Genomic DNA, 67,142 nt, shown 5'->3' on the forward strand with positions numbered 1-67,142 from the left:
GAGACAACACCTTCCTATCAGTTTCAGATAGTTTCTCTGTGGAGCAGACATTTCTTTGAAAATTCATATAATGTAATTACTCAAAGCTATCAAGAGAAAATGGTTTTTCTAAAGAGAAAAACTAATTCAGGATTTTGGTTCAGTAACATATAATGGCTTTGATTCAGTAGATTAGTATTGCTCATTATTGCAAATTGTTTCTTAATCTTTTTTTCATTAGTATGTTCCTCATCTTCTTGGATGGACAATATGTGAAACAGTTTTTACTCTCTAATAGGTGTACAGGTTTTATTATGTTTTTCTGGAGTACATCCATGTGACTTTTGTTATCCACTTTGTAAAGAAGCACAAAGGCAGGCTCATATCATATTATTTATGGTGCACATAGTTCTTTGCCAGCGCAGTTACTGGACCAATGTAGAGAAATGGTAATCCCTGGACAGCCAGGTTTTGAATTTGCCACCAGAGGGAGTCTTGATAGCTCCAAATGTAACACAAAATACTCTGTGATCTCAAAAAAGAAAAAAAAATTATAAATTTTAGAAGAAAGTCCAAGAATACAGAGTATGAGGACATAAATGGCAATCTTGAACCATGTCCAGCATAGAATGTGTTACCAAGTGCAGTTTAAGCACCTGTGTTAGAAAAGAAAGTCAAAGTCTCTTAAATTACTGAATTCATGAAGTATCATGCTGCTTATGCCAGCTTTGACATAAATGTCTGATAAAAAAATTGAAATTTAATGCATTGTTTTCCTTTTAGGAAAAAAATACAAAATTCTTTGACTGAGTAATATGCTCTTCTCAAATTATAGGTTCCATGTCAACATACTGTCTTAACAAAATGAAATATATTCTTTGCACTAGCTCAGAGTTGTTATAAGAGAACAAAAAGCTCACTAGGGCAAAATAGGATTTTCTTCTTTTTTGCTTTGTTTTGTTTTGTTTTGTTTTGTTTGTAATCTGGTTAAAAAATAGTATGGGAATTTCCTAATGCCGATGGCTTTTGTTCATTATCTTTTAAGAGAAATGGCTTCAAAATAACATTTGCTTTCTAAACCGGAAAACCTAAATGCATTCCCATCATACTGAAGTCATGACTACAAATCCACTGATGTTTTCAATTTGATTTTATATGGATATTCTAATACTTGGATCTAATAAGCAGTACAATGTCAGCATTTAAGGGTTCCATCTTTCAGAACCTCAGACAAGATTAGATTTCCTCTGTTTTAAAAGGCTTGAGTAAAAATATATAAGTACCTAAAAAGAAAACAAAAAATTGAAGGCATGTAATATTCAAACAAGTTGCACTAATCATGACCTTAAACACAGTATGCATAAGTTGTTTATATCATACTGAAATATATATTAAATATTTCTTAATTGTACATGCAAAAACTAAGCAAATGGTCATATCTTTATACACCTGGCTGTGTTCTCATAGACAGCTTTCAAGGCACCTCCTGAATGCTCCAGTTGTATCTTCAGTATGCCACAAATACAGGGGAGACAATACACAGCACCTCAAGATACACTACCCTCCCTCAAACCCCATCCACTCCTCTGTGCTCCACGTGGGGATAAAGGTCCACTGCTACAACGTTTCCTGGAGCCTGGAGAGGGGAGAGTGCTGAGCAGGTGTAGGACCCAGTTCTTCAAGAGACCCTCAGTCTTCCTCATCCTTCCTCTGTGACCAGACTGTTGGTGCCTGGACCTGGCAACCTGTATCAGGCAACATCAGGTTTTTGCTGCCTAAACACCTGTCCAAACCCATTGGTTTCAGGACTGCACTTGCATTTCTCGCCATCCTCCCAGACAACACCATCTCTACAGACAGTGTTGTTCCTAGGACAAATCCTGGTACACCAGCAGTCTGCTCCATAAGAAGTATGGACCAGCATAACATTTTCAGCCCTTCCTTGACAAAAAGGCACATAGAAGTCACCCTTGGCACATGGACTGCCTGGATGGCAGTAGATACTGAGGCATATACCAGGATCACAAAATGAACATACAGTACCTACCAGATATAAAGTCCTGATAAGAAGTTGCGAGGAACAGGAGTGATGGTGAGGGCCACACACACTGTCCTAAAGTCTGTTTCTGGATAACACACCCATAGGCACCAGCACCATCTTCTGTGGGGACAGATGATGTCCTTTTGTTGCATGGGCTATGCTTCATCCTTTTCTGCTCCATGTAACCAGCCCTGTTTTCTGGAAAGGGGATCAAAAACATCCCTTCTTCTCCAGACATCATAGAGGAGGCAGCTGCTTAATCTGGTTGTTGCTCCTAGTACAATAAGAACACCAAGTGGATTTTTCCACTTGATGGAGGCAGGCACCTTCCCAGCAGGTAAGTGTTGCTAGCATGGCAGTATGCACTTTTATCAAGTCTCTGGAGTGTTTACATAAGAGTCAAAGAATAACTAAAGCTCAATCCACACAGATGCACATGTCCAACCCTTTTCAACTCAATAGAAAACAGGTACCTGTAGAATCTTGGACATATGAAGTAAATATTTAGGTAACTTAAAGTATGAAGTTGTATGCATTGCCTTTCTATCTATGCTGTGGACAAAACTTAGCCAAATGTAGGAGAAGAAGAATAAGCTTCAACAAAGCAGAATTATGGTCTTATTACAATCATTAAAAATATTGTCCTCTCAAATAAAAAATATTTCAAGGACTTGATTATTTATATTTTAAAACTTGAAGATCAATTAACCTTACAAATATTTAACTTAATTTAACTATGGGTGACATTACACTATATGAATGCCTAAGCTTTTCTGAAGGTTTCAACTAGCATGTCTACATCCTGAATTTAGTGCTGAACCAGATTTATTTAACTTTTAAAGATCAAAAAGTACTGCAACTGAATAATAATTCAATCATTCAGTATGACACAATAAATATTTTCTAAATTTGAATCTGAATTTTTAACTATTGTTCCAAACAATCATGTTTTCTTCACTGCTTCTCACATGCACTAGTCATTACTTATTTTCCATGCAAGAACTATTTAATATTTTTAGTCCTGTTTCTGTCACGAAGTACAAATGGAAGTTGTTTTTAGACCACCTGGTACAAAATCAACCAGGCTTTTCGAAACCAGCTGGACCCTGCCTAGACTGGCAAAATCACATCTGACTGTGCATCTCAGCTGAATGGTTGAAAGATCAGCACATCAGTATTCCCCTATAGGACAGGACAACAAAAATCAGAGCATGATTGTGTCTTCTGCTAACACAGAGGAAACTGGGCCAGACTTTAGGGTTGAGACAAGTGACACATCTGCCAAGTACAGGAACTGTTCCCAACCCATGCATTGAATGACTTGTTGCTAGCAAGAGATACGCAACACGTTGGTCTTACTGGTTTGGCCATCCTCTTGATGGCTTTCAAGAGAAATCACTCCCATTGGCATAGCAGGCAGGTCCACTGAGGAGAGTGGGCAGTGACAGCTCCCAGGTGAGCAGCCAGGAAAACAGCTCTGAAACACCTCAAATCTTGACATCTTTTGAAAACAAATGCTTCAAAACAGCACGTGTTTTGTAGAAACTTAACTGGTCTGTGGAGAGGAAGGTTGGTGTGTTTATTGGAGGACAGCATTCAAAATAGTTCAAGGAGTTCAAATATATTGAAATAATTAATTCCATGGACTGGTTGTATTTGTTGTTCTTGGTAAATCAACATGTCAGTGGTTTCTGCTCTGTATTCCTAGCATCAGGCAGGAAGTGGTAGGCTGTTCTTCCTTCTTCCATTTTAATCTGGAGAACTGCAAACAAAAAAGAGGAACTGAGATATCAATCTGCTATTCTTATATTAATGTGCCTGTATACTAGCAACCACAGGAAGAGAACTTAATGATCTCCGAGATGAGCTATTTTCTGTTATAGCAAAATATTTATATTTTTCTCAAACATTTATATTTGTTTCAATTTTGACTACTATACATATATATAATACACACAGTTATATATAGGTATACATTGACAGACATAACTATATTCTATATGCAAAGTATATATAGATACACAGAGAATGAATATATTTGGAGAGTGTATGTGTATATATATACTATATAGAAGTTATGTGTAATATCTGTATGCCACATATATAGACTATACAATGCATATAAATACTTTATCTATATGCAGTGATATGTATTTACTTCTACTCCCTTTCACTCTATATGTACTGTTTTACAGTGGCTTTTTCCATGAGGATATGCATATTTTGTAACAGATTGAAGATCGAAGATCAAATATCAAAGCTAAAAAAGTTAAAATGCAGCTTGTGTCAAAGCAGACATCTACAAGAGTTGTCCACGGTAAGGGCCAAAGGTAAGGTTAGACTTTCTATAGGTTTCCTGTATGGTCAATAGAAAGAGATACAAGCAATAACTGGGGATGCTCTAGAGTAAACTGTAATTCCTCTTTGAAGGTGTGTATCTCCTGCCAACTAAATGAGCAACATGGAAATGAAGATGTTTACAGTATAGAAAATTCAGTATAATTCTTAAAATTAGCTTATAAAAAGCTTATTACAATCTGTTCTTATCTGAAAGAAAACTTGCCCAGGTGTGACGTTCAGATCTGCTTAATTTTTGATGCAGATTGAACTACAAGTTCGAATCATTCTCTTGAGCAAAATTAAAACTCAAACAAGTTATCTGTAAATACCAAAAACTGATTTTTATTAATTGATTGCGAGAGAGATGTGAAAGGAAAAGAGGAAAAATAAGAAAAGTTAGGAAAAATGCTTAAGATTATTTATAGAAGCAGAGAAAAGATACCACCATGAAAAAACTACTTGAGTGCCTTATCGATGTAACTGAGAGGAAGGGGGGGATGCAGATGCTCTCTCTGTTTCTGCCACGATGTTATCTCTTGGCTGCAAGAGGATGGTGAGTCTTTGAAATGCAAAATGCAGTTATTTCCCCTCACGACCAGACCGGCTGACTTCTGGTGTAGCTGCAAAAGAGGGTGCTTTAGTTTAGCCTGTAAGAGAAAAATTCAGAGAAAGGATATACCTCCACAGACAGTCACAGACTATTCAAGCTGCCAGGCAGTCTCGCTCTAGGCCGATGCCCTCTCTCCAGGCTGACGAGCAGTCTCTCCTTCGAGGCAGATGACAGCTGGAGGTGTTGGAAGAAAGGTAAGACGAGCTGAGAGGAGAGATCAGAGAAAACCAAGCAAGGTTTCCTAGCTTCTCGTCTCTTGTTCCTCTAACTTCTGAATTCACCTTCAGGTTTTTATAATGTTTTTCCAACTTCTACACATGTTTTTTGGCATGTAGTCAAGTCCAGATGTGGGAAAGTGACCACAAAAGGCAGGATTTTCTGGCAGGAAGTATTTCCTTGAGAAAGCTTTTCCACTAAAGCTGACATAGCAATGTTAGCAGAATGTATTGAGAGGCAGAAAACAATGGAGAAACATATTTTTGACTTGTTTACATGCTACACCAGGGTAGGATGTCCCTTCTCACCATGGTGCTCAGTTTTTTAAAGAGGACTGGTTAGGTGAAGTTAAAACAACTCCACCATGTGCTACTCCAGAATGCTCATGCTGAATTGTATTAGTATCACTTTCAGTTTATATAAAATTACTCTTGAGCAGACTCAGTGATTTCATTAATTAATGGCAGAATCATACTTGTAACCTATAGTATTGAAATGAGATGCTCGATGCCCTGTTTTCTGACCTACATAACACTAGGTTAGTCAAAGCAAAGAAAATATTTTCTAGGACACAATATAAACTAGATAAAGATGATTAGAAAATTGCATGCACTTTTCTGTAGCTAAATTTATAGTTTATGCAGGTCAATCACTTAAAAATACCCTTCTATGACATCAATTGCATTTCAATGGTTTGTTACTGAAGTTCCAATCTCTTTATCAATGGATTCCTCAGTATTTAATATCAGCATCATCCTCGAAGGACTTCTCTGATCTCTTGAAGCTGTTTTTTTAAGAAGAAAGTTGAACACATGTTTATTAATGTATTTAGACAGTATGTTGATTACTTTCTCAACACTCTGGAGAGATTAATCTTTATTTCTTACTCTATGTTGAGCATCTGTTATCACTTGAAGCATGAACTTGAAGGAAATAGATTTTACCAAGCCCAGATTTACATCTCCAGAGGAAAAAATTAGCCAGAGCATAGTGAAATAAAATTCGTCACGGAAGAACTATGTTCTAAAGCCAGATTTTTGCTTAATGTGTCTGCAAATATCCTAAAGAAAAACAAATATATGTATTAGATACTGTATCAGTTCCCATGACAACAGTGCCAGACTCATTTCTGGTGCTGTTCAGTGGATGTTTGCAAGTTTTCCTGTTACTTATCAGGAAAGCAATAATCAACATTAAATTGATAAACTAATTGTTATAACAGTCAGAGACAGTGTTATTTGGTGGAAATCAATTATGTTAGAAGTTTTTAATTTTTCCTACTTATATTTAGCCTGGTCTGGCTATAATGTAGACAGATACCCCGAATTAGTTTACAGCAAAATTGTAAATGATGCAAATTACAGCTGCATTTGGTCTGTGAAACTGAAATAAACCAAATTCTGGTTCATGCATATCTGCTATGCAATTTTCAATGAAAAATTGCTTCCACATGCTCTTATCTTATATATTCACAGAGTGAAAAGAAAAATAACATTTCTGTGGATAGAAGATTATACTCTGAAAAAAATTATGGGAGATATTTTGAAACATTTTTTTTTCTAGTGACTAGCTGTCTTAATCCATGAAAAGACAAACATTTTGAGACATATTTTTGAGTGTGTTTTTAATTTTCCTTAATTGTAGGGCTCTGGTTTTTTTAAAGCAGGAGCAGACATATACCAGTGTGTCTGGAGGGGAGGGAAGAAATTTTTTCTCAGCTAATGTTTGACTGAGTATTATTGATAGTACTTTCTTTCTGGTTAATTCTATAGACACTTCATAATTTTTATTATGATAAATACTCTAATCAGCCAGAAAGCCGCATTTAAGATTAGGACCCATTTACTTAGTCAGTTTATAATTTAGGATATATGCTTATGTTTTGCTGAATAAGATTTTCTCACTGAATACCAGTTGTTCTAGAGTCAAGCATCTGCCTATGCATAAGCATCCTCCCTTGGTAATTGAAATAGGCACTCATTAGCCAATCCATCCTAGTGTAAGAGTTAAAGACAGACAGCCTGCGTGACAAATTATCTTTTTCTTTGAGTGTCTCCTTCAGCAGCCTAAAAAATAAGCTGAAGTAGCTTTAATTAAGTTGCTGCCCTTTAGTCATTAAGTTATGAGGTGTAAACTGTACCCAAAATGCATAAGAAAATGGTAAGGGAGAATTGAACTGCAGGGTTTTGGAATGATGTATTGGACATGCATGTTCTTAAAATTCCAGCAGTGGTTTCAGATAGCAGATTTCCATTCTCTTACTTGTTGCTTTAAAATCTACGTGAATTACATCAAATCAACCGAACTCAGCAGACTGGGAGGGGCAAATTTTTTTAAAGCACTGGACATGAAATAAAAATAGATGCAATACCTCCCTCTTTTTGCACATGCACAATTCAAGTGGAGAAACAGCTGGAAGCCAAAAAGCTGACCCTCTTTGGAGACCCTCTTGGCAAATCCCTAGCAATGGCTTCTAATTTATGAGGACACACAAAATAAATTTTCAGTGTCTGAAATATATATTACAAATATTGCTCCTTATCTATCACAAAGAACTACTTTCATGTCTCCCTTTCCTTTTATACACATTTCATAAATTAATGAATTAACCAGCACTATAGTTTAATGTTTTAAGAATGCAGATCTTTTAGAGAAGGACTGTGATTGGTAAAACCTGCTTTTGTTCCTGTGGTAACAACTGAAAGCTCTTAGCCATCTTGTGTTAGAACAAGGCACCCATTACTGGGATCCCACAACATAGGAGGAAGCCGGTGCATTTGATTGTCACAACCTCTGCTTTGTGGCAAGCAAGCAGGGAAATAAGCTTCCTTCCCACAAGCTCCAGACATGGCAGAACAATACAGTTCTCCCAATGTTTATGATGCCGAACTGGAGAGGCTATTGCACCATTTTTTGCTGCCTGCCCACATCCATTTTCTTCCACACTGCCTCCTTCTCTACCTTCAGGCTCTTGCCATGATTCTCCACAGAAGAAAAAATTAATCAAAATGTTTCTGCTTCATTCACATTCTCCTCTGCTCTCTCCTCAAACTTTCTAAACTAAGATTAGCTCAATTATAACTCTTTGAAAGAGAAAGAAAATTTAATCTTTCTTCACCTACCAAGTGTTAACATAAAGCTATTTCAAGCTTAATAAGTTCTACACTAGATTGAGATAGTATTGTTGGCTGATAGACTTACTCTGAGATGTAACTCTGGTTACAGGAATATTTTAATGAAGTGTAGGTTTTAAGCAGATGTGAGGGGTTTTTTAATTCTTCTACAAATGGACATTTGGAAATGAATTTTTGCTTTCTTTGGGATTTTTTTTTTTTGATGGTGGTGGTTTGATTTGGGTTTTTTGGTCTTTTGGGGCTTGTTTTTGTGTTGTGTGAAGTTTTTTCTTTTGGGTTGATTTGGTTTTGTTTCGAGGTTTCTGGGTTGGTTTTGGTTGCTTGGTTTTTGGGTTTTTTTTCTTGAAACAGTTTACATTATGGCTCTGACCCTAATGTTCTCACTAGGTTAATTTTTTCTCAGACAAATTAAATAAAATTGAATGGGAATGCTACATTCCTCGGCGGTAAGAGTTAGGAGGCACTGGGCAGTTGCTAATACAATACCAGAAACTTGCTGCAGAAAAAGAGGATGACATCTGACCCTGTATCCTATCTGAGGAAAAGAAAATGATCCACAGTTGAAGAAACTAGAAATCCATTAAAGAGAAATTGGATAATAGCTACATGAAACCTTTTCCCTAACCAGAGGGATTTTCAATTCTTGATGTGCCACACAGGGATAGCACCAACTATCTGATACTGTGCACTGCCTTGCCTCTGACACTGTGATGAAGGTCCAGCCTCTTTCTCCACTGTATTTTCTTGTGTTATCCAATTTTTCACAGAAGAATTAAGACAATTCAAAGCATCAATATAAACAGATACCTCTAGAAATGGAGTCAAAGTATATTCTGAAATTAATTGGTTCAAATGTCACTCAGTCAGCATTTAAGATTGCATATGAATCTTTAAGCAGAGTGATGGCTTCTCATGTTCTTACCCCCATAGCTGAAAATCTTAGCAAGTTAGAGAGTAGTAAAAACTGAATCTTGGCTTTGGCAATTTGACGTCAAAAATTTATAACAATTCATCTCTTATAAAATGAGTTAAAATTGATTAACAAATGCTGCAAATGTTCATATCTTACATGGCACAAACTGCACGCCATACAGGATTTCATTACATTCTCTGAAAACAGGAAAACAGATCAAGACAGCTTTGTATTTATGGAAATGTATGAAATTGATAGTCATGGACCGTGGGCTTACCATTACATGACCAAAACATTTTACTGAGCTAAAGCTGAATCAATAATTACTTGACATTTAGGAAACCTTAGTTCCCTTTAATATAATTAAGACTATGCTTCTCTCTGTGGACATAAGCAGATGGCTGAAAAAGGGTTAGCTCCAGGCAAATGTATATGATACTCTCTCCTAGTATTGCCCCATCTCCATCCATTCTGAGTCTTTTTAGACACATGCCTTCTACTTTGGCAAGGGATGTCTCAGGTCTGCTGTCTGACAACAATACTCTTGTATTTATTGCAGCATGACCCCTGTACTGGGACACAACTCATGAGATTTGACAGGCAGCTGTCAGGAAATGAGGGACTGAATCCCAAAGCAAGTCAGGATATTGCAGAGGCTTCTATGTCTCTCATCAAGTTTCAATGGCCCAGTTTAGATTTAAAGTTAACAGCGTAAAATAAAGCCAAACCTTTGGTGGAAGGCATTCTCTCTCCTGTAAAGCATAAACACTGGAGGACAATAGGAATAGCAAACAAATGTATGCCACAGTAGCCAATGTTTCTTGCTTAGTACTCACCTGCCATTAGCGCTTCCTAAGATGGAAAACCCTACTACTCTTCTACATCATCTTACTATTGTAACAGGGTAGACATACCCAGCTAATGATATAGAGCTTTATATTTAAGTGTATTGCAACATTAGATGAAGAATGGGAGAAGAAATTCCCATTCCATTATTTGATGGAGAGCACTATCTGTCACTACTCCAAAGGCAAATGAAACACCTGACCAATAAATGAACTGGTCTCTTTTACGTATAAAAATTATTTTTCTGTAATAAATGAAAACAATGACTCCTCAAGGGTTAACAAAAGTGACAAAACAAATTAATTTTTATAGACTATACAATTAAATACCCAGACAGAATGATGGCATATATTTCACAGAAGTATAATATTCATTTGACTGACTGAATGATTGGGCAAGTGAATCACATGCATAGATTTGGCAAATTTTTCTTAGAAATGCTGACTCACTGCAAGGCTTTACTGCTGTGTGTGCAAGTGTGGTTACTACACAATAGCACTATATTCCTTTTTTAATATTTTATAAATTGGAAAAATGAAATCTAAAACATGCATCTTTTCTAATTCTAAGCTCTCTAGTGGTAATTGTTTCCCCACTGTACTTAACAATTTTCTTGCAATATCTCCTAGTGAGGAAATACTCCTTCAGTACTTCTCAAACATTTATATTTTATGACATTTTCAGAAGAGAGCTAATGAAATATTATGTGTTAATCTATTACAAAGTAGACACAAAAATGGTTAGAAAACAAAGGCAAAAGCTGTTTTTCAATGATTACCATTATTATGAAAGGATGAACTGAATGAAAGATGACAGCCATCTACCATAGGCCTGATATGATTTAATATCCTCATCTGTAATAGAGCGAGAATGCCTACTGTATTTGCAAGGGATACCAAACAGCTGTAGCATAGAAAGAGAATTCAAAATGGTCAAAACCATCACCATGGCTAGGCCTCGTGAACAAAGATTTGAGAAGGGCACTACCCACACTTGCTGCAAGCGTGCTGGTGGCTAAAAAGGCCAATACAGGATAGGCAGATCCTGTCACAAAAGGCACAGCGAAACACCTCCCTAAGTGACATTGGCAAGGAATGGTTTTTTCTGCATTGTCTTTTCTCCTCAAGACTGACTCTCCGTGCATTCTCAAAGGAAGCAGCAGCGTCGTGAATGGTGTGTCTCCATGAACCCCGATTGGAGGCCAGAGTGGACCATTGGTGGCAGTCAATATGGCCAAGGCTGAGGTGTTGTTTCAGGGAGTCCTTGTATCTCTTCTTCAGGGCTCCTCTCTTGCGGCAGTCGGTGGCGAGTTCACCATAGAGCACAATCTTTGGAAGGCGGTGATCCTCCATCCTGGAGACGTGCCCTGCCCAGCGCAGCTGCGTTCTCATCAGCATGGCCTCGATACTGCTGACCCCTGCCTGTTCAAGAACAGACACATTGGTCACGTAATCAGACCAGTGGATGTTTAGGATTGAACGGAGGCAGCGCTGATGGAAGCGTTCGAGAAGCCGCAGGTGGTGGCGGTAGATGACCCAGGATTCAGACCCATATAAAAAAATAGACAGTCCAATGGCTCTGTAGACACTAATCTTTGTACTTTTCTTCAGGTGTTTATTGGACCAGACTCTTCGATGGAGTTTTCCGAAGGCTCTGTATGCCTTTGCTAGCCTGTTGTCTATCTCTTTGTCAATGTTACCGTCTGAGGAAATGATACTTCCCAGATAGGTGAACTGCTGGACTGACTTAAGCTCTGAATTGCCTATGGTGATGTGAGGATGATGGAAGACTTCTTGAGGTGCAGGTTGGCAGAGAACTTCCGTCTTCTTCAGGCTGACTTCCAGCCCAAAAAGCTCAGCAGCCTCTGCAAAGCAGGATGTTAAGCGCTGCAGAGCTGCTTCTGTGTGAGCAACGAGGGCGGCATCATCAGCAAAAAGCAGCTCACGGACAAGGTGATTCAGGGTCTTGGTGTGGGCCTTCAGTTGCCTTAGGTTGAATAGGCTTCCATCGGTACAATATCGGATGTAGATGCCGTTTTCTTCATCGAGGTCTGCTGTGGCTCTTTGGAGCATCATGCTGAAGAAGATTCTGAATAGAGTTGGTGCAAGAACGCAACTTTGTTTCACACCATTGGTTATTGGAAAGGGCTCAGAGAGTCCATCGCCATATCTGACTTGTCCACGCTGATCTTCATGTAGCAGGATGATCATTTTGAGGAACCTGGGGGGACATCCTAAACGTTCCAAGATCTGCCACAGGCCTTTTCTGCTCACAGTGTCGAAAGCTTTGGTGAGGTCAACGAAGGTTACATAGAGACCTTTGTTCTGTTCCCTACACTTCTCCTGCAGTTGTCTGAGAACAAACACCATGTCTGTGGTGCTCCTATTGGCTCTGAAACCACACTGGCTTTCAGGTAGAAGTTCTTCTGCAATAGTGGGTACTAATCTGTTCAGAAGTATTCTTGCAAGGATTTTACCAGCAATGGAGAGCAAAGTAATACCTCGGTAATTTGAGCAGTCTGATTTTTCTCCTTTCTTCTTGTACAGGGTGATGATGACTGCATCACAGAGATCTGATGGTAGTTCCCCTTGTTCCCAGCAATGCACAACAAGCTCATGGAATTTGGCATGGAGTGCTTGACCTCCATGCTTTCAGATTTCAGGTGGAATTCCATCAACCCCAGCTGCCTTGCCAGTTTTCACCTGTTGTATGGCCTTGAGTATCTCTCCCATAGTAGGGGCTGCATCCAATTAATGTTTCACCGGTTGTTGTGTAATGTGCTGAATTGCTGAGCCTTGGACTACACGGTTGGCACTGAAGAGAGTCTGAAAGTGCTCAGACCATCGGTTCAGGATGGAGGTTTTATCTGTTAGAAGCAGTTGACCATCTGCACTGAGTAGGGGGCTTTGAACCTGGTGTGTGGGTCCGTACACTGCTTTCAGGGCCTCATAGAATCGTCTTTGGTCACCCAAATCTGCGCATAGTTGTGTCTTTTCTGTTAGGTCGAGCCACCATTTGTTCTGGATGTCTCAAACTTTCTGTTGGAGCTTACTGCATGCAAGATGAAAGGCGGCTTTTTTTATATGGCAAAATGACTGAGCAAGGTGTGCTTGGTGAGCAGTTCTCTTCTTCTTCAGCAATTCCTGGATCTCTTGATTGTTCTCATCAAACCAGTCTTTGTTTTTCTTGGAGGAGAACCCTAGGGACTCTTCAGAGGACTGCAGGATGCAACTTTTAATATGTTGCCAAAGCGCTTCAGGAGAGGGATCTATGGGATTATCTTTAAGTCTAGTTTGAAGGTTTCCCTGGAAGCTGTCTCTTACTGTGGCTGTTTGAAGGTTGCTGACTTGGAGCCTCCTCCTTGGAATGCCGCCTCTCTTAGGTTTGGGCTTGAAGTGGAGGTTAAGTTTGCAGCGCACAAGGCGGTGGTCTGTTTGACATTCTGCACTCGGCATCACTTGAGTATGACGGACATCACTGACATTTCTCTGTTGCACTAAGATATAGTCAATGAGGTGCCAGTGCTTGGATCGAGGATGCATCCAGGTTGTCTTCAGGCTGTCTTTCTGTTGAAAGATAGTGTTGGTGATGGTGAACTGCCGTTCTGCGCAAAACTCTAGCAGGAGGTGTCTGTTGTCGTTGCAGTTTCCAACGCCATGCTTGCCCAGGACTCCTTTCCAGGCTTCAGAATTCTTACCTACTCTGGCACTGAAGTCACCAAGGATTATGATCTTATCATCTGCAGGAACATTTTGGGTGAGGCGGCGCAGGTCTGTGTAGAATTTGTCTTTTTCCGCTGGGTCAGCTTGGAGAGTTGGGGCATATACGCTAAAAAGAACAACATGTTGCTTGTTGTGTAGAGGGAGGCATAAGGACATAATGCGATTGGAATGACCTGTCGGCAGATTTTCAAGTTTGGAGGCAATGGTGTTTTTAATCATGAAGCCAACTCCTGAAAGGTGTCTTTCGGTTTTGGTTTGCCCGACCAGTAGAATGTGTAGCCAGCACCATGTTCTTTAAGGCTGCCTTCCTCATGAAGACGAACTTCACTGAGAGCAGCAATGTCAATGTTGAGCCATGACAGTTCGTGGGCAATTAGAGCAGAACGACGCTCAGGATGTCCACTGTCCCAAGTATCAAGCATGGTTCTGATGTTCCGACATGCGAGTGTTAGTTTGAGCACACCTTTGCAGGCAGGTGTATGCCTTTGAAATCTCTTTGTTTTTGTTTGACCGCATGGAAGATGCCGGTTGGCCGCAGTTATCCAACCGGTTGTGGAGATGAGCTTTGTTTAGGCCACCTTTGCTAGGCCCCTCTCCATGTGGAGCAAGCAGTGCTGTCCCTAGAAAAGGCTGCTTGGTCATTCAGGATGCTGCCACAAGAGACTGTCATCTCCGGGGTCAAGTCTCTAATGACCCATATCCTGAACTGCCTGCATGCAGGGTTGGGTCTGCGGCTTCCAGCTGCTTCCTATCACCTGCCGTTTTCGACCCTCACCTGTCGCTACAGGGCTTTGCAATGTGGGTGAACCCTTCAAGCCTGCACAATGGATTTTTTAGGTGAGTCACAGCATGCGCAGAACTGGCCCCACCCTTTACTCCTAAGGTTCGTCTGCCACGGCCTAACGAGCTTGGACGGTGACAGTGAATACCTCAGGACGTAGGTTTGGTTAGAGTATTCTTCTCTTAGATGGATGGCCTTACAGGGCTAAACGAGCTCCATCTGCCCGGGTGTAATGGTTTGACCCATGGCTTCCTCAGTAACCATTGTGTCTAAGGAAGTTACAAGTATTCCACACGTGTCTTCCACATAGCAGGGGGGGGGGGGGGGGGGGGTTTGTGGTTGCTTCCCTTCCTGGGCTGAGGAGCTGGAGGGAGGTGGTTGAAGTCTGGTCCCTCCGGTCCCTGGTGGTTCTCCTGTCCTGGGTGAGATTGTTTCGTTCTCGTTCCCTTTCCTTGAGGTTTTTAATTGTGTTTGTTTTAATTCATTCGGTTTCTTTAGGTTGGGTTGGTGTCTTCCCTATTTTCCGGCTAATCAATCCCCTTTTCTCCCTTCCCCTCTCCCCTGGGGGGTGGGATCCTATGTATTGTGTATACAGTGTGGTTTGTAAATGTTAGTAAATATAATTTATTCTTTTTATTCAGTTCAGTTTCTTTAGAGTGCGTTTCTTTTCAGTTTTTTTTCCTTTCCTTTGCTGGGAAGGTTCTGGGAGGGGGAAGGGGGGCCAGTCCAGGGTTGGCAACAGCTAGGCCAAACCTGCTACATTCTTGGAGGTCCCACCAAGATACTGACCTTGGATTGTTTTGTAAATAGCTCTCTGTTTAGAGAACAGCGTCCGGGAGAACTGCCAACTGAAGTGGTATTTTCAAAACAATCATAGGAAAGGCAGCCAAGACTACATTGTTGATATAAACAAGGTCCTTTGTTTGGGAACAGAGGACTCAGGCATAAGATAAACAAGAGAAAGAATGGTTTTTACCCTTTTTAGCAAATACCTGAGAGGTACCAGAGGAGGTCACTCCAACCATGCTGGCATGGCCTGGCAGTCTCTTGTAGTGAAAGGCCTCCTGTTAAGTGTCTTTCTATTCTTTTACATACTGATGGTACTAATGCTTACTCCCACTCTGAGAGGTCTCCTAGGGACATACCTAGGTCTGCCAGATAATTGCCATCCATGTAAGACCCTTCTGAATCTTGGCATTAAAGGCCTGTTGACATGTGACATTAAAGGCCTGTTAAATTATGACATTAATGGACTATTGAGAGAGATCCCCACTGTTACAATTGGTCCCAGTTATTACCTAAATTGTGTTGTGACAGCACTAGTGTTTATGAAGGTAATGAAACTGTTGTATAAGATTGGAAGAATGCTGGCACTTTGTTGCTTCCCTTGTTTCAGACCTAAGAAAGGCTATGCCTCTGGGATACTCGCTGGAACTTTGGAAGGGGCTTTGAACAGGCCAGTCCCGGGGTGGGATGGGGCTTGGTTGGATCTCGGTAAAGTGCTAGGGCGTATCTCACCCCCCATTAATTGGAAGTTCACATCAGAACAAGTGTGTGACTCTGTTGAGGTGGCCCGCTGTTTATCAGAAGAGTGTTTTTCCTATGAGGACCCGTATGCGCGAGTCTCTGCTTTGTGTTGGGGCCTGGCTAGTGCTTATCGCTCTGCCATGGACTACTGTCACTGGCTTGAGGACAGGATAGAATATGGAGATATCCCGTCCGAGACCCGTGTAGTCCCCGTTCAGACTACCGAAAGCGGAGTCCAAACACAGCATGAGGTCAATGTTTTTTCTGTAGAGACCCAAACTCAAGTAGCTGAAACTAATACAGCCTCCGTCTGCTCTGTAGAAACCCAAACTCAAGCTGCAGACCCAGACATGGCTATCTCTGCTGTCCCTGCTAAAACTACAGTTGAAACTCAGACTCAAACCGAGGCCAGCAAAGCCCCCGTTCACTCTGTAGAGACCCAAACTCAAGTTGCTGAAGCTAATACAGCCTCTGTTTGCTTGGTAGAAACCCAAACTCAGGCTTCAAATCTGGACAAGGCTATTTCTGCTCTCCCTGCTACAACCACTGCTGAAACTCAGATGCAGGCTGAAGCAAATACAGTCTCTGTTTGCTCGACAGAAACCCAAACCCAGGCTGCAAATCTGGACAAGGCCATTTCTGCTGTCCCCGCTACAACCACAGCTGAAACCCAGATGCAAGCTGAAGCTAATACAGCTTCCGGTTGCTCCGTAGAAATTCAGACTCAAGCCGTAGATCTGGAGGTTGCCATCTCTATTAAGCCTGCTAAGACCACAGTTGAAGCTCAGACTCAGGCCAACGTCAATACAGTTTCTATTCGCTCTGTGGAAACTCAGACTCAAGCTGTAGATCTGGAAGCGGCCATTCCTACTAAACCCACCAAGACCACAGTTGACGCTCAAACTCAAGCCGACGCGGATACACTTCCTATTTGCTCTGTGGGAACTCAAACTCAAGTTATGGACCGGAAGATTATCATTGCCCCCACAAAGAAGAAAACAACGAGGATGAAGGAGACTACAAAACCCATAGAGCCACCTCCGCAATTGGAACGAGAAGAAGAGGAACAAGAAGAAGAAGAAAAAGAAGAAGAAGCAGACGAAGAAGCAGCTGTGAGAAAGGAAGAAAATACTGTGATGATGGAAGGAGCGACGGCACGAGAGGAAAGAATAGTCACAGTAGAAGAGGGAGCAGCCACCAGAGAGGGAGGAGTGGTCACAAGGGATGGGGCGCACCTAATGGGATTGGGGGCATGTTCAAAAGAGACCAGAGGCATGCCTGGAGAAAGGAAAGGGACGGTGCGAGCATCCTGGGATAGAATAACATTCGACGATTGGTGCTCTGACTACATATGCAAGTACCCAGTGGAGGAAGAGAGGAGGTCAACACGCTTCCGTCAGCCTGAGGAAGGACCGTTTCAGCCTCTCCAAAGGCAATCCTCCTTTGGAAGTATGATTCCACCTCCCCATACTAGACCTACATTTGAGGGAATAGATGACCGGGGAAGGCCCTTACCCCAGCCTTCCAAGGACTATGTGCTACCTCCATTCATCAGACCAGATGAACAACGTGGGAGCTCCCTTTCATGGGGTGCACGAGCTAGGAGTCTTTCCCCATGGCTTGAACAAAGTAGAAGTCTCTCTCCACAGCGTGGGCGACGTAGGAGCCCATCTTCCCGGAGTGAACACCATAGAAGCTCGTCCTTACGGCGCGAACAATCCCCACCTTCGTGGGAGAGGGTCAGAAAGGAAGTGAGAGAGGTTCCACGAAGGAGTGGAAGAGTAAAAACACAGGTAGAGAGAATAGTATGTGGGAGAGATGGACAGGAAATAATGAGGGAAAGTGAAATTATACGATCATTGACCCCAAAGGAGATTCGAGATATATGAAGGGTTTACAGTTGGTGGCCCAATGAACGCATCCTCACCGGGCTGGTGGGATGTTGGGACCAGGGGGCCAGTAGCCATGTGCTGGAAGGTCATGAAGCACAACAACTGGGATCTCTTGCCCGAGACCGTGAAATAGAACAGGAAATAGGACAGGGGGAGATGGCATCCAGTCTCTGGACCCGAATCCTCCATGCCGTGAGGGCAAGATACCCATTTAAAGAGTATTTGGTGAGTGCTCCAAGAGAGTGGAATACTGCAGAAGAAGGCATCCAGTATCTGCGGGAACTGGCCATGCTGGAGATTATATACTCCAATCCAAATTACTTTGACATCTTGGTCCCAGAGAAGATGCCATGCACACAGCCGATGTGGGATAAGGTGATGAATGGGGCCCCTAAGTCTTATATGCCATGTCTGATATCTGCATACCCTCTAAGGATGGACGAGAACGAGATACACGTTGACAGAATGTGTCACTGGATACGGAGAATATCGGAAACCATGAGGGTCCCCTCTAACTACCAGCATTCTTCCCTCTACAGTGGGGAAAGGGTAGGGAGGAATCCTAGACGCTCTGTGTATGAAGAAGAACCTAGAGGCAAAGGTTCTAGAGGTTGCAAAGAAAGGTCTCATTCTCATTCTCGTTCAAGTTCCTGTTCCCGTTCTCGGTCCCATTCCCATTATCGGTCACCTCATGCAGCACGAGGGAGAACTAGAGGCCACCAGAGGAATACTAGACGCTCTGTGTATGAAGAAGAACCTAGACGCAGACGTTCTAGAGGTCGCAAAGGAAGGTCTCGTTCTTATTCTCATTCCAGTTCTTGTTCTCGTTCCCGTTCCCGTTCTCGGTCATCTCATGCAGCACGAGAGAAAACTGGAAGCCCCAGGAGTAAGACAAAGAGTGAGCGTAGTGTCTTATGGACTGTTCTGCGCGAACTAGGGGAAAACAAGAAAAAATGGCACGGTGAACCCACCTCTAAACTTAAAGCCCGAGTGCAAGAATTAAAATGGAAAGTGGCTGGCAAGAAAGCTGTCAACATAGTTGAAGCAAAGAGCCCGGAAAAGAAACATCAATCTCCGAGACACAAAAGAAACAACTCCCCCCATGCTGATGAAGGAGCCTCTGACACAGCATCGCACACATCAGATGGAGAATGCTTCGACCAGGAACAACAATAGAGGGGCCCTGCCTCCTGCCAGGAGGAGGAGAGGGACGAGGATGATAATCGGGTTTACTGGGCTGTGTGGGTTCGATGGCCTGGCACATCGGATCCTCAGAAATACCGAGCTTTGGTAGATACTGGTGCCCAATGTACATTAATGCCATCAGAACATGAGAGTACAGAGACTGTGTCTATTTCTGGAGTTACCAGAGGGTCTCAAGACCTGTCAGTGGTAGAGGCTGACATGAGCCTAACAGGAGACCAATGGGAAAAGCATTCCATTGTGACAGGACCAGAAGCCCCTAGCATTCCTGGTATGGACTACTTAAAAAGAGGACACTTTAAGGACCCGAAGGGGTACTGGTGGGCTTTTGGTGTAGCCACAGTGTTTGAAGGGGAGTCCAAACAATTGTCTACTCTCCCTGGTCTCTCAGAAGACCCTTCTGCTGTGGGATTACTCCGAGTCACAGTTCAAAAAGTACCAATGGCCACTGCAACTGTACATAGGCGACAGTATCGTACAAGCCGAGATGCTGTGATTCCCATCCATAAAATGATCAGGAAGCTGGAGAGCCAAGGGGTGGTCAGCAGAACACACTCACCCTTCAACAGCCCTATCTGGCCTGTACGTAAATCAGACAGAGAATGGAGACTGACTGTGGACTATCGTGGCCTGAATGAAGTTACACCACTGCTGAGTGCTGCTGTGCCAGATATGTTGGAGCTCCAGTATGAGTTGGAGTCCAAAGCAGCAAAGTGGTATGCCACTATTGACATTGCTAATGCATTCTTCTCCATTCCTCTGGCACCAGAGTGCAGGCCACAGTTTGCTTTCACCTGGAGGGGCGTGCAGTACACCTGGAACCAATTGTCCCAGGGGTGGAAACACAGTCCAACCATTTGTCATGGGCTGATCCAGGCCACGTTGGAGAAGGGTGAGGCCCCAGAACACATCCAGTATATTGATGATGTCATTGTATGGGGAGACACAGCAGAAGAAGTCTTCAAAAAAGGATGAAAGATTATTCAGATTCTCCTCAAAGCTGGTTTAGCCATCAAAAAGAGCAAGGTCAAGGGACCTGCCAGAGAGATTCAGTTCCTTGGGGTGAAATGGCAAGATGGATGTCGCCAGATTCCAACCGACATCATCAATAAGATTGTAGCAATGGCTCCACTGACTAACAAGAAAAAGACCCAAGCGTTTCTGGGAGCCATAGGCTTTTGGCGAATGCACATCCCAGAATACAGCCAGATCGTGAGCCCTCTCTATTTTGTGACCCGTAAAAAGAATATTTTCCAATGGAGTCCTGAACAACAACAGGCTTTCAAGCAGATCAAGCAAGAAATCGCACATGCCGTGGCTCTTGGACCAGTCAGGACAGGACCAGATGTGAAGAATGTACTTTATTCCACAGCTGGAGATAAAGGTCCCTCCTGGAGCCTTTGGCAAAAGGTGCCTGGTGAGACACGAGGACGACCACTTGGTTTCTGGAGCCGAAACTACAAAGGCTCTGAGGCCAATTACACCCCTATGGAGAAGGAAATCCTAGCGGCATATGAAGGCATACAAGCAGCCTCAGAGGTAATTGGTACTGAAGCCCAGCTTTTCCTGGCACCTCGACTACCAGTGTTAAGCTGGATGTTCAAAGGAAAAGTGCCCCCTACACACCATGCCACCAATGCCACGTGGAGCAAGTGGATTGCTTTGATTACACAACGTGTTCGAATTGGGAGCTCGAATCGCCCTGGAATTCTAGAAATTATAACCAATTGGCCTGAAGGTGGGAACTTCAGCCTGGCAGATGAAGAAGAGGAAGAGTCAGTGAGTCCAGCTGAAGAAGCTCCACCATATAATCAGCTGCCAGATGAAGAGACGCGCTACGCCCTTTTCACTGATGGTTCTTGCCATATCGTAGGGAGGAGCCGGAAGTGGAAAGCAGCTGTGTGGAATCCCACCCAATGGGTGGTAGAAGCCACTGAGGAGAAAGGCGAATCGAGTCAGTTCACAGAACTCAAAGCTGTCCAATTGGCCCTAGACATTGCAGAAAGAGAAGGATGGCCAAGGCTCTACTTGTACACCGACTCATGGATGATAACAAATGCTCTCTGGGGATGGCTAGACCGGTGGGAGAAGACGAATTGGAGGCGTAGAGGGAAGCCCATCTGGGCTGCAGGTCTGTGGCAAGACATTGCTGCCAGAGTAAAGAAATTGAACGTGAGAGTCCACCATGTAGATGCCCATGTGCCCAAAGGTCGAGCTAATGAGGAACAAGATAATAACAGACAGGCAGACCGAGCTGCACAGATTGAGGTGTCACAAGTAGACCTCGATTGGCAGCAAAAGGGAGAATTGTTCCTAGCTCAATGGGCCCATGATGCTTCAGGCCATCAAGGCTGGGACGCAACATATAAATGGGCACGAGACCGAGGGGTGGATTTAACTATGGACACTATTTCCCAGGTTATCCGTGACTGTGAAACCTGTGCTGCCATTAAGCAGGCAAAAAGATTGAAGCCCCTTTGGTATAGTGGATGCTGGGACAAGTATAAATACGGAGAGGCTTGGCAGGTTGACTACATTACATTGCCACAGACTAGCCAAGGTAAGCGCTATGTGCTTACCATGGTTGAAGAGACCACTGGATGGTTAGAGACATATTCAGTACCACATGCAATGGCCCGGAATACTGTCTTGGGCCTTGAAAAACAGGTCTTGTGGAGGCATGGCACTCCAGATCGCATTGAGTCAGATAATGGGACTCATTTCAAGAACAATCTAGTTGCCACTTGGGCACGGGAGCATGGTATTGAATGGGTATATCACATTCCATATCATGCACCTGCTGCTGGAAAGGTTGAAAGGTGCAATGGACTGTTAAAAACAACTCTGAAGGCACTAGGTGGAGGAACCTTCAAGAACTGGGATAAGCTTTTGGCCAAGGCCACCTGGTTGGTTAACACCAGAGGCTCCGTCAATCGAGCTGGTCCTGCCCAAGCAGAATCCCTCCACACGGTAGATGGAGACAAAGTTCCAGCGATTCACTTGAGAGGCATGTTAGGGAAATCTGTCTGGATTACTCCTCCCTCGGGCCAAGACGAGCCCATTCGTGGGATTGTTTTTGCCCAAAGGTCTGGAAACACCTGGTGGGTAATGAGGAAAGATGGTGAGATCCAGTGTGTGCCCCAAGGCAATCTAGCCTTGGGGAAGAAATAATTATGTGCTTTGAGTTGTGTTTTGCAGGAAACCAGACACGAGATGAGAAAAACCCAAACAAAGCCGGTACTGGTATCCCATTATGTCCAACAATAAGGCAGCCCTAAACTGTGGCCTCAACTTGGAACTGTGACTCTAACCAAAAGGCAAAGGACTAAAGCTGAACTGATGCTGGTGTTGATCCTTGATGACAAGACATCTGCCTCGAAGGACCGCATATGGACTATATATATATATATATGTGTGTGGGATATAAGCAAATGCAAGAATACAAGGATTGCGTGGAAAGACCAGTGTGGAATAAGGGGTGGAGAATGTAATGGTTTGACCCATGGCTTCCTCAGTAACCATTGTGTCTAAGGAAGTTACAAGTATTCCACACGTGTCTTCCACATAGCGGGGGGGGGGGGGTTGTGTGGTTTTGTGGTTGCTTCCCTTCCTGGGCTGAGGAGCTGGAGGGAGGTGGTTGAAGTCTGGTCCCTCCGGTCCCTGGTGGTTCTCCTGTCCTGGGTGAGATTGTTTCGTTCTCGTTCCCTTTCCCTGAGGTTTTTAATTGTGTTTGTTTTGATTCATTCGGTTTCTTTAGGTTGGGTTGGTGTCTTCCCTATTTTCCGGCTAATCAATCCCCTTTTCTCCCTTCCCCTCTCCCCTGGGGGGTGGGATCCTATGTATTGTGTATACAGTGTGGTTTGTAAATGTTAGTAAATATAATTTATTCTTTTTATTCAGTTCAGTTTCTTTAGAGTGCGTTTCTTTTCAGTTTTTTTTTCCTTTCCTTTGCTGGGAAGGTTCTGGGAGGGGGAAGGGGGGCCAGTCCAGGGTTGGCAACAGCTAGGCCAAACCTGCGGCATTGGGTTTGGGGTTGGAGTTGTCCTTCTCCTAGGATGGTTTCCAGACAGCTAGCGAGCCCATCCTGCCCGTGGACACACTTTGTCTGACCCTTCAGCTGAGACCTGTCTGGCATGGGAGACCCTACCGGCGGCACAAACCACCTCCAGCATAGCTCTCAACCTCATGAGGGCACGCAAGCTTCTCCCCCGCGACAAGGGGGTGTCCCCGGAGAAGGGTCAAAAGAGATTGAAGTAAATGTCAGCACAAAAAAAATTACAAAATTTAATAGGGAATGTGGGATCTTATTCAAAGTTTGACTAAACCACGTTGCAGATTGAAAATAAGGCCAATACCAGTTCTGTATATGATCACAGTCTGAATAAGCCCAGTATCATACTGCTACAAAGTCATGGTTCATATAAGGATGTTTAACTGGCACTGATGGAGTGTGAGGTTAGGCATGAGGAATACCTTTTCTGATCCTAGAGAGCAAAACATTAAAGCAGCTTGTCTTCAGATGTTTTGGGGTCTTTATTCCTGGAGTTGTTGAAGGAAAAGTTTAACGTTTTCCAGCATATGGACTGGATAATCTTCTGTGGCTCCCTGCAGATCCAAACCACAGGGGCTGATCTTGGCTTGTATAATTCACTGTCACTCCCTCTTCTAGAATAGTTTCTTCTAAGTCATAACTTTCTTTCAGTTTCATTGGTATTTCACTTATTAAAATAACACAGTGTTCCACTGGTTACTATACCAGTGCCATACTAAAAGAGACTGATCTTATACAGTGCAATGCTAAAATAGACTAACATAACACACATGAGAAATTATGAAGATCTGCCATTTTAGATTATAAACCTTGATTCACGTTGCTTAGAACATTGTCATCTTTATTTTGCATCTAATTTAATAATTTTTCACAGATAGACAGAAGCAAGGTGAAAAACTGGTATGTTTCCTGAACCCAAACAAATTCTTGTGACTGTTTCAATGCTTCAGCACCTCTGTGACCTGAATTAGAAAAATGACATGGGGCCCCAATACTGTTGTGCTGTTCCCTTGACAAGCCACTTAAAATTGACAAGATTATCCTTCTGAGTGAAACCCGATTCTACAGAAATAAACTTTTTATTGTGTAACAATTGCCAAGGAGTTTTATGTAGAAGATATTTTTGATTTCTATATCTCCTCTGAAGGGCTTGTCTGCCAAGGCTTGCAGAGCCCACAAATGCTGTGGGCAGAAGCAAGTGAAAATTTTGTGAGGTAGATGTGTTGACTTGGAGGAACTAGTCGCTGATGGGCCAAACCCAGAAATTGTCTTTTTCTTAGGGTTCTCAACGTCTCCTAAGGTTAATCAAGAAAGTATGGTACCTGACAAGGGCTGATAAAGGAAAAGCAAAGGACAGAACAGAGAAGAAATAATAGAACCCTCCTAAAAATAGATGGTGGTAAAGTTAGTACTGTGATACTGAGGAATGCTGCCTAGGTGAAGAAACTGTTGAAATGTTAAGTAGTCTAGAAACAAAAACAAACCAACCAGTCCTAGTTGCCTCAGTGAGGGCATCCAAATTAGCAAACACTTCTGGTTTTACTTCTTCCATCTCTGTTCGCTGCCTGAGTAATGGGCATCATGCTCCCATATGAATTCTCTGAAGATAAAATTCATCACAGCCTGTGAAACACTTTGACCTGGTAGTGAAAAACCTCAGAGAAATGCTTGTAAGGAAACAAATATTTTTGTCTTCAGAGTAGGGTTGGAACTGCATGAACCACAGAGCTGTTACAAAATAAGAAAAATCAGTCTAACTGCAGTCAGTGTTCCTTAGGAAGAGGCTCATATAGGAATATTCTCATGTAACCAGGTCATTAAAGCAGGCACATGGCATATACACAAGTTCCACATGTAAACTTATCTTGATATTTCTAATTCAATGGTTCAGGTTGCTCCCTTAATTTATATTCATCTCTCACAGCATTACAGAATTGGACCTATTGGCTGTAAAGGAAGGAGTGGTTGCAGTTTCCATTAGAACACATGGATACGTTCCTTTTCTCTTAATTTCTGACTCAGCAGCAGGAGGTAGAGTTGGCAGCTCTTATGTATTTGTTGAATGGCATACATATTATTACCCACACTGACAGGGATGAGGCTTGTCTTTAAATTGGGGGTTTGGGTTTTTTGCAGTAACACATCACAATCGCATATGTGATTGGTTTTTTGCGATCGCCCAAAATTTTCATTAATGGTTTTCCAATTTACTTCTTTGATTGCTTTCCTCTAATTTGGATTATTTTTCCTCACTGATTTACCAATCCAGTCTTTCAAACTTAAATCTTAGTTAGTTAAGGATCCAGCTCCTATAGTTATCCTTACATTATTCTTTGACCCCTCTGCCACAAAAAACTATCTATAGTATATTCCTGTGGCCACAGATTTCTTTAGCCTTACCTATAATTACAATGTTATTTTGAATCAGAGGGTTCCTGCATACCTTTGTTATGAGTGATAAACCCCAAAGTACCAAAGAAAAAAATCCACCAGAAAACCCACAAACAAACCCCTAGGTGACTTGTAGTTTGTACTTCATTTTTTTCTGCTTCTGTTGCATATTCGGTTGGTGGGAGAGATGACTACTTCAAGGAACAAGAGAGCTAATTTTAGCCTAGTCATGTGAGTATTAAAGTTATAGGTATGAATCCTGATGAAGTCAGAAAACTAATAAGTCTAATGGAACTATCAAACAACTAAGTACTATGCTAGAATTGTACATTTGCCAGAAGTATATTAAAAATGCATATTATATGATATTTCTAATAACAGAAAATAAAATTATGGTGATAGAGTATAATGTCAGAGGACACTGAATGCTTATTGAAGTGATTCAGTCCTAAAACCTAGATAAGTATACACATGTCAGCTATTTCAAAAGCTTTCAGGAACAACTTAGCAGAACAGGAACACTACCAGAAAATGGAATATAATATAAGAATACAATTATGGTGCCATCAACAAAAATATAATGCCAGAAAACTGCACTTCTGGATAGAAGGTGTTTGTATATTTTGAATAGATTTTTTTCAGTTTCTTACTCTGAAGTCTTAAACCTTAAAAGACCTCCAAGTCTTATTTAGAGATATATTGAAAGCATTAGGCTGAGCTTAGGAATAGAGTAAAAATGTAAGTGAAGTATATTTCATCTCACAGTCATGGCCACCAAGCTATGCAGCACAGCAATCTTTTTTTGTACAGAAAATGGAAACATTGATGTGCCGGAAAATGTCCTGTTCCCCTGAAACTAAAATTGCTATCCAACCTGATAAAGTTAACAGTAATATTACAGGTGTGTTGGTCTCAAAATATGTCTTTTACTAAAGTAAAAGATAACTTTTTCTGACAAGAAAAATGGTAAAGATTGGCAGTTCCTTTTCCCTCTACTTGTATACATCTAAGAAGAGATACTGACTTTTTTTTTTTTAATTCTTGCTCATAAATCTGCTCAATTTAATAACTTCTTTGCTCTTTGCAATTGCAAACTTGGAGTTCCTGAGCTTCAACACTAATTTAGCTCTCCCGAGTGAGAGATTCACCAGGTCTTACTCAAAGTACTGAGGCATGAAATGTCTTTATTTGCCAGCAGGGATGAGGGGCGTTCTCTCCTGATTCAGTAGCCCATATCTCTCAGGAGAGAGCTCTACACAATTTCTGACATCTTGAGCTTAGGCAATACAGATAAAATTATGCATTGCTCTCTATGTGTTTTCAAGATAACACATATTTCTGTTTGCATATTTACAACATTCTGGAAATAAATATGGAGACCAGTGGTGAGTGGTGTTCCTCAGGGGTTGGTACTGGGGCTCATAACAGTTCAACATCTTTTTTGGTGGTGTGGACAGTGGGATTGAGGGCACCCTTAGCAAGTCCAAGGTGTGTGGTGTAATCAACATGCTGGAGAGAAGGGATGGCATCCTGAGGGACCTGGACCAACACGAGAGGTAGCCAATGCAAACCTCATAAAGTTCAACAAAGCAAAGTGAAAGGTCCTACACCTGGATTTGGGCAATCCCAGACACACTCACAAGTTGGTTGGTGAAGTTATTGAGAGCAGCCTTGTGGAGAAAGACTTGGAGGCGATGGTAGATGGAAAACTCAACTTGACCTAGCAGTGTGTGCTCACAGTTCACAAGACCAACAGTGTCCTGGATTGCATCAAAAGGAGTGTGGCCAGCAAGTTAAAGGAAAGATTCTGCACATCTACTCTGCTTTGTGAGACCCAGCTTGGAGTACTGCATCCAGTTCTGGTGTCATCAGCATTAAGAAGCATATGGAATTGTTGGAGCAAGTTCAGAGGAGGTGATAGCAAAAAATTACTCAAAATAAATAACTGCTAAGAAGCTTTTTATCTTTTTAGCAGCAAAGGTATTTATTGACAAAGTTGGAGGAAAGGCAGTTCATACTGGGCAAAACTTGCCTGACTTGTTTGTGTATAATAAGCCATTTATACAGTCTTGAGATCATAGTAACACCTTCTAATTTCCATATTAATGACTGGATGAAATCTTGGGTGGAGCTTTCCTTTTGGCTTGAAATTTGGGTAGTGTTCTCCTGACTTCATTTCTCGTATCGTCTTGAAGCGTCTTCATCACTGTTGGACTTCTGCCTTTTTTCTGTTCAATTACATGACCTGTCAAACTTGTAAAATCTTGTCTTTAACTCTACAAAGTCTTGGCTCTGGGCTCTCATACCTATTTCAAGTGTTCAAATGTACTTAATTTATGACTTCTAATACATGGTACACCAGTTTCTAATAATTGCTAGGAAGTTACAAGAACAAAGCAACTCCATCATTTCATGCTCTGTTTCATGAGTTAAATGGTCTTGCTATGCAAACAACACTGCAAAGCAGAATTAGAAATTTCACAAAGCTAGGATTTTTGGTCCTTTTTCTGTTTCTGGAGGCCACAAAGTTGAAAAGGGGAATGGAGCACATCCCCTGTGAAGACGGACAGAGAGCTGGGGCTGTTCAGTCCAGAAAAGAGAAGGTTCTGTGGATACCTCATAGGAACTTTCCAGTATCTGAAGGGGCCTACAAGGAAGATGGAGAGGGATCCTTCTTCAGGATCTGTATGGATAGGACAAGGAACAACGGGTACAAACTGAAAGAGGGGAAATTTAGGTTAGACATTCGGAAGACATTTACCGTGAGGGTGTCGAGGCACTGGAACAGGTGGTGCAGGGAGGTTGTGGATGTCCCAGCCCTGGCAGTGTTCAAGGCCAGGTTGGGTAAGGTCTTGAGCAACCTGGTCTAGTGGGAGGTGGGATTAGATGATATATTAAGATCCTTTCAATCCCTTAAAATTCTATGATTCTATGAACTATTTATGGCAGTGGCAGTGACATGGGAAAGGGAAGGAAAAAGGGGATGCAGAAAGGGGATTGGGGGGGATGGAATGGGGAAGGGAATGGGAAGGGGAAAAGGGTGACAAAGGGAATGGAGCTGGAGATTGGGATGGGGAAGGAAAAGGGGAAGGGGAAGAAGAAGGGGCAGCATGTGGGGAGCGGGGTGGAGATGGAGATGGGGAAGGGAAAGGGGATGGAGAAGGGGCAGGGGAAGGTGTTGGGCCAGGGGAAGGGTCCAGGCCAGGGGAAGGGGCAGGAGCCGGAGCAGACAAAGGCAGGTGCAGGGGAAGGGGGTGGGAAAGGTACAGAGACAGGAGAAGGGGCAGGGGCAGGAGGAGGAAGGGGAAGGGGCAGATGCAGGTGCATGGGAAGATTCAGGTGAAGGTGCAGGGCAGAGCCAGGTGGAGGCAGGGGCAGGGGAAGGAGAAGGGATAGGGGAAGAGGAACTTGTAGGGGAAGGGGCAGGGCCAGGCAGAGGCAGGGGCAGGTGAAGGTGCAGCTACAGAGCAGGGGCAGGGGTGGAGAAAAGGGAAGTGGCAGGGGCAGGCGAAGGCAGGGGCAGTGGCAGGGGCAGAGACGGTGACAGAAGCAAGAGGGGCAGAGGCAGTGACAGTAGCAGGGACAGGGACAGTGAAAGTCACAGTGACAGTCACAGTGACAGTGGCAGTGACAGTCACAGTGACAGTGGCAGTGACAGTGACAGTGACAGTGGCAGTGGCAGGGACAGTGGCAGTGATGGTGGCAGGGACAGTGACAGTGGCAGTGACGGGGCAGTGGCAGAGGCAGTGACAGTAGCAGGGACAGGGACAGTGAAAGTCACAGCGACAGTGGCATTGACAGTGACAGTGATAGTGGCAGTGACAGTGACAGTGATAGTGGCAGTGGCAGGGACAGTGGCAGTGGAAGAGGCAGTGACAGTGGCAGTGACAGGGACAGTGACAGTGGCAGTGGCAGGGACAGTGGCAGTGACAGGGAAAGGGACAGGGACAGGGAAAGGGACAGGGGCAGGGACAGGGACAGGGCCAGGGGCAGGGCCAGGGGCAGGGACAGGGGTAGGGACAGTGGCAGGGACAGTGGCAGGGGCAGCTGCACACGAGGGTCGCTGCATTCGCGCCTGCCCAGCCCCGCGCCGGTCACGTGCGGAGGGGCGGTCACGTGCGGCGGGGGCGGGGCCGCAGGGGAAGATGGCGGCGGAGCGGGAGCCGCCGCCGCTTGGGGATTCGCGGCCCGCAGACCTGGAGGAGCTGGAGGACGGCGAGGACCTCTTCACCAGCACCGTGTCCACCCTGGAGGTGAGCAGAGACCGCCCTTCGCCGCAGGCCCCGAGCCTAGTGGGGCCGGGCCGGCGCTCGCCGGGCCCTTCCTCTCCTCTCCTCCCGCCCCTGCCCCGTCCCTGTGGGGCCGCTCGTACCTCGCCCTGCCCGCGGCCCCTGCTCCGGCCAGGCCTCCCCTTTCCTCCTGCCCCTGCCCCGGCCCCACCGCTGGGGGCTGCCCTCGGGGCTGCTTCTGACACAGCAATCCCACAGCTCCTGTCTGCCAGTGCCACTATCCCAGGCCGCCGCTTTCCCTCCTCTTAACCCCTTCTTGTGCCGCCGGGGTACTAAACATTCCCACCTTTCCTCTTCGCAGTTTCGCTGCGTGTGTGTGTGTGTTGTGTCCGTCCCCTCCCTCCCGCCTTAGACTTAGAGGGGATTAATAACAACCCATTTTCTTTGTTTGGCTGCTTTCCGAGGCTTCGTCCTCTTCCAGTTTCCAAAAATTTGCAGAAACTTATTTCTCTCCGAGGTTTGTTCCACGGGGCCCGGCTCAGTTCTGGGCTGCGGCGGCTGCCGGGACCTGCTGGAAGAGGAGATACCAGAAGTGCTGGTGTGTGCGTTCGCTGTGGTGGGCCCCTGCCTTGGCCAGGGGTTGTGGTCCCGTTTCACCTGTGTGTTTTGCCAGTATCTTCTGGGAGAACATTGATTCTACACAGTCGCCCATTTAAAAAGAAAATTTTTCTGTTCCTCTTTTCCTGAAGATTTTTCTGTCCCTGACCTTTACAGTAAGAGGATAGGTACATGTTTCTTTGTTTTTACTCTAGCTGTTGCCTGTCCTTAACAAAAAAACCCCAGTGTACAAAGAGGCTTTTAAATGTACTTTAAAGTCACCTGCCTTCTCTCAAGCCACTTCCTTTTTTTCTTTCTTTTTATAGATGCATAATCGGTGCATTAATAGAAAAAGATCTGTGGAAAAATGCTGTGAAGGAATAGGAAATTATGTGAACCTACAGGTTGCAAGAGTAGACTTCTGTGGATGTTTGTATGACACAGCGTGTATTGCTGAAGTCTTGTTCTGTGCACTGAGAAAGACTCCAGTGTAACATAAACAATATCTTCATTGATATGGTCTAGAATTAAAGCTGCAGGAGATAAGATAGATTTAGTGTCTAAATCACAGTAACAATGAGAAATCCTCATTCTAATGACTAAAAAGTTACGCTTAACTGCAAAAACTGGCAAGAAACACACTTTGTATTGGTTGTTTTGGCTGACAGTTCCACTGTGCTGCTGTGTTTGTGTACACAGTCTTTTTGGAAGACAGTCTCTAAGCAGAAAGAAGAAACCTCTTTGCTTATACAGAAGCTTTTAAAAGCTGTGTTAGTAAAGCTTTTTTTGACATCTGCTTAGCTACAGCGTTTGGAGAAGTGCCTTAATCTTGTGATTTTCTGTCAGATTTGTAAGGAAGAAGTCGTAAAAATTGTCTTTGGACTTCTCACTAGCTAAAATAATGAATTCAGTGTATAGGGCACCATATTCTGTAGAAAATTGATTGTCTCATGATGTGGGCCTAGTTATACTACTGTCTTGAGTGTTTCTTTAATCTGATAAATATTCATAAAACAGCTGATCATAAATGGCAGTGGGAGTTCTGTAATAACAAGAGAATCATGCTTTTTTAATTGGTTGTATATTTGTTTGCTTATACCATAGGTGAGAGTGTGGCAAGGGTCAGTGAGGTCCAAAGCCAACTTAGAAGGCTTTGGGACTTTGAAAGGCTTCCCAGCTGATTCATCTTGAAGCTGTCCATTTACTTCTAGTGCTACTTTTTGTAATGGAAAAATACATGGAGGAACTTGAAAATGATCAGTAAGCAGCAGATGTAGTAATCTATCAAGGACTGTCCTTTAGGCCAGGGTGTGTAATAATCTTGCCAGTTTATTGGTGTATGTCAAAGATCTGCAGTATGCATTTGGGTTTTGCACAGGAGGCAAAGCACTAGATGGTCACAAGAGCCTAGATGGCTTTAATGTTATCCATTCAGTTTAACAGTGGCAATTATTGAGGGAGCAGTAAAGACTCAATTGGAATATCTGAGAGGAAAATATTAAATCCTTCAATACAGTACTGTGCCTTTGAAGATAGTTAAGTTTATATCCAGGATTAATTGATGTAATTGTATTGGAAATGTGTCTCTCATTGCTTGATATTAAATGCAAGCTGCAGTGAAGGCACAGAGGCATTTGCTCAGGTGTGTCCATGTGAGTCCTGTGACTTTCTGCTGGAAATGATGCTGTTCTACTGTCAGGTCTGTTCTCTCTGCCCATGCTCTGAGTTGTGAGCTGCTGTAACCCCATTTCAGACAATGATGTGTGTTAACCTGAACATCTGTTAATAATATGATGATCACCTTTTGTCAGCATACTGTGTTTTGACTGCAGGAGTCTAGGAGTGATCCAGACAAGTAGTTGAATTCATCTGGGGAGGACCCTACTTTAAAAGGAGGGGAGGACATTCAAACATCTAGAGCTATAATTTCAGCCAACAGAAAATGTGAGAACTTGTTCTTATCTCTTGATAAGTCAGAGCTATAAAATACTTAAGTTATTGCCTCCAAATGTAATGAACAATAAAAGAAAATTGAGCTTGTTGTTGCCATTGTAAATTAGAATGGGTCCATGAGCCTCTCGCTAGAAACTAGTTTTCAGGAAAACAAGGCAGGATCTCCTGACTGTCCTGCCTGCCTGGATGTCCTGGCCATTGGGTGTCTTGGTTATTGAGTCCTTCACATAACCTTCAGCTCAGGAGTCCTTCAGAAATTTCACAGGCATATACATTTCAGGAAATGAATGTGTTTGTGACATTTTGTGAATCCTTAGCATCAAGTTTAAAATTTCTAAACAGCTATGCTGTTTGTCAGTCTCTGGGCCCTGAGGTTTTATGTTAGTCACATCTTCCATTTCTTGTCTGTGATGCAGATTTTCACTGTGCTAACTGCTGCCTCCTTGGACAGCCATTGTCATCAACCATAGTAGCTGTACTTCGTGGAGATAAAAAAGCAAAGTTGGGGTCCTGCCTTTTAGCCTGCATATGTAGAAAACTGTAACTGGAATAGCTTAATATTCTGAGGGTTTGCATGCATGGGTGCTCTTTGGGTTTTTGAGAGGCTGAATAGCACTCCCTGACCCATTAGCTGTGCAAAATTAGCAGATTATTAGGAATTATTGACTCTAGTTTCTGGTACATTTGGGGCTGTGCCTTGCTGGATGTTTGTGGTTCCCTGGGGGCGATGTGTGTTTTGAGGAGAAGAAACTAAGCTACATTGGAAAACTCTTAAAAACAAGCTGATGTAGCATTCAGACCATGAATAAGTTTTAATAAGTTTTTACATGTTGTCTTTTTCATATAAAGTCCCAACTGTTTGTGAAGATGCTTAACCCCATCCTTAATTTATGTTATCTGAGAGCGACAGCTGTCTAAAAATACCAAAGAGTTACAGAAAGTTTAATAGACTGGGAGATACCTTATTCATCTGTCAGCTTCTTGCACTTAGTTCCATCTGGCAGCTGTGCCCTGCGCAGCCACTCATGGCCTCCCACTGGGTGGAAGACAAGGTTTGAAGGGTAGAAGTGAGAAGACATGTGGGTAAAGATGAAGAGAATTTAATAGGTGTGGCAAAAGCTGGTCACACAAGCAATATAATTAATTCATTCACCCCTTCCCACGGGCAGGTGTGTGTTCAGCCATCTCCAGGAAGATGGGGCTTCATTACGCCTGACGGTGACTTAGTGAGACAAATGCTGTAACTCTAAATATCCTCTCTGTACTCCTTCTTCCCCATACCTTTTATTGCTGAGCATGGTGTTACAAGGTGTGGGATACCCCTCTGGTGAGGTGGGGTCAGCTGTCCCAGCTCCATCCCCTCACTGTTTCTTGTGCACTCTCAGCCTACTTGCTGACAGGGCAGTGTGTAACCACAGTTCAACCATAAATGAAATGTCAAGACTGTATTGTCAACACTGTTTTGGTTGCAGATCCAAACTGTAGAAGTCTACAAGCCATTATAAAAAAATTAATTCTATCCTGGCCAAAACCCATACACAGCTGAAAATCACTTTACCTGTTAATCATCGGCAAAACTAACTTTAATACCTCCTATTCTGAAAAACAGAACTTAATGTTTATAACAAATGTAAATCTATTCTATCAAGAATTATTATTATCGAACAAATAATACACAGAGTATCAGTTTCACTGAAAATGTTCTTGTGTTAGTTCTAGACTTTGTGTCTTGTATACAAATTATACCAGCTGCATTAAACTTTTCTTCTTGAGCTGTCTGAGGTTCCCCTTAAAGTCTGTTTGAGTCTTTTCATTTTGCAAATATTCTCATATGAAATTAGGAGAAAGCTGTCTGTAACTGCTATACTAACTATAGCTGTGAAGCAGAATTTTTGACGAACAGCACCACGGGACAGGATCTTTCTCAGGTCAGCAACAGAAAGAGACTTGGTATTTATAACCATTCCCAGGAGGAATGTGTTTGTTTCTTAAAACTGGGAATAGCTCTGGATTGACCTGTGGTTAACTTGTTGCTTTAGGCACATAAATACTTAGTATTTCATTATAAGGTTATAAACTCTACTACTGACGTACATTTCCAAGTGTTCCTTCTTTGATGTTCTTTCCAGGCTTTAGGGCAAAATCCAGCTGAGAGTTTAACAGACTGCTCCTTTTGGTTTTCGTCACTTCGGTTTGTTTATTGATTTCCCCCCATCTTATATATGTGCTTTTTAGAGAGTGGCAAAGGGAGGGAGGTATGACCTCTCATTTGGATGGAGCAGTTTCTTGTTGCAACCATAATCTGGTTGCATTGGGTTTGGGTGACATGAATTTTCTTCAGAGTGGCTGGTGTAGGGTTGTTTTTGGATTTGTGTGGAACACAGATGTTTTTATTATTGCTGAGCAATGTTGATGCCTACATGGAGCCAACCCCTCCTCTGTTTTTTGTATTGCCAATGCTGGTGAGGAAGTTGGGGGTGCATGGGAGACTGCAGCAGACACAGCTGGGGCAGGTGATTCAAATTGACCAAAGGGATATTCCATCCTTGATGTATGTCATCATGCTCGGGATATAAAGTGTGGGGGAGATGGAAGAAGTGGGGAATGTTTGGAGTGTTGGCCTTTGTCCTTCCCAGTAACTGTTACATGTGATAGAGCCCTGCTTTCATGGGGATGGCTGAACACCTCCTGCCCGTGTGTCTAGGTTTGAGGGGAAAAGCCAAAATGTTTACCCACAAGCGGGGCAGGGGACCTCCTCCACAATAATCACACCACTCTTTATCAGATTTAAGAAAAGGAATTTTAATACAAGAAGGATAACTGTTCTTAACTGCTATATATAAACAGACTAGTGCAAACCGCTTCCCCAACACCACAAGAAAAAAAAACCAACAACAAAACCCAGCAGGTTTTTCTCCGGGAGGAAAGTTATACTTAAGCAGTGTCAATGTCACAGCCCGGCTGGCTGCGGAGTGAGTTTTCCAGTCCCTGTCCAGCGAGTCAGACGAGTGGTGAGCTCTCAGATGAACTCTGTCTCTTCCCCCTGTGTACCTTGTCCAAGAAGCAGGAAACACGAACAGCCAGAAGCAGTGCCGGGGCAGGCAGGAGCAGCGAGCGGCCAAAAGCAGTCCGGGCCAGGCAGGAGCAGCTTCCCTCCTCGGCAGCCACCGCTCCCACGCTCCCACGTTCTGTCGAGCTAAGGAAAGAAAGATGTCCCCCAAAACAAAAGAGACAAACCTGCCCCCATGCAAGTGATCAGCAGTTAACTACTTCTTTTGTTAACTGCTGGCATGGGCAGTTAGTGGCAGGGGAGAGAATTTACATAATAATCCCAAACTACAACACCGTGGGAAGCAGTGAGTTAATTCCTTGTTTTGCTTTGCTTGTGTGTGCAGCTTTTGCTTTCCCTATTAAACTCTTTATTTCAACCCTTGAGTTTTCTGGCTTTTACCCTTCCCATTCTCTGCCCGATCCTGCTGGTGGGGAGTGAGTGACCAAGCAGCTGTGTGGGGCTTGGCTCTGGCTGGGGCTAAACCACTACACTGGTTTAGAGGATTATAATTTCCCTGGTATTATTGTATTTGCTTCTTTCTTCTTGTGTCTTCATCAGGGTAAAGCTTTCCAGGTCAGTAGTCTTGATTTCATACTCTGTTTTCCTCTGTAGAACTATTTTGTACTGCATCTGAATTTGTCTGACAGAATTTTTACTATTTGTACTTAGTACCCCTGTACCATAATTCCAGGTATGCGAGGTCTGGGTAGACGTGAGGGTCAGAACATACACTACTTTTGCACAGCCGGTTATAAGGACGACACAAAATACAACTTGGACAGACTTTTTCAGAGTCATTTCAGTATTTGTCAGTCTTTTTAGTCTGCGGTGTTTGTTGAAGTGTAGCATGAGAAATTTGCTATTTTTTTGAGTACTGGTTCTGAAATTATGACAACGTTGCAAAAACTAGGAAGGAAGTAGTGTCACAGCTTACAGACGCCCCTTAAAATGCATACAGTCATGAGCAAATATCCTGTTGTTGAAACTCCTTATCTAGCTGCACTGGATGTAGTTCTGAGAAGTGAGTCTTGCAAATTTTCTAGTACTATGGCAGTAAACATAGTAAATACTTAATTGAAGAAAGATTTCCTAACTGATGCACTGATCTTCAATTAGGTGTGTGTTTTGTAAGCAAGCTGTGCATTTGGTGGCCCAGCTTCAATGTTGCTTTAATTTTCCTGAGTGTCTTCAAGACAGCAAGTTCTAGTTGTCTGTGAATTAAAAGAACCATATCTATGGCAAGCCTAGTTTGCATGTACAGTGCAATGTGACCCTCTGTGGCAGTAATCCTGTAACAAAGCTATCAAAATTTCTTAAGGCTCCAAGCAACCTTGAATTATTTGGATGGCATTAATGATTTTTTTTTCAGTCTCTGAAAAACTGGTGCAGAACACTTGGAGATTTCTTTATTAATTTTTGGCTATGTACAAATCCAGATTAATTTCAAGCCTTTCCAGGAGGAACTTAATAATGAAGGTACATTTGGCAATACTAAGGAACTTATTCTTGGTATTCTGTAGCAGCTTTTGCTTCACATTAATTAAACCTGAGGAAACTGGTGACTCTTTATTTTTCTCAGACAAAGAAATGGAGAGTTGTTGACTAGGCCATATCTTTTGTTCATTGTTCCTGTGCTGGGAGTGGGAAATGGAAATAGCTGACAGCGTTTCCTTTCTGTACATCTTGTCTTGGTTTCTTTGCAATAAATGTTTGTTGCAATTGTTCTTCAACACATGACAACTGGTTGTCTGCTAATTATTTTACTATGTTTGTTTTTTGTTCTTTTTTTTTTAAATAAAAGTCAAGTCCGTCATCTCCAGAACCAGCAAGTCTTCCTGCAGAAGACCTCAGCACAAACTCCAGTGGACCAAAGCCAGCAGAAATCATGCTGGATGGTGACAGAGAAGACCTCTTTGCTGGTAATTACCATTTTCTTCTAATGTGCCTGCACAAACTGTTTTGCCCTTGGACTGGCAGGAATGTAATTTTCTGAGAGGGAGGGTTGAAACCTGGTAAGCAGTTTGACACTGTTGTACAGGTTTCTTTCTTGTAGTACATTAGTTAATTATGTTTACTAAATGCAAGTTTCTCAGTGGTTTGTACTGTCAGTGTGTAGTATGGAAGTGTTTAGCTGGTCACCATGTTCTGCTGACAGTAATAGTACTTATCATTCTGTGATTAAAAATGTTCAAATCTGTATGAAAAACATGACTAAAGTTGCATTCTAGTTTTCTGTGTAATAATATTGCATAAGCTGTCCCAGTCATTTTTCTAACTACAAAGAGAGAGAATTCAAAAATAATGCAAACTGGAGGGTGTTTCCTTCTTCTTAAAATTCTTGTTTTAAACGAAAAGTTAACAAAGTGGCACATGGGACCAGTTCTGACATTTCACTGGCATGTGGTTGTGTCTTTGGCAGCTGATGGTACTGAAAGTACCATCCTAACATGGATTATTGTTGCTGTCAATTGCAGGTGTAGGAGCATTAACTATTCAAGAAAGAGGGTGTAGTATTTGGAATCTAATATATATGTCAAAAGATGGTTCTGAATATTTTATCTCAATTCTAGTATTTTCCATATTGCTACATGTTGAGTAAGTCAGCTGGCAGTGTGCTGTGAAGACAGTCCTTATCTCATCTTCAGAGTCACCTGATGTAGTCAGTTGAAAAGAAGCTTTATAGCCTTTAGTTTTGTTCTATCTTGTATAAATACATGTATACACATGGTCATTACCTTTGTTCTAAACTTCCTAAATTTCTCTTTCCATGTATTTGAACTTAGTGTTTGCTCACGACACTGTTAGAATGTACTGAACTGGTTTACTAACTCTCTGAAAGTGTTTTAAAAGAAAAAGGGAATAAAGAATAGAGCAGTAATCTTTTCCTTTTTTTATTTTACCTTATCAGTTCTTTAGCAATGAAGCTTTCTAGTACTAGTTAGTAATTTGATTATTTAGCTTCAGTATATAAAGCCAGCTTTTTATAACCATAGAGCCATCTGTAATGTGTACTTTAGGAAAGCCTGTTCTCCTTTGGATAGTATTAAGAAAAAAAGGTGGCTGGAGTAAATATTGAGAAGAGCCAGACAGAAGGAACAAATGTTTGTAGCCAGATTGTTTCAACTGAAATGGGTGCTGTGAGAAAAACACACAGAAAATCTGATTCAATGAGTTTTGAGTTTTGCTGTGTAGGACATTCTCTTAAATGTTTGCAGCACTGAACTGAAGGTTTCTAACAGGCTGCACATCTAACACCGCTGAGACTGGTTTTTCAAAGTTCAATTTATATACAGAGTCAGCTAATACTCTCAAATAGTGGAAAAAACAGGTCTGATTGATGGACCCTGAGACAGAAAATGACATTTTTCACATTTTCCTATTCTAAGCAGAAAGTTTGTAATGTAACTGTAGTGCAGTTGAGCCCAAGTGATGAACTTTTGTCATTGTATCACTGTCATTCTGAAAGGACACTCAGGAAAACTGTGTCTAATTTGTGTTGCAGTATTGTGCACTCACAAGTAAAACTCTTTTTTTCTTAGGACTGACTTGCTGGGCAGTATAGAAACAGTGTGGGAAAGTCAGTATGAGATATCTATTTTATTGCTTCCAGCATGATTGCTTTCTATGAGAGCAGGACTTAATTTATAAGTTAGTGTGACTGTTTTTCTTTCCTTGACATGTTGAAATTCCAGAGAAACCTATCTTGGCACAGCTTATAGGAGCACTTAACTGGAGGGAAGAAAATGAAGCTCCAGAGCTTTGTACCTTCTGTTGTTCCTTCACATTGAATTACTTACTAGACACTATGAAATCCAGGCAAAGGAAATCCTGTGTGTAGCTCCTGAGAGGAGGGACTGTCATGCTTAGGGATCAGAAATATTTCTAGTTTTTCAGACTTTCTGGTAGACAGATGTGATAGGATCCCTCTTTGGCTGTTGTAGACTTTAATAAATCTTTCTCATTATTCCACCTAATGGAAAAGGAGAAGAAGCAGAACAAATTTTCTGTACTGTTTTAATTCAGTACAGAACCTGGGAATTTTTTTGCTTTTTCGATTATACTTAAAACTCCGTTGCTATTATGTTTCTGTGGCAGCTGCAGGATAGTATGTGCAGTAAAAGGATTTAGATATTCATTACCTTGTCTCTAGCGACTCATGAGTGAATTATTAAAGCTGGGTTTCAAAGGTGGAAGAAATGAGTTTTCCAGCTTTCATTGAAAACCACTGATGTTTGCTGCTGCATTGTGGTTCTTGGTTCTGTAACAAAGCAAACTGTCTTGCTTTCACCTTAAGAATAAAAGTCAGAATGTTGATTATTTGCCAAAAAAAGACTTGATTTATCTTACTCTGTAGAGCTCTTACATGCAGAGAACATAATGGTGAGTTACTCCAAACGAGGTAATATTAGGTGTATCTTGAGAGATTTTGGGATTTATCTGAAAACTTGACTGTCCATTAGTTGCTGTTTTACAGTGAAGAACTAGTTATTGGACTAGTATTCCAAATTGTTGACCCAAAGTTCAGTGTATAACTGCACAGTTATGCTGTGGACAGGGCACACCTATCTGTGCCCTCTGCCTCTGGTGGTCCAGGTGGTTACATATCTATGACGATATGTTGGTGCTCTATCACTTTATCAGAGAAGTGGAAAATTGTATGTTTTTTTCTCTCCCTTAGTCTGGTAAAAGATTACTGTCTATGTTAGTTTCTTTTTTCATCTCTCAGAGGTGTTTGGGAATGGATTGAGTTATGCAAGTATCTAGCAACTGTAGTATGGGGAAAAGTCAATTAATTGGATGCTATAGTGATGTTTGTTTTTATTGTTCTTTTTCCCACGACTTTGGGGCATGATAGGTTTGTCTTAGGCTTGTTTCCTTGAAGTTGAGATGAAAAAGGAGATGACAATTCTGTGGACCAGACAAGATGTGTGTGTATTTTAGGCCCATCAGAGCAGAAAATGTTGTAGCTGATAGTGTCTGTCAGGCTATTGTCATGTGATAGGTCTGGCAGAAAGAGTTTGGTGCAAATGCTTTGCTGCTTCTTAGAAGCTGGTTCTTGTGTTCCAGCTTTTTTTCTGCGAGTAACAAATGCACAAAAACATGTCAACCTACAGTTTTGAAGTCAGAAGGTGGTCTTATTAATATCTGACTGATCTGTTAAAACTATTTCTGTTGTTGTTAAGGTTGTGCTTAGTACTCCTGGTATAACAATCAGGGTCATGGGCTATGACTTAGATACAGTAGGTCTTACAATCAGTTCTGTTCAGTTTTGTCCTGAAATACTGCTACACTTGGAGAAGGCTTTTTTAATAGCTTATCTTCTGTTCCAGACAACGGTTTCTGCTTATGTTTACTTCAAATTTATGTGTTCACATGAGCAAACTTCCAAAGACAATAAGACAATTTAAACATTCAAGCTATGTCAGAGTGGTAGAGGTCTGACATTTAGAAGTGTGACTAGTAAAAATAACTCTGGGCTGAAGTGAGTTGCTAGGAAAGGAAGCATCAGCAGATGCTTAAGGTCTTCAATATTTAGCAGTAAGAATAAAGCAATACTAGGAAAACAAATATTTTCAAAGAAAGGCCTTAGATACTCTTTTTCATGTTAAAACCAGAAAATATAAAATGTTGCTTGCCTTTCAGTTTTGTTTGAATATCTATGAAAGTCTGTAACTTGAAATTATGAAAAGCTTTTCCAGCAGGTTCAGGGAAGTGACCATTGCCCTCCACTCAGCCTTGCTGAGGCCACACCTGGAGGCTTGAGTCCAGGTCTGAGGCACCCACTATGAGGGAGACATGGATAGACAGGAGTGACTCCAGTGCAGGGACATGAAGATGATGAGACTGTAATGTGTACGGCATAGGAGATGAGCTTGAGAGCTGTTCAGCCTGGAATGGGGGGAATCCTGCAATAGGTATAAGTACTTGATGGTAGGGAATGGAGAAAAAGAAGCCAGACTTTGCAGTGGTACCCACTGATGGGACAGGAGGCAGTGGCTACATATTTAAAAACAGATAATATGCAAGAAAAAAACTATCAGTTTTCTTTTCTTTGTCCTTTGAGAGAGATGGTTTTGTTTTTTTATAGTTCGGGAGTATCATCAAGCACTGGCAGAGATTATCCAAGGAGCCCGTGGATTCCCTATTCTTGAATGATCATACTTATGATCATCCTTGAAGATGATCGAAACACATCTGGATGTGATCCAGTCCAGCCTCCTGTAGCTGTTTCTGCTCAAGGAGAGGAGTTCAATTAGTTAATCTCGGAAGTCCTTTCCAAACTCAGCGATTCTGTGATATGTTCTGTGATATACTCCAAAACAAAATTATGACAGTAAACTTTGTCAGCCTCAAGCCAGAATGAGTACCTGCTTCAAACCAGGTTAAGGCATATTGATCTTGATGATTTCTCTTCCATTTATTATGGGCTTTGGTCTCAAACAACATTTAAGTACACAGTCATTTTCATCCCCGAATAGAGAAGTGTGATTTTGTTAATTTATGAAAACTATTAAGGATTAGCAAAAATAGTGTTACAGTAGAATGGAAAACAGAACTAACAGAGTATCTGTGAGTGTGATGCCTTAAAAGTCCGTAAAAAAGACTCCATGCCAAATTTTGGCAGGAGATAAGACAAAGGGTAGTCACTTTAATGAGCACCCAGACTCGCCCAGGAATACATCGACACGTGTGTGGGCAAGTTCTCATTTCCATAGCTTTTATAATATGATCCATCCAATCATCACATTACACATTTCCAGTTCCACCTCTCTCCCACCCCAGTCCCACTCCCATTCCACCACACAAGAATTGGGTCTGGGGTTGGTGAGACCCCCTCTTCATCAATCCTCCTCTTCCTCAGGCTCCTGGAGTTCTTCCCATGTTCTAACTTCTGGGTCACTCTGCCCTGTGTTTGTGTCTTCTTTTGATACCCTTCAATCTTGTAACTTAAAAAAGAGAGTAGACAGCTGAGGAATTTGAGATTCCTCTTTGGGGATTAGGGGTAGTGATAGACATTAAACTCAAGCTGCTGGAAATATTAACCCACTAAATCTACTTTGCTACGGCTACTGTGTTCCTAAAATCTGTAAAATGTGAAAATCAAAAAATCAAAAATCGTTCCTGCATCAGTGGCAGCAGGTATACAGTTAGGTGGTTTTGATATGTAGATTGTGAAAGATCATAGTATTTCTCCTTTTTTTTTCAGTAAAGAATACATGTGTCATTGGATGCTATTGTTCTATTTTTTTCTTGCTAGTACATTACAGGCAGTTTTGGAGAAGCAAATAATCCTACATGGGACAAAAAAGGGACTTTTTTTACATGTAATCTAACTATTCCACCAATTTTAAAGTAGATCTGATCTTCAAAACTCCTCTTAACTGTTGAGTAAGGACTAGTTATATTATGAACTAGGCCTTAAAAGTTGGAAAGAAAGATGGAGTATTTTCTTTTGAAAATTCAGTGGTTCATTTAAGCAGAAGTTGCAAGCTCAAGTCTTTTCAAAAAATGCAGAGTAAACTTTTTTTGTAACTTTGTGTAACTTGGAGTGAATCTCTTTTAATGCATTTTCTCCTGCTTGGCAAGTACTTGCCACAGGAAGTCCAGTTTGTAAAAAAAATTTGAGCTCGATTGGGAAGTCAGTCCTGGTATCAGTTGATTGTTCTGTAGTTCATGTTATCTTTTAAGGAACTGGAATTCTTGAATATGCACATCTAGTGAGCAGCATTGTTCATTTATTTGAACTATAACAGGCACTTCTTTATGCCCAGAAAGTGTGTGGTTTGCCCGTGGTCAAAAACAGTTAGTGGAGGAAAGCACACAGGATTTGTAGAGCAGAGGTTTCATCCTCCTTAAAGAGAGGGGATGTGTCCATAGTTTAAAGAAAGTAGGTGGTTTTAATGAACTGTTTTAAGCCCACAGAGACTGGAGATAGAGACTAAAGATAGTATTGCTAGTCAGAAAAATTCACCTGCTAATACTGCTATTGTACAGGTTGTGGTGGGCTACAGATGTGGCAGGGATGGGGGTGTAGTATTGTTGTGTAACTTCATTCAATATATGGCATGGTCTGCTCAGTTTTCAGCCTATATGACTAAGTCAGCTGTTGCTCAGCAAAACAGGTGGTGAAAAAGAGCTGTGTTTAAAAAAAATCCTTAGTTTTCACAGTATCTTATGCATAAATGAACCGTGACTTTAAAAGACTCCTTACTGAACAGTATACAAAAAAAAGAGCAAAAAAGAGTAATATTAATCTTACTTTAACCCAGTCTGCACTGCAGGCTCTAATGTCACATTTAGTTTTAGCTATACATTGAAATTATCCTGAACAAATGTATGCTATTTATCATCGTTCTTTAGTGTGTGTGTTTTTTATCTTTGTGATGCTTCTCCATCTCTGTTTCACAAGAACTTCATAACTAACTCAAAACGTTTATCTACTCAAAATGTTTATCTAGAAGCAACAGAAGAAGTTTCGTTGGACAGTCCAGAGAAGGATCCAGTACTTTCCTCAGAACCTACTCCTGCAAGCACTCCTGTAACACCTACTACATTAGTAGCTCCCAGAATGGAATCAAAAAGTGTAACAGCACCAGTGATTTTTGATAGATCCAGAGAAGAGGTATGCAGTAAACTTCTCAATTGTGGAAATGTCTTGTGGAATTTTTGGTTTTTCCTTGCAGACTCATGGCATCACACTTTGCTAATGTTTAGTGTGACTTTGAGTCATGAAAATACCGTAAGAATTCACTCCTGAGGTGATTACACTGGAGATCCGTAGTGTGAGGAGAAAGAATTTCCATTCCTTTAGAATAGGTATTTTCAAATTATGTGTAGGAGTAAGCTGAGCTTGATACATGAGAAATGTTAATAATGTAAAATAACTTCTACTAGCATTTTACAGGTCAACTTGTATTTCTGAAACTGTTGTTAATGGGGAAACGGAAGAAGTAGTCTTTGGAATTATCCTGCATAGTAACAATCAGCTGAGCATAATGGTAGTTTTAATGTTGCTGTGTGCATTGGTGTTCCAGTCAAAGCCTGGGTGTTGCTGAATGCCATTCATTCTGGAGAGTTCTTTTACTAGACAGTGGCTTTGCTAAGTGGCTTTGCTACCTAGACAGGTAGGTCTTTACAAACAAGACCTACCTGTGACTTGATCACAGGTGCTTCCCCAGATACCACATGATGGCATTTGATGCCGATTTTGCCCCTTAAGCCCTGGCACACTGCCTCTTCTGCCATGACATTTCTTAAGATGTCTCGGTTTTTTTGAACTTACATGTACTACATTAAAGATTATGAAATTCTGGAAGATTAGAAATTCAGAGAAGTAGCAGTAAATTTTTGATCTGCTGCATTTCCCTTCCTAAGCTCCTGTTCTACAGATACTATTAATGGAAAGGAATGCCTGTCCTTTGATTAGAGGCACATGGAAACATTGCAAATGGGAGTGGGTTTGAACCACAGTGTCACTGTAGGTCATACAATGAACATACCTCTAAGTTAAATATTTACTGAAATTACTTAGGTGAGCAACTTCTGCAAAAAGTCTGCCATACTAAAAGCTTTTGCAGGAGGGCTTAAAAGTTAAATCATAGAACCATTTAGGCTGGAAAAGACCTTTTAAGATCATTGAGTCCAACTGTAAACGTAGCACTGCCAAGTCTACCACATGATCTCTGTTACAGTCCCAGTCAGTGTTAGAAATTTTATTCACATTGGAGACTGGAAGTGTTTTTTAATTGTGCAAACATACCAAATTTTTCTCCTCCTTCCTCTATACCCTTATCCTTGTAACTGTATATAAGATGAATGCATGTTTCCTTGTTAAATGTAGCAAATCTTTTACACAGATTGAAGAAGAATCAAATGGGGATTTGTTTGATATAGAAATCAATGTATCAGACCCAGAGAAAGTTGGTAAGTTCCTTGAGTCTAGCAATTCAGACTGTCAAGTTCTCTGAAGAGTATTATTAAATTTTAGCATGATTTATTCTTCACTTGTCTTTTGGCAGTTATTAGTATCTAAATGGAAAGATACTTAATGTATATTTTGGAATAAAAAGTGTGTGATGGGATTGCCATACCTTGCCCTGGGATAAGTATCTCAATTTTCTTACAGGAGATGGCATGAATGCTTATATGGCATACAGAGTAACAACAAAGGTAACTAGTGCAACAAATGTTTGTGGATAACTTTGTGTCATAGCTGAGATGGATCAGTAATTCATAACATTTTTTTTTTTAAAGACATCACTTTCCATGTTCCACAAAAACGAATTCTCTGTTAAAAGAAGATTCAGTGATTTTCTTGGCTTGCACAGCAAATTAGCAACAAAGTACATGCATATTGGTTATATTGTGCCTCCAGCCCCAGAAAAAAGTATTGTAGGTAAGTACAGTACCTGTTAGGTGACATTTAAGTACTGTGATACAAATTACTTTTCTGCACAAACATGCTTACTGCTTCTCAGGTGGTCCAAATGCTCTTCATGTTCTGTATATTTAAAAAATTCAGATTAAATTGGAAAGATATGTAATGGCCTCTTCCTAACTCAGACCAATGTCGATAATAAGGACATATGTCTTACTACATTGTGTTTCTTATCTATAATTCTTTCTTTGCTCTTGCCCTTTAAAAGCTGATTAGTCTATCAAAACAAGGATGATAAAAAGTTTATTTTTAACTTGGGCTGTTTTGAATTGCCTGCAGCATACAGAGCTTCATACATATATGTTACAGGTTCAGGAGGATTCCCATGCACAAAATAAAAGATGCTAAAACCTGACTGAGGTAGCAAAGCAAATGTATTAGTATCCAAACTAAATTTCTTCCTATAATGCAGTTATAATAACAAAGCAAATGTATCAGTTGCTCGTGACAGAAAACAATACATTACCAACCCCTGGAATCTTGAGAAGCCACTGAGCAGGAGAAAGAGAATGGAGCATGGCACTTGTCAGGTGTGGTAGGCAGGCAGTGCACCTTCAGGGCATCCCCTGGATCAAAATGATGTACATCTGATCCTCCTCAGCCCAGAACCTCACCTTATATCTCCCTCTCTGGAGTGGAATTTTGGCAGCGCAGCATCAACTTGTGCGTGGCTGGTGCAGGAGCTGAGACTGCATCAGCTCAGGATGCTGACTCCAGGCTAACAGTGTCTCTGTTCTGTATCATTCCTTTGTCAGAGGCCAAGTTACCACCAGTTCAATGTTACACTAACATTTCGTTCTTCCAGTTCGAGTTTCCAAAGGGAAAGTATACAGTATTTTCTCATGCCACATCAGCAAGCACAACCACGGACCAAATATGACAGGGCACTAGACACGACTCTGGTCTCTAACATAATATTGCCCCTCTCTAATACTTCAGTTCTGTTTCTTTTTATCATGGTGAATGCAAAACTTCTCATGAATTATGCAGGGTTTTAATGAAAACTCAATTTTGAGTGGTGCTAGTCTTCATGAATGCCTTGAAGGATCAGATCCTTTCTCCATGAGCTGAGAAGCATGCCTAATGCATTAATGAGTTTTATGATTTTGAAGTAGTAGAAGTCCTTCAAAAATAACCAAACATTTAAAACAATAAAACCTGTTGAAGACTTTTGTGTTACTCATATAAATAAGTGATTGACTCTAGAATGTTGTTTAATAGGTAGGGAATGGCAAGACTTCTTTTTCAGTAGTTTAGTCGGAGCAGCAGCTTTTCATATAAGCAGGAGTAGGGAGACTAAGTACATGTAGGCAGCAGAAGTCTTGGGAAATTCATGATTATACTTCTGTGGAAAAGCCCTGCATTTTGAAGTCTGGGAGACTGAAAATTTGACCTGAATTTTTAGTAGATCTTTAAAGTAAAGTGTGATTCTCTAATAATCAATTTTTAGTATAACAAAAATAAGTTTAATTCCAAAGGCCTTACAAAGATGGAATGAGATTTTCAGTCACATCCTTTGAATGATACGACATTTAAGGCATTTGTGACAGTCTGCATTTACATGGAAATGTAGTGCTTGCATCAGTCAAATTCACCTGCAAGACAAAGCTTAGACTGGATTGCAGGTACAACTTGAACAAAACCAGCATAAAAATTCATACACCTGAAAATCTATACAAAGGTGGGACTTACTGCAGTGTAAGCAAGTACTGGTTGCCACTCCAGTTTCTTGTATTGAGACTTTCTTAAGCTGTGGGTAGCTTGGGAAAACACAGGTTCTGTAGGACATTTTCAGAAGAGTATGAAACTATCACTTGAAAGTTTAATTTCATTGCATGTGTGTTACTTAGTTCTGTTCAAAAGCATGTAGTCAATACATTTCTAAGCACTGGAACAGGCTGCTCAGGGAGGTTGTGGAGTCTCCCTCTCTGGAGACATTCAAAATGCACATTCCTGTGTAGTGTACTCTAGGTGACTGTGCTTTGGCAGCAGGATTGGACTAACTGATCTCCAGAGGTCCCTTCCAGCTCTAGTAATTCTGTGATTCTGTAATTCTGGAGAAAAGAAGGCATTGATTCTAGACTGTTTTAAAATAACGCATCTTACAGCAGAGAGCTGACAAAACATCTGAAAGTAAGATGATATATAGTGTTTATATTGCACATGTTTATTTTTAAAGTCATAATATATAATGTCATACATTCAGTGTTATGGAGTGTCCTATTGTACAAAAGTCCTTGGTCTGTTCATTTCATTACACTGTTGATAACACCTGGAGTTTTAAGCTCCAACTTTATTTTGGTAATGAGTGAGAGGGGCTGGAATTCTAGATCTTAGCTGCAAATTCAAGTGATGAATTACTGACTGGAACAAAAGGATAAAAATGAGTCAGTGGTGGGTTAAGAGCTGGGCATTCATCCAAACTGCCTCATTACTTACACACATGGGTGTGAAAGTCACATTTTTTTTTTTTAAGAAAGCAATCTTTTAAGTCATGGATCTTTCCTGTTAGGGGTTTAGAGGGGTGCTTGGGCTGTAGAATCAGCCTTTATTCTTGCATTCAAATAGGCTTACATTAGCAGAAAAAAAAACGTGGCATGATTTCTAGAAATTAACCATCACAGGTTAGGAATTTCTCATACTGGTCATTTGATTATGTATTCAGTCTTTTCTCTATGAACCTCTGTTCAAACTTCTAAGGTGAAGCATCTCTTGTATTGAGTACAGCATTTCATGCTTTCTGCAATGAAATGTTAACATATAGTAATACTGTAATGCAAAAAGATGAGGTATGTGAATTACCTCACCTTTGAATACTTTAATCCTTTTACTTAGACCTACCTGATTTTACAGATAAACTTGTGGATTTACAGTTACATTGCACTATTTAATATACCTTTGAAAAAAATGCCTATCAGATTTATTTTCATCATGTTGCAGAGAAAAGGAAAACTAAGGCTTCTTGGAGGGGTTAAGGCTTCCCCCTTGTTTCTGTAAGGATTGTCTTTGTCTTCTCTATGGTCTACTGTGTGAAACTTGTAAAGCCAGAAGAGAGTTGGGATAGGGAACAACACTGGGAGCTGCTGACCTTGCAGGTCCCTGGAGTATATATTCAGAGTCACAGATGTGGAACTTTTAGCTGGAGAAGCACAGAACAAAGAAAGCAAGAAATACACTACAGCTATCATAATTGGACTATGTCATATTGGACTTGTATCATAAAATACCCTTCTTGTATTTTAGGAACTGAGAACAGGTTATGAATGTCCAGTGTTTCATGGTGTTTTTAGTAGGACTCAAGTTGCTAACCTTTAGGTATTTTGCATGAACAATAGTGACCTCAGTCCGACAGTTTTAAAGTTCTTCTGATGCTGAGATTGAGCGTATTTCGCATACAATGGCACATCAATAACTGGCTCACCATCATAGTTTTTTTGGCCGCTCTCTTGGTCAGAGGAAGCACTCTAAAGCTGCATGTATTTTATTTTGCTGATTTTATTCTTCATTCAGTTCATAGTTGTTCAGAATTTTCAGAACTTGCAAGCTTGCCTTAGTTGACTAAAAAATTACTAGCTTTAGAACTTGAAGAAATGAATGAATGAAAATATTGATAATAAACTTAGCGATCAACAGGCTTATAACCTGTGATTTATTTTTCTATTCTGCTTTGGATGGCTAACTGTTTTCTTCTTCTCAACATGAATTACCAGTAAAACTCTGATTGGCATTTAGATTGTCTTCACAAATGCAAATTGACCTAGTTTTGTGTAGCTGTTAGTCACAATGAATATGTTACAGGAAATTGCATATTTCATAGAGCTTCAGCCACAAAACAATGTTGCATGAAGTGTTGATGTTTTGGATTATTTTTCTGTTCCTGTGTAGTGTTTTTTATTGTAATTTGAATTAAATATGTAAACTTAGGTGAGCTTTATCTTCTAATCATATCAGTTACGTTAAATATTTATCTGTGATAAAATAAAATCATAATGATGCCATTTTCTTCAAGGCATGACCAAGGTTAAAGTGGGGAAAGAAGATTCTTCATCTACTGAATTTGTAGAGAAAAGAAGAGCAGCTCTAGAAAGGTAATATGTGCATCTAACTAAAATTTATTTAGAAGAATTCTGGAGGCTGTATACAGCTGTCAAATTTTTGTGGAGAAATGGGATAATCCCAATTAAGAAAAAGAAATGTGGCATTATTCATAGAGAAGATTATGGATAGTTTATTTCTAACTTGAAATTAAGATCACAGAGATTCAGTAAGTAAAACTGTCTTTATTAGCTTATTTAGATGTTTTGGGTTGAAGCAATTAAGGCACAGCAGCATCTCTGTTCCATAGCAAATCAACCATTGAGCAGAGAGATGGGTAAAAGAGTCCTTCAGTCACTTGAAAGTCAAAGTCTTTCTGATTATGTACATTGATGTCATTGATGTGACTAGCTGAATTTTGGTTTCAGAGATATTGGATCTCTGTCACCCAGTGCTGTTATACAGCTGATACCGTTTTAGTATCTTTGTTATGGAAGAGTCCTGTCCCTTGTATACTGCCACATTAACTTGTACTTGATACTGAGTATAGAACAAAGAAAAGTTGAGCAATCTAATATATAAAATAGTTTCACTGCAACCCTTACGTTCTTTAGGAAGAAAAATAAGAATCTGGTGATCATACTCAATGGGTGATAAAAGAAAAATTACACATTTTATCTAGGCAGCAATGCAAAAAAAATCCTCCTTCCCCTTGCACAGAGAAGGAGTTGCATTGATTTTTAGTCTTGTGTGTGTGTGTGTTCATTAGTCCTTTAGAACTAAATCCGTTGAAGACTGTAGTCTATCCAGTTTATAAGTAGGTCATACCTGGTTCATAATCAAGTCGCTTGTCCAAGATTTACTTTAATGATCAGAATTACCTGTAACAAAAACCCTGTTAACTGCACTATACAAGAATGTTTAAACAAGCTCATTTTTTTTCTGGTGTAAATTGGATGGTATTAAAAGAGTAGGCCTTTATTCAGCTGTTGAAAATCTGAAGTAATATTTTACCACTGTGGAACATACAGTTATGATAGGTGCCACCTTAAAGGCTTTCTGATGTAAAAGAATTGTTACAAACCACTGCCTGACCTTTAGTGTGTTATATTGTTGTATGGAGTACATGGCACTGCATTACTTTCAGTCAGGCACATTTGTTTTGTTAGCTGATATTTTAATTTTTAAAATCATAGGTATCTACAGCGAACAGTAAAGCACCCAACCTTGCTACAGGATCCAGATTTAAGGCAATTCTTGGAAAGTTCTGAGGTATTTAAGTTCTTTTAACTTCTGTTTGTTTCTTGATACAGTAACATACCAAGCAATGTATTCCCTTTGTATTGAGACCTAATCCCCTAAATTAATATAAAATCGGATTGGACTGTAACTCTCATGTGATAGAATGGCAGAGGCTACTTAAATAATGGTGTGCCTCTGGCTATCTTAAATCTTGGAGTGGTAGTGACAAAAACCTGTTTGCTCTACAGTGACTTTTCAAGTGACTTGTTCTCCAGTTCTGAGTAAAACTGGTCATACATGGTGAAAGTCCATAATTGATGTTACGGATTGTTAAACAAATCAAGAATTAAACTAGCTTGAAAGCAGTTCTCTTACCTCTAGGAGTTCAGCATAAGCTTTGTTGGTAGGACAGTGTGAAAATGCTAGCAATGCTGGTAGCCAAACTGGGAGTTTTGTGAACAGAGGATTTCAGTCCCGCCTGTACTATCAATCTGGAACCTTTCACAATACTAAATATATTGTTAAAGATACATAATATCTCTATAAATGTGCATAGTGTTTTCACTGTAATACTGAACTATATTCTGGCTGATGTCAGTATCTTAGTTATATTAATAAGTCACAGAGGCCTCACTACTGACAAAAGCATCAATAGATAACTTACACTGGGTTTGTCAATGCTGCTGACAGACAAAACATCATATGTAGGGTGGGTGGTCTGATAAAGGGGCCACCTTGTGTAGCATATTCAGTGTAGCCTGAGTAATAATACCAATAAAATGTAAAGTTTCTTAACTTACCTCTGAGGATTTCTCAGTACCTACACAGATAACACAGTTGTCTTGATAAACTTGAGGTAGGTTTTGAAGTTGAGCCTATATTGAGAAGCAAAAAGTCATCAACCTTTTATAATCAGCACACAGTGCATGTCTTGCATTATAGATAAATGTTTTACAGAATTTCTTTTGTCTAATTTGTTGTAAATCTAAGCTTTTCTATTTCTGTAGTGATAGTTTGTTCTTTGTATTGTTAGGACATTGGGCTAGTTCATAACAGCTTTGGACAAGTGGGTTGTTTGTTCCATTTAAATGTAAAGGTGTAGAAGAAAAGCAAATAGTCTATATTTTTAAGTTTTCCTCTTGAGAATGTAAAAGTAGTAAATCTGAGAAATTAGATTCCACAATATTGAAACACACAGGAGCAAAGAAAACAGTATATCCCTTTCTTTCCCCCTTGTGCCCAGTTAAACCTCCATCCTTTTAACCAGTCTGTTTGCCCTTATTTGTCATTCAATTCCAGCTGCCGAGAGCGGTTAACACCCAGGCTCTGAGTGGAGCAGGAATATTGAGGATGGTGAACAAGGCTGCCGACGCTGTCAACAAAATGACAATCAAGATGAATGAATCGGATGCAGTAAGAGCTGATTTTTTGGCTTGAATAATGAGACGAATTAATGAACCTCAACAATTGCATTTTAAAGCTGTAGAAGTAGAAAATGGGTTATTAATTTGCTTATTGGCTTGAATTCTTAGCTGTATCAGTTGGCCACCCTGGCAGTACCTGGATAATTTGCTTCTTTAGAACCAGAAATGTTGTTGGTAATCTAATTTGTAATGCTTAACTCATCTTTTATTAGTGGTTTGAAGAAAAACAGCAGCAATTTGAGAATCTGGATCAGCAACTTAGGAAACTTCATGCCAGTGTTGAAGCATTAGTCTGCCACAGAAAAGGTAACTTCGCTTTTATGTGACTGCATGAACTTTAGGAAATGTTGATGACACAAGAGCTTGGCATGTGAGAGCTCTTAACTAATTATTAGTTATGCAATGTATTCTAATGCATAAATCTTCTAATCGTACCTTTTATCTTAAACTGCTCTAGTATTTTTGTAAATCTTTTTAATCTTAAATTTAACCAGATTACCTGTCATTCCTAGAGTTGCTATATCAATTTAGCTTCCCCCCTCCCCTTGCACTGTTTCAATACCACACCTATGAAGTGAGTCTACTGCAGTAGACACTCATAAATTTATGTCTAGGTCTCATGGCAAGAATAATTTCTTTCTGAACAAGAAGTGGCTGCATAAATCCATTTCAACATCTTTTGGTTCAGTATTGCTCTGTTAACTGAGTTTAAGCTCTTACACAGGAATTTGCGTTTCTTCCTTTTGTCCACATAATGATATATCACAAAGGTACTGTTACAGGAAACTTTTCTGGGAAGATGAGTAGTCACAGACTATCACCTTTTTGTTTACTTATTTTACCTATTTTAAAGGTAAGTAAAGCCTGTAAGTTTATAAACAGCCTGTGCTTTTTGCTTTTTTGATGGATTTTCATAAAGTGATTAAAAAAACCCCCAAGTTCCCCCAAAAAACACACCCCAAATCAATAAAAAAAAGCAAAACCCAACAGTTGTAATTTGTGGTTCAAGGAAGATCATGCTTTCTGACACTATCATATTATGTTAAAATGTAGTCTCACCTTTGAGCTTTTTCAGAAGTGCATGAGAGTGTCATAAGTTGTTCTCTCAGAATTCTAAGCACAAATTACTGTCTGTAGTAAAATAATCTTTAGCCAACTCTCCTCAGGACTAAGGAGTATTTGAGAAGTAATGGAAAATGGAAATCTTGGTTTACTGTTGATTTGACATCTGATTTACAGATTTTGAGAAATGCTGGTTGGTTGGTTAAGAGTTGTGTTTCAGTTGTAAAGGTTTCACAAATTTGAAGACGTTTTCTTTTTGCAATCACTTCTGGTGTTTGATGATTCTGCAGGAGTAGCAGAGCTGCAAACAAACCTGCATTTTTAATCTTGAAGTAATTGGGACTAAACATTTCTTCAAAGGGCCTTCATAGTACTTAACTTTGTACAGGATTACTTAGGTAGGATTTGATGATACAGTTACACCAGCATTTGTTAATGAATAAACTCAAAACTACCTCCAGAGATGTGATGTGTGAGTGTTGTTCATGTTTTATTTTAAGGCATGTCAGAATGTGGCAATACATTAGAGTATGCACAATAAAAGTTATTTAAAAGTCAATAAAGCATTTCAACAGAAATAAATTCCACTCAGGGGAGTGGTAGTTTTGGTGAAAGAGTTGGGGTTTTTTCCACTCTGAACTTAAAGAAACCACTGTGGTGTAAACTTGTTCTGGATTTGCTCTGTGAGTGGCTTGGCTTTTGTTTTGTGGGCTTGCGTTTTCTCTCATTTAGGCAGTTGGATAGCACTGAAGTGACATTTTTTTCTAAGTCTTTTGCTAGACAGAGTAAGCATGACATTAACAGACTCAGCAGAACGTTTACTGGTGGAGAGTTTTTGCACAGGAGTCTTTCTCTTAAGTGTGGCTCATTGTGATCTCCTTGTGTATTTTACCATGACCTTTAGCTTCTATTTTTCCGTTGGTGAAGTTAGGGTTGAAGTTGGCCCGAGGTCTCTGCTCCACTGAACTATGCTGCTGAGTAGTATAACAAATTAACTATGTTGTACTGAACATTACTCCTGTGTTTCAGAACTTTCAGCCAACACAGCTGCTTTTGCTAAAAGTGCTGCCATGTTAGGTAACTCTGAGGACCACACTGCTCTATCTAGAGCTTTGTCTCAGCTTGCAGAAGTTGAGGAGAAGATAGATCAATTGCATCAAGAACAAGCTTTTGCTGATTTCTATGTGTTCTCAGAGCTGCTTGGGGATTACATTCGTCTGATTGCTGCAGTAAAGGTGAGTACTAGTAAGAAAAATACTGATTTTGTGTTTAGAGTAACATTCCCCTACTTGCAGATCTGGGGTAAATGAATTGTGTGCATTTGCACACGTTGTAACACAGTTAAGACAGTTAAGTTTTGCCTGAAGTTCTAGCTGAGTAAAATGAATGCATTCATGATCAGTTATTCCAATTATAAAAATAGTTGTGATCAAAAATGTGAATGGAATAGTAAAATCCAGAGAAAATTCAAATCTACTTTGAGCAGTACTGATTGTATACAGTGTTTGGGGACACTGTGCTCAACTGTGTTTAAGCATATTGTACCTGTGCTTCTTTCAGATTACTTATTTTAATACTGTGCTCATAAATTTTCAAGAACATAATTGAGCTGTGTTTGTTAGATAGCCAGTAGTTTCTGTAAGTAAGAAAAAAATTCAATTTCTGGGTCTACATCTCCTTAAAGAAAATACTCAACTTAGGTATAAACATCACTTCACAGCATAAGTAGGTTTTGACATGGGAAGGGGTGTCCATGAATTCTTTCTCGAATTACCTTTGAATTTTCCAGGTTATTGGAAGTACATATTTTTCTTTTCACTTTCTTTTTTTTTATTATTAGTATGTATGTTTTGATTCTGCTGTTGTGTCCATTGCTAGCAAAAATGTGTTGCTGAATATCCATGTAATCAGTATGCACAAAAGTTTGCTAGAATTTGCATGTAGGGAATTGTCTGCATAATAGAACCCTTTGTAGTGGTTGTTTTGGTAGTGCTTTGATGGAACAAGGCACATAAAATGGTTTGGGGCACTAAAGTCTCTGCTCTGAAAAGGGCTCTTCTTAAGTACTCTGTTATTTGTGGAAGGTGTTGAGCCTTACAAGCGTGCTGTCAAATGAAATGCAAGACATGGGAGACACACTAAGGTTTCTTTGAGTATACTTCACACAGATATGCTGAGTTGGAAGAGACCCACAGGGATCATTGAGTCCAACTCCTAAGTGAAATAGCCCACATGGGGTTGGAATCCGCAACCTTGGTGTTACTAGTGCGATGCTCTAACCAACCGAGCTAATCTCCAGCTATCCAGAATTATTTTTCCTGCTGAGAATCTAGATAGCTCTAACAATTCCAGTTGTTTCATAAATCTGTCTATTCTTACAGGGTGTGTTCGACCATCGCATGAAATGCTGGCAGAAGTGGCAAGATGCTCAGGTTACTTTACAAAAAAAACGTGAAGCAGAAGCGAAGCTCCAACTTGCCAACAAACCTGACAAATTGCAGCAAGCTAAAGATGAGATAAAAGAGGTAATGTTATCAAACATTATTCTGGAGGTCAGACTTGCTGCATTAGCTCATTCATTCTGCATTAATGCTGCTTTATACCATTTTTATTTACAAACCATTTACTTATTTGCTGTTTTCCATGTTTACTGAAATTGTTGAAAGGAGTTTATTTGAAATACTAGATGTGTGCAATTGTTATTCATTTTAAGATCTGTAAGGCAGCTAATACTGTCTATACAGAGTCTGGGAAATGGGAGGAGGGGAATGTGTACAAGATAATGCTTTTAACTGTTAACGATTGCTTGAATAGGCAGCAGAGCATCTCTTTGTTTGTAAATCTAAGATGACTAGTCTAAATCTAGCAAAGGCCACCAATAGACAACTCTTCCCATGTTTTCCTTAATTATGTAGCATATCTACCCATATATATATATATATATATGCATGTATAGATGGTGTAATTTCAGTAAAAATAAATCGAACATGTTGAAGTGTCATAATTTATACACTTTTTCTGTCATGCTTCACTAAGGAAATTGAGGAGGTAGGACAACTTAATTATTTAACACTAATGCATTCTAATTATGCTTCAGTACTCTCTATTAAATAATGGAAGAACATTATTGCAGATTTCAAGCTCTCTTACACAGTTGCTTTGTTTGGCTTCCTCATTGGTCACTAACCACATGCTTTTTGCCCATCAATATACTTTGCATAGAGCATTGGAATTACTCATTAACTTGACTTTCTGAATAAAGGCCTTTGTTTATTGAGAAAATTTGGTATCACTCTTGTGTGACCACATTCTTGCTGGTTCCCTTTCTTGATATCACCCATCCATTCACAATACATTTCTTGATTATTGGAAGTCATAGGAAATAATCAGTGATCCTTTCCCAGTCCCAAGATTAAAAGAATTAATTATATTTTATCTTAAGGACTTAATTTTCCTACTTTATTAGATCATTAGAGAAGCTTTTTAGTAAATTCACAATTTAAATGTACTGATTGAAAGTTTTTGCTGCCATTGAAATGTGTTCAGAGTTGCTGAATTCTGTAATAGTGGACCTTCTGGCAGAGAAATGGCAAAGTGGAAGCCTACCCAGCTTGAGCATCATTCATGGCTCAGTTGTTTCTTCATGGGTAAACAACAGTACTCGAAATACCTTATTGAAGGAGAAATTTCTCCTTGTCAGATGTAAGATAATGTCTGACTATCTTATAGATACTATGAGATAGCATCTAACAAGGCAAACTGTTGTCCTGTGGTAATTCGCATAGAACCTGGCATTTGGCCATGATGAAACTGGAATGTTGTTGGATCTGTTAGATCTGTAGAGACTTCCACAGAAATCTCAGGCACCTCTAGTTGATGTGGTAGGAAGGCACAGGCCGTCTTAATCTGTCTTTCCTTAGCTGTGTTTTATATTGTGTGAGCTATTAGGTAAGTCTCTAGGCTATTCTTTCATGAAGGGCATCCTATTATGACTTACTGCTTCATAGTGCACATCTAAAAAGGCAGTAAAGGGACTCTGAATAAATATAAACTAAAAATATAAATACAGAGATGTTTATTGGAACATAAATGATGTTTGTCATATGACAATAGTAGCTTCACTCTGCAACACAAAATGCAGAAAGCAATCCAGTGGTCAATAGAATCCAGTGCTGAATGGATAAGTGGGTAAGGAGCACCACTGGATTGCAAGCAGGAATGTGCTACATTGAAGCATGTTGCTTCCCTGCACTCTCTTTCTGAGGAAGATAAATTTTACTGAATATGTTCACATGACTCAGTTAATATGTTGAGATGAACAGATACAGTTGCATTTTAAATAACTGCTAGCCTCCATGTGGCTTCAGTGTATCTGCACAGATAGCTTACACTTCATAATGTAATAGGTGTGTAAAGCAGTTACAAAAGGGTAATGTAGATGTTGGTGATCTGGTCTAGCTGCATGTCTTTTTGCAGAAAGAAAGGAGATGCAACCTATTGACAGGTATCTCAGGATACAATATGGCAAAACCCTGTAAGAAACACTCTTCCCTCTGAATTTTTCTCTAGTGATCTTCTTACCTGCAATAACTTTTCTACTCCTACTTCCTATGAAAACAGTTTACCCTAAAAAAGAAAGCCTGTGCGTTGGTTTACTAAAGCAACGTGTTCTGATTGGAAAGCAAACACATCCTCAGTAGCTTTTCAATAGCAATGTGATAGAGGTATTAATATACTTGACTGTAGGCAGAGATGAAGATTTAATTGTCTCTTCTGGGTTGAGGAGAGTACAGGGAATTAACCTTTGAGACTCTGGTGCTTTATTAGACAAATTTAGACTAATTTCCTATTATACGTGTAAAGCGAATAGCAAATAAAACCTTTGAGATCCATTTTCTTTTCTAAAGAATAATTTTTAAATGTTATAAAGTGTTCCTAGTAGCCATACTAAGGTTTTTTTACATTTTCTCTACAGATAGAATTACCTTAAAGATAGTATTGTTGTAACTGATGTGGTGACATCCTATTATGCAAATTTGAAATTGTTATTGTAAGACTTTCTCTTAAGTAGGCAAAAAAAATCACATGAGTCCTTTTAGCTCATAAATGACTATCAATATTCTAAAAAAAGCTTAGATACTGATAGACTGAATGAATAACACAAACTCTTACCTCTGCGTGTCTTTCCTTTGCCAGTGGGAGACAAAAGTTCAGCAAGGGGAAAAAGATTTTGAACAGATCTCCAAAACCATTCGCAAGGAAGTGGGAAGATTTGAGGCATGTATAATTTTGTCCAACTAAATGACAGTTTTACTTTAGACAATATTGACATTCCAAGTAAAATCCATTAAGAGATTAATATTCCATAATTTATTTATTAACAGAAGGAACGAGTGAAAGACTTTAAAACTGTTATTATCGAGTACTTAGAGTCGTTAGTGCAAACACAGCAGCAGGTAAGATAAACTTCAAGTTTTGTACAAGTTAATACTTAATACGTTCCATATAAAGGTTGTTAGAAAAAGCTGGGCTTTAAATATAGTAATTTCCAAAACAAAAAGAACTACTGGTCTACCATATTAGAGAATGCCATGATGATAGCAGATTCCCAGCTATTGCCATACTCCCTTCCCCAGCTGGAATTCAGGAAAGCAAGGGAGGAGCTCCCTTAGGGATATGGGCAATCTCATGGTCTTGTCATCCTCCAAAACCAAAGTAGTATTTCCACCTACAGATTAGAATAAGTTGTAATCAGTGTGTACTTATACCCTTACTGACAGAACTTCAATACTTAAATGTTTATTGCTCTTTTGTTTTAGGAATATGAAATATTAATGAATATTGTAAAGCATTAAAACAGTTTCCAGTGTCTCAGAAGTTGGCCTTGTTCCCCAAAAGGTGTCTGGACTTTCATTCCAGGAATATAACCCTCCATATTTGTTTAATTGAAAAAAAAAAAAAGAAAGGTATTCTTAGACATAAGAATTGCAGACTGAGCTTTCAAAAAAATGTATAATTGCATTCCATAGAATTTTATTCAACACGTGGTAACATATCTGTGGCTATGAGCAGATTTGGGTATTTATTACCTGTGTTTTTAATTGCACTATGTAACATCATGAATGAGTAAGCACCTGTGTTCTTACTTTAGTGGAGGCAAGTTTGCCACAAGAGGAGGTAGGTATGTGTTGTATTTTCCAACATTTAGTACTTAAGTGATTTTCCCTTCTCTTCAAGCTAATAAAATACTGGGAGGCATTCCTACCTGAAGCCAAAGCCATTGCCTGAAAGAAGATTATTCCAAATGACAAGACACGCTGGATGTTTTCCTGGATAAAACTAAATTCCACAGTGAAATCACTTTAAATCATCCAAATAAACCACTATATATTTTATGAATTAACATGTGGCTTTTTTTATATACCACAGCATTTTACTAACAAGCTGCATGTCCTGACCCTCTCTGAAAGTGGACTGTGGCATGATGTTCTGCAATACATTGCTGAATTGAACACTATTGTCTTAATACTTGCACTAAAGTGTGCACTGCAAGGCCAGAAAGCTGATATTTTTGTTCTTTACAATCCAATGTTCTGTAGTATGTCTACCTGATCTTTATGAAACAAATCTAATTGCATCAATTCATGCTCACTTTAACATTCCTGTACAAAATCATGTTTTGTGATTACAATAATAAAGGGGATGTACCATGTGAAACATTAAACACTCTGGTTTTGTGTCTCTAGATACTTACTCTTCAGAACAAAGGCAAAACCAACATTTAGTTAACGATGCTGGAGAAGGTATTAAAAATCCACCAACAAGCATTTGTGGTAAACTATTCTGGTTTTAGTTCTGAACCTCTTTATTACAGGTATTCTTTTCACCTTAGGTTGTCACTGCTTTGGCAAACAATAAGGAGTTATTACTCATAGAGTAAAAAGACTGATGCTTGGGCAACAGACAGACAAACTGAAATCTCCTTCAGGTGTTTACAAAGCTTTTGCAGAATTAAAATTAACAGTGTGATCAAATACTGGACTGATAAATTTCTTCAGTGATCTCAGGATACAAAAAGAAAAAGAAATTTGCAGCAATTATGGTAATCTGGAAGGAAGAAAAGTAGGCAATTTAGCTGAGTGCATGTTAGTTGTAAGAGCTAGCATTCTATGTGGATTTTCTTAAGTAGAAAATACATTTGCAGGGACTGGTTATCCCTTCTGCAAGAAATCAGAGCAGCATGCTTCTGAAGTACATGATACTTACATAGGATGTACTGTCCTGTCATTTTAATGACATACTGAACTTGCCAATGGCATGTATTAATATAACAAATTTTAGACAAATATTAATCATATAAAATACAGGAGAAGCTGTTCCTTTCAGCTAATTATAAGACTGCAGGAAGAGCCCATGAATTCATTTATTTGTGGTCAAATATAAAGAAGCACACAGTACCATTTCTGAACAGAATGGAAACCTAAATTCAGCTGGAAGATCATACTCTTTTTGCAACAAAATTAGTGTCAACTATACAGATTACTGTCTTGTGTTGTTTCTGTTTGTCTTAGTTTGAGGGAAACCAAAATGTTTACCAAAACCAGAGGAGAGGATTCCTCGTAAACAACCACATCACTCCTCATTATTTTTTTTTAAAAAAAGGAACTTTAATTAGAAAATGGATATAAGAAGGTAACTGTTCTTAACTACTATATAGATAGATAGATAGATACGTATATAGATGTAACTATAAACAGATCAGAGCAGACTACTCTCCCTAGCACCAAAAAAAAGAAAACCCCCCCAAAAAAAAAAAATATTTATGGGCAGTGTCAGTGTCACACCTGGTCTGGCTTCGAGGTGAATTCTCTCTTTTCCCAGCAAAGCAGAGATAAAGCAGCTCTCCCTCTCGCTCGCTCTCGCTCGCTCTCGCTCGCTCTCGCTCGCTCTCGCTCTCTCTCGCTCTCTCTCGCTCTCGCTCTCGCTCGCTCTCGCTCTCTCTCGCTCTCGCTCTCTCTCGCTCTCGCTCTCTCGCTCTCTCGATCTCTCGCTCTCTCGCTCTCTCGCTCTCGCTCTCTCTCTCTCGCTCTCGCTCTCTCTCGCTCTCGCTCTCTCTCGCTCTCGCTCTCTCGCTCTCTCGCTCTCGCTCTCTCGCTCTCTCGCTCTCGCTCTCTCTCGCTCTCGCTCTCTCTCGCTCTCGCTCTCTCTTGCTCTCTCTCTCTCTCTCTCCCCCCCCCTTGTCCTTTGTTCAAAAAGAAGGAGAAGCTGGGAGTTGAGGAGTGATGGTAATTCCCAGAAATCTCCTTGCAGTCAAAGTCAGTCCCCAGGAAGAAAAGGTCTGCAGTGTGTCCTGAAGCAGCTGTGACTCTCTCTCTGAAGCTCAGGATGCCCAGAGATGGAGGGCGGAAGGCCAGGAACAGAGCCAGAACAAGCTCTCGCCACCTTAGCAAACAGTGGCTCTTTTCCTGCAGCTGCCCAAAACCCAAAGTCAAGCCAGCACACAGAAAAACTTCTCCCAACCCCAAGTGCTGGGGTTCTGTTTCCCCTTCCACCCCACCATTCAGCTGGAATCTGAAGTCATCAGCCACTCTTTTGTCCTCAGTCCTGGCACTTCAATGCCCAAACTTTTGTGTTGGTAGGGTGAGAAAAATTCTGAGGTTCTCCTCCCAACACCACCTTCCTTTGTTTGAACCTTTAACACTGTTAATCAGTATTTCTTGGAGTCTTAAAGGAAACAGAGCAGAAAAAAGAAAACACAAAAAAGCCCAACTTACCAAGCCTTTATCAAGCATCTTATTAAATGGTTAAATGCTAAAACCTTAAGCTTATAAATACCTTATGCATCAGTGTTTGTTCAGTCATTTATCTTGTAACTTCTTTTTAAAAGCTCAAGTGTGCAATAGATTTATGATGGAAAAACTGATCTAGATGTGTTAAGTGTTATGATGCATTTGACTTTGACTTGGTCAGTGCTAATGAAAATTGACCAAGAGCTCAACAGCTCAATTTTACACTTCAGGTTTGATCTGTTCAGAGTGAAAATGGTATTTCCAAAACTAAAGACTCAATTTGGACATGCAGAGTTCAAAATCTGTAAGTATATCCTTTCATGATCTTTTTTGTTTAAGTGTTTTATGCAGCTTTCTTAGTTCTTGATCTCTTTTTTGCTTCTAACAGGATTAGAATTCAGGTGAATCATGGAATAGGTTCCTTCTCTCTGCGAAGAGAGAATGAGCTAGATCTTTCACGTTAGTCTTCTAGCAAGGGTTAGTGTCACAGTCTGTACTGGACAACTGAAAACAAGAATGAGTTGTATAGGTTTTTTTCTTAAAACCCAAAGCCTGTTGGGGAACAAAAGGATAATGGCATTTCTGAAGCTCAATGTCACAGAGGGTTGTTTACTCATACAAGAAATGGTAGGTTTTTTTCTGCATCCTGAGGTTACCTTGAACAGAAGATCCTGATCAGCTGTCATGTTTGGCTGGCATAAAACTCTGGTTGTTTCAAGAATCTGTCCATTTATTTTGTGTATATTCCCATACATATGAAGATTGAAGGTTTGCTTGTTGTCTTTCCTAGTATAATTAACAGGTACTAGCAGGTGTTTCTCAACCCAGGTGAATGTAGGTGTTGCTGAACTATTTCCTCTGTGGAGCTCACTTACTATGCATTGTACTAAATACAAGTGTTTCCTTAAAACTCGAAGTCAATGTACCATGGGAGAATCACTAGCATGGATAAAAAGAATGTTTGCAAAATGATGAAATACATTTGGAATATTGTGTAAAAGACAAGGTGCTACTGAAGTCTAGTGTACTTTGTAGGTTAAAGCAGACTGTACATGTTTGCAGCAACTGAAAAATCATTCCCATTCTTCTATCCATCATGTCCATGTTCCTTTTTGAATTAAAAATGCATGACTTGAATTGGTTCAAATTGAAAATGTTACTTCTTTTTTAAACTGATGTTCGGTGTACAGTCAGTCTCTGATTCTTTAGTCACTGTCCCTTTTAAAAACAAAACATACCGCTTCCCTATCAATTATTCCTTCTTCTAAGTTGCTTTCCCTCTGAAATCCTCCTGTGGGAGCTTGTTTCAGCATCTGTGGAGTTCATGCCCCAAATATGTCAATTTCTTTCAAATTGTGGAGATGAGTTGCTGGCTGGTATATTCTGTGCATTTAAGTGAATAGCCAACAAGCACTAAAATTATGTGCATAGTGAAATGATTGTCTGAAAGAAAAACAAATGGGGAAAAAAAACTTTTTTTTTTTTCTCCTACTTTAGAGTAGAATAGGTTGTGGAATAATTTTAATCCATGGCAAAATACGAGTCCACTACAATCATGTAAGAAGAAAAGGTTCAGTACTACAGCAGGTAAGGAGCTGAAGTTTCAGGTTGCTCAGTGTTGTTACCTGCTAAGATGATTCTTCCTTTTTTAAAACTCTTGTCTTCCATAGTTGAATCAGGGATGAACTTGCTAATAATCTTTTGACTTCCATGGTAAAACACTGTTTTCTTTCCTTCTGCCCCCCACGCCCCAGATTAATAAGGAAATGACTAACATAGCAAAGGTATATGGATCCCAATCTTTTTCTATCATTAAGAAAATCTGTTATTAGGAAAGAGCATCTCAGAAGAGTACACAAAGCAACTTAGGCGGAATCCTTCTAGCAGGATATTTGTATGAAAACCAAAGTGAAAGAAATATGCTGTGAAAATGGAAGGGCAATAAAAGAGATAAACCATGTATCTGTAGTATCTAATTACGAACTATCTCTTTTTTTATTCTGGCCTCCTGTTTTCATGTGTATTTGACATCACCTTTACTAGAATTTTCATACGTATTTCTTTGCCTACTTCTATTCTGAAAACTAGCCATACAGAAAGTCCTCGAATCATGAGAATTAGTGGAAACTGTTCTCTCGGAGTTGCCGGTGTTCGTTCCTTTTTCTCTCCTGAGAACCATTCTAACATGATGAATGTTAAATCCCCACTCTTTGTATGAGAAACCACACAGTGACTACTTTGGGCAAAAAAAGAAACACAGAAGTGGCCAACAGAGGGAGTGACTGATGATTTGTAGATTCATTTCTGTAATCATGGAAGTTAAAGGTGGAATCTGATGACAGGTAATAGCAACTGGAGGGAGTATATTAATTTTCTTTACATTCTGGAGCAAGTTAACTTAAGAATATAACCCAAGATACTGATACCTGTAAAAACATCCAGCACTGAAGACCAACAACTACATTTCCTAAAGTAGTTTTGGGAGCCTGCTCAACAGATGAATTTGAACAATCTAAGTCGCTGTTACCAGTAGAGCTCAACTCTTTTACAGTTTTGCTTTTAAGATTACTAACATGGTTTTAATACATGCTACACTGGTTCAAGTCAAGCTACATTTAAAATATGTTCTTGCTTCATTATTTGTGGGAAGCATTGTATCATTTGTGCAGTTAGCTTTCAAAATCAAGAATCCTGGATGTTTTTGTACACACTTTGATAATATTTTATGAACTAATGTTTCTCAAATTTTTGATCCTCAATGTATTAGAAAGACAACCCTGGGCCAGCCAGCCATGTGGAGAAATCCTTTTTTTTCTTTAGATGTAACTTTAAAGATTAGCCAACTAATGATGATATATTGTGCAAATTAAGTATTTAACATTCCAAAACATATTGATGTATTTGAATGCAGATCACTATGTAATCTTCCTTGTTCCTCTTGGCTGATGCACAGTCAAAAGTTCCATTATGTTCTATTGAATTTGAAACCAGATTAATGTCTAAAACTTTTCTTTGTTAATAACTTATATGATATTAAGGAGAAAAGTACCTTTTTGAAGTTACTGCTTAATAGATTGCAAACAAGCACAAACAGTGCTCTTATGGAATTCTTCTGTTGGCTTCTCATCAGCATAAACCTATTATGGCACAAATAATGTCACTAAAGTTATCCATCCACTTTGTATTACAGGAAGAACAGAAACTAGGCCTGGAGACCGGAGTCTTAGCCAGAATAACAGTAACGATAGCATGATAATTACTCTCTAGCATGCCCACATTTCCCAGCCTGGTAAGACTTACGGCATGGGTAGTCTTTTCCCGGGATTACTGTAAAGTGTTAATCAGAGGATGCTTTGTGAGAGGAATGCCTGTCAGAGCAAGAACATGATGGAGAGCACACAGGGACTGGATACAATTTTCTTGTCCCCTGTGCTGCAGAGCAGCGCTGGAACCATCCTAATGCTCATCAGCAGTGGAGGGCATTGGCATAGGAACAGTGTTGCACAGAAACAGATGCCTGAGGAACATCTGGCTTTGATTACAGCTCCCTTTTTCCTGGTTTTGTTTGTTATTTTACTTCAGTTTAGCAAAGTGAACTAGTGTTAGTTTGCATTAGTCCATTTGGTTTTAGTCAAGCAAGGACTATTTTGTATTGAATTCTTAGGATCACAGGTGTTTGCTTAGAGCACAATTTACCTGTCAGAAAAGAGAAATAGAGGAGAAAGGAGCTTGTAATGTCCCCTCTCCCTCCCCTGTGTCCTGATCTAGAAGGAAGCAAGTTAGTTTTCAAAAGACATTTCAAAAAGCTGATAGTATAACCACAGACATCAGACAAGTTTGTTTTCTTTTTTTGAGATAGGTTATTGTACTTGACTTGGCTTATGCAAAATCAAACCCTGTATACACATGAACTTATAATGGTAGCTGCTCTCTGAAAGATCAGTAAGAGATGGTGAAGTTGGATATCTCAGACCATTTAGCATCTGAGACTCCCCAGCATTCACAAAACCTTACAAGATGAGATTTGAGGAATGGCCATCTAATACAGCTCCAGTTTGTTGTCATTTTGCAGTGCTTCCAAATGGTTTGAAACTTGGGGTTAGCAACTTTGTGTGAGGCGGGAGTGTTTACCTGCACAAAAGTATTGCCTACTAAATGCACCTGGTACTCCACTTTCTGTTTCTGCTTCATTGCTCTTGAAGACATCAAAACAGCTGCTTATTTTGGAGAGTGAGAAGTATTATTTAATTCCTCCTATGGCTAGAAATCATCTGCACATCTCTGAAATGGTTTGTTTGCTGGTCTAATTAACAAAGTTAAGATGTAGCATCTCACGAATTGACACCACACGGGCATCTTTCTGCAGGGCTACTTTTTTAGTTTCCCCCCTCCCTCCCTCCCCCCTTAAGGTCATGTTCATTCAAAACAGGTACTGTGAAAGGTGCTGCATGTGTTTGTTAACCAACCTGGTCATGGCAGAATTGTATGCCACCATTCAGCTGGACTTGTATAGACTGGAGAATGGGGTGGAGAGGAGCGTAATGAAGTTCAGCAAAGGCAAATACAGGGTCCTGCACCTGGGGAGGAGTCAGCCCAAGTAGGAGCACAGGTTGGCTGCTGACCTGCTGGAGAGCACCTCTGCAGAGAAGGACCTGGGAGTCCTGCTGGATGACAA

At 40.4% G+C, this 67,142-nt stretch overlaps 1 protein-coding gene across 2 annotated transcripts; it reads left to right on the plus strand.

Moving 5' to 3' along the window:
- The first annotated feature begins 29,765 nt into the window (after positions 1 to 29,765).
- Positions 29,766 to 60,417, plus strand: SNX2 (sorting nexin 2). Of its 2 annotated transcripts, none has more exons than XM_071580477.1 (15): positions 29,766 to 29,899; positions 37,279 to 37,396; positions 43,937 to 44,100; positions 45,335 to 45,401; positions 45,604 to 45,647; positions 45,732 to 45,873; positions 49,925 to 50,003; positions 51,147 to 51,222; positions 52,492 to 52,605; positions 52,829 to 52,922; positions 54,708 to 54,913; positions 56,060 to 56,203; positions 58,875 to 58,955; positions 59,063 to 59,134; positions 59,916 to 60,417. In XM_071580477.1, the coding sequence occupies exons 1-15, from the start codon at positions 29,792 to 29,794 to the stop codon at positions 59,964 to 59,966; spliced, it is 1,560 nt and encodes a 519-aa protein (XP_071436578.1). In that variant the 5' UTR covers positions 29,766 to 29,791; the 3' UTR covers positions 59,967 to 60,417. The 2 variants fall into 2 exon arrangements, with proteins under 2 accessions (XP_071436578.1, XP_071436580.1); XM_071580479.1 differs by lacking the exon at positions 29,766 to 29,899 and adding an exon at positions 30,404 to 30,473.
- Positions 60,418 to 67,142: the final 6,725 nt, after the last annotated feature.

Source organism: Pithys albifrons, chromosome Z (genome assembly GCF_047495875.1).
Source record: "Pithys albifrons albifrons isolate INPA30051 chromosome Z, PitAlb_v1, whole genome shotgun sequence".
In the NCBI taxonomy this organism is placed as follows: domain Eukaryota; kingdom Metazoa; phylum Chordata; class Aves; order Passeriformes; family Thamnophilidae; genus Pithys; species Pithys albifrons.

What these genes read in the sequence shown, in the direction of transcription:
- SNX2 (XM_071580477.1), top strand. Translation starts at nt 29,792, where the DNA reads ATGGCGGCGGAGCGGGAGCCGCCGCCGCTTGGGGATTCGCGGCCCGCA. An exon ending in CAGAGAAGACCTCTTTGCTG is followed by an intron (nt 37,397 to 43,936) that starts GTAATTACCATT and finishes ATGTTTATCTAG; the next exon opens with AAGCAACAGAAGAAGTTTCG. An exon ending in CCCAGAAAAAAGTATTGTAG is followed by an intron (nt 45,874 to 49,924) that starts GTAAGTACAGTA and finishes ATTTTCTTCAAG; the next exon opens with GCATGACCAAGGTTAAAGTG.